Source organism: Gastrolobium bilobum, unplaced genomic scaffold, assembly GCF_033153095.1.
Source record: "Gastrolobium bilobum isolate Gb01-03AN ecotype WA unplaced genomic scaffold, APGP_CSIRO_Gbil_v1 utg19676, whole genome shotgun sequence".
NCBI lineage: Eukaryota > Viridiplantae > Streptophyta > Magnoliopsida > Fabales > Fabaceae > Gastrolobium > Gastrolobium bilobum.
Window position 1 is genome coordinate 146963 of NW_026896529.1, and position 72089 is coordinate 219051.

Below are 72089 nucleotides of genomic sequence, written 5' to 3' on the forward strand. Positions count from 1 at the left end.
CATGCTCATGCATATATATATATATATATATATATATATATATATATATATATTAGGTACAAAGGATGTACCGTATCTCTGGCCAGTAGATAGATTTCCTTATGGCGTTACGGACTTCCACTGGATAGGTCTCCGTGAGGGAGTTCCAGTTGGCTTTGGGCCATAGAGATGTTATACGTTGAGGAGCACTCTAGGAATGTCTCGGGTGTATCGGATGAGGGCGTCTTGAATGATGTTTCGAGAACACATTCTTGGATGAGAGCCCTAGGCTATATGCCGAGGCCAGTAGGCTGGATGTTGCGTGGTTTTGGCTATGACCATTCCAGCTTCATTGTATGTTTTCTCTCTATACATCCCTACTTCTCTAAATCCCTTGCTATATCCTTTTGTTGTTATGATTCATTGTTGTACATTTAGATCTGAGTAAGCCATTGGGTGGAGTGATCCTCCAGAACCTCTGGGTTACTGAGATATATTCGTATATCTCACCCCGCATTATGGGGCATTATTTCAGGTGGTTGTAGTGGGACTGGAGCTACGGGCAAGAAGCCCGCGGGTTGAGCTTATGGAGTTGGAGTATTTTATATTTTGGGCCACTCTGCATAGGCTAGACTTAGAGCATAAACATTGTATATTGCATTAGGGATTTGTATCATGCCTTATTTGTTCATGCTTCATTTTGGCTAAGTCTAGATTGGCATATTTATTGTTGTATTTTGAGGTACCGTATTGTAGTTATATTTGACATTGGAGGATTGTAATGTAATGAATCATGGACCTTGTGTAAAGTATAAGCATGTATGTGATGAAAGGGAAGTATGTCTATTTTAGTGTATGAATTATATGTCAATGTCAATTGTTAAGAATGCATGAAATGGAATAATGTGATTGTAATAAGTTTAAGTTTTGATAAAGTTAAGTAATTGATTGTAAATTAATGAGAATAATGTAAATTGTTATGGGTTGTAAGAGCACCAAAGCATTGTTGGTCTTTGTGTGCCATCCTTGTCTATTAGGTACTATTTGAGATTTTAAAACACTTTTGATAAAGTGAGATAAGTTAAATAAACAAAGGAGATGTCGTCAAAATTTATAATAAATGACAGTTTTTAGGCTAATTTTGGGAGAGAATATCTCACTCCATAGAGGTCCAATAGGGACATTCCATATATCATTTTGAAGCTTGAGATGTCAGCTAAACCTGTAGGTTTGATTGAGTGACGACTGCCCATTCAGGCCTTGCACAAGGGCTGTTCGGGTTACTGTTTTCCACAAATTGTTTCTCCCTCAATTCTTATTGAAATTAGGCTCGTGATATATAAAATTAAAGCTTAAGGTATCTAGTATTTTGTATAAAAATGTGAGAGTAATTGGTTGAGTGGTTTGTTCAGAATCTCAGAAATGGTGGGGATGTTTGTGCCCTGTTTTGGGTTGCCTGGCAGTTTTACTTGTCCAACTTCAAATGGTGATAACCGGAGCTAGAGCAGTGGCAGACCTAGAAAATTTTATTTATGTCTGCACATTTAGAGTTGGGATTCAGAGCCCCCAAATTTTTTTTTAAAATATTTTAAATGTATTAAAAACAAAAGAATATAAATAAGTGGTCCCTTTAAAATTTTTGGATACTCAACAAATATTATGGGACACAATTTAATTCTTTAGAGAAAAAAAATTCGACTCGAGATCCCTTTTAAATTCAAAATAGACCAATTTTAATCATTTTGAGGGACTAACGAGGATTTTCTTTGAATTTTAGAGGTATCATGATTTCAACCAAATTGGTCTATTTTGAAATTCAGAAAATCACAAGTCGAGTTTTTTTTTCTAAGTGATTAAATTAGACCCCATAATTCTTGTTGAAGACCTAAAAGATAATTTATTTATTTATTTTCAAAAATTTGTGCCTGCACTTGCACACACTGGCACAAGTGCAGGTCCGCCTCTGAGCTAGAGTAATCTTTATGCGGCGTGTGATACCTTGTTGGAAAGATAATGGAGTCTAGAATAATATACTAAAAGATGAGAGGTTAGTAGCATGGGAATTTCGCACGATGTCCAGAAGACTGAAACACACCTTAAATGTGAGATTTATGCTAAATGGGTTTATGAGAATCTCTTAGTGGCTTAAAATAAGTAATGTATAATAGTAAGGCATTTATTTTATCTATTCCGCATTTAGAATTCAATTATGATCACAGCTTATGTCATTACATTTTCTTATTGCTTTTAAACGCTTACGTAATGAAAAGAAAAAAAATTTACTCGCATTTTTAAATGAACAGTTTTACTTTCACACGTTTAAGGTAATTTGGTACATTATTATATTTTCATTTACAAGAACTAATCATGATGTCTTTATATATTCTGGAGACAATTTTTCCAGCTCTTTAATGTCTTCTGTACCTCGCTGAAAACTCATTTTATTCCTTTATAAGCCATATTATGATTACACCATTCATCTTTTCAGTGGGGTATATGAAGATTTCTAGGTTCTCGATTAATTAATTTTTAATGCTGTGTGATATTGCAGTTTATCACAATAATTGCATTTACCATAATAAATTTGATGCAAAAGGAATATTGTAGTGTTTTTTTTTTATAACCTTAATTATCTTTTGGGGCTACACTATAATTCGGAAAGATAATCACGAATCGATCTGTGTGACAATTATTTAACTTGGCTTAAAAAAAAGTGATTCACACACTTATTAAATGAAACATGGCCTAATAATAGATAATGCTAAAAGAATGTTCCAAAAAGTATGTGGATAAAATCAGCATAGTGCTGCAGAGTTTGCAGAACCCCACCCTTGAATTCGAGTTCCTATACTATTACATTACATCAATGGACAGAAAAAACAAGAACCCGAGTTAATTTTTCTCATACATTTGTTTTAGATGTATAGTTCACACACAACCTCAATTTCTGGGGCAAAATCCTGCTTGATTTGGTACTCTTCCAAACACAGTGAAAAAACTAAGGAAAGATATACACTCATATGAGCATGTGCCTCGGACATGCCACCACCATTAGTATACAACAAATGCACAAAGATTACACAATATGATATGACATAGTGGATGTAAACTAAATTTTTTCAAGGAAACAGAATCAACAAATAAGCATAAATAAAAGGCAAATCCTGGTTTTCTATACTCGAATATGTGACCTTCCAATCATAAGAAATAATTTTACCACTGATCCAGACCTTGTTCTAGGCAAAGAAGCATAGATATTAAACAAAATACTGGATAAGGACAAGGACAAAGATTATCACCACAATGTCTAGATTATATCTCTAGATACTCTAAATTATATCAAGATATAATCTTAATATTATACGATATCATCTAATTGTGGTTATCCTTATCCCTAATAAAAAAACAGCTAATTAGCCAAAAGGAAGAGATAAGTAGAGACAGGAAGAAAGACAGTGAAATGAGGCTATATATATATATATATATATATATATATATATATATATATATATATATATGGTACTTTGTTTTGGGCTAAATGTTTACCACTAAGGCATCAATCTTAGAGGAAGCACTCCTACCACTGCTGGAAAGGCTCCACTTATCAGAAACTGTGCCTGCTGAAGTAGCAGCAGATGAAATGCTACCTGCAGAAACCCCACATTTGGCTACAATCCGTACACTCTCTATCAACTCCTTGGTGAGAGCCTCTTGTGACAAAATGTCCATCAAATGTTCTGGAGTTATCGCCAGTTTCACTTTCCAGAACCTACTACTATTTTTAGTAATAGTTCTACTAATCCTACAAGAAAAAGGTTCTATGGGGTTCCTCTTCAACAACCCCACTCCTTGGTGGTGTTGGTAGTTCAATGACATTCTATATGGGGCAGGGTAAGTGGTTGTAGGAACACTTTGAGAACGAACATGGCCTTGTTTGATGATGTGGTTGCCACCACCACTGTCGTCACCACCGCCGTCACCACCAGAGGCTGAAGGGTGTTCACCTTGGTTGTTGAGTGGAAGTAAATAGTAAGACTGTCCTGAAACCAACTCATCAAATTGGCACAATGGCTTCATAGAGAGATCATGGCTTGGGAATATGCCATGCCCCGGAAACTCATTGGTGATGAAACTCACAGTAACAGGAGCACAGAATTCCATGATGCCACCATTAGATGTTATCACTTTGATTATTGTTTCAGGATCTGATATGCCCCCCAACAAGCAGTTTCCCATGTTGGACTTGGAATTTGTATGAACTGTGATGTAATAGTCATGTTCCTATTCTTTGTCCTTATATATGGTGACTAGCTTGCTTAGAAGGTATTCAAGAGCGGGAAAACTTATGGGGATGAAAAGAAAAAGAAGTTCTATAAGGTGGATTCTTCTTGCAGAGAAACCCTTATCAAGTTTATTAGAGTAATATATACACCCTATTGCTATTATAAAGTTAATGTAGATGTTTAATATTCTTGTCACAAGCTATGTTTTGAAAGTACATAAAAGTTCTTCTTTCTCTTTAGTTTTGGCAAATTATATTTGGCAAAAGCAGGGTTGGAAGGAAAAAGAATGTACTTTAAGTTGTGCATGGTTTATTCTGCTTGTTCAACATTAGTTACCTTATATATTCCCTAGTCAAAAGTTGAATAAATGAAGCATCATATATTGTTTTCACTAAGATTTTTTAGTGAACAAGAAAGAAGAAAAATGTCGTTCAAAATCCAATTTGGTCCCAGTATGATAGGACCAGCAGAAGAGAAGAAAGCAAAAGGACTAGTAGATATACCTGCCACTTCTTTGTCCTTTATCTTTTTCTTTTGACACTTTATCCTTTGATAAAGGCATCAATGTATCAATAAACTATAAATTCATTCAGTAGTATAGATTATGGAAAATACAATTACAATCACATAAAATGTCACTAAGAATCGTTTGTTTAGCTTCGATTTTGTTTCACTAATTTTGGTCAATTATTGTTGAATTTCAAGCTCATGTGACATCATCTATAGTTTAATTTAATAGTATGGAGTCTCTGGAGCAAATCTTTTGCTTTGCATGTCCTCTCTTTTTTAAGTTCTACTTGGTGAGAGTGAGCATTTCATAGAGCAATGCCCTATTAAATTTGAAGGATTTCATTGGTTAGTGACGAAGTGGATTGTGCATGCCACATGGAATCATTTAGTTAAATAATAATAATAAGAATAAACTTTTCCATGTATCTGGCATTTTCCCTGTAAGCGTCATAAAAGCATGAGAATTGGTGGCACAAGTCATACTTATTACCTAACATCAAATCCTCACACTGAAGCAGTTTCAATGTCAAACTCTAATGAAACTAAAATTTGTAATAAAAAACCCACTATGATTTTCATCATTGGATTCAAGTCAAAATGACAGTAGCAGTGTAAGCAAATCTGATAATAAGTGACTAATGGAGACAAATAATGTTGAAGTCTTTTTATTTTATAACTTGAAATGGTAATGTTAAAAGACATTACATGCCACAGAGCATTAAGCTTAACCTTTCCTAAGTGCACTTGCTTTTACAGTTGTTGACAACACCATCAATATCTTCCTCATCTGCAATTTAAAATTCTCTTTAGAACTTGAAAAGAAGAGTAAGTTGTGCATGTTGTGTGTGTGTATATGAAAACAACATAATAATTTAAGATGAACATTCATACTTGGATTGTGGTGGAGGGTGTTTACAACACAGTTTTGAGTGCAGGGGTAGTTGGCATGATCCAATGACAAAATGGTGCACTTGGCCATGCACACACCATAGCATATCAACCTACCGAAGATTCTCTTTTCTGCACATTGTGTTGAACATTTTTCATCACAATTGGGTGAAAGTGGTGGAGGAACCTGAGAAAGAGGTGGTGTTTGAGCAATAATAGGAGGTGTAGGAGAGTCAGATACACGTGGTAGAACATCTTGTGCCTGCACAGAAATTAGTAGAAGCATGGCTGAAGCTAAGCACTTTATCATCACTGACATGGTTGATTTCATTCTTGCTTTCTCTCTAGCTCTATCTCTTGTGGAAGATTTTGAGATGTGCAAGTTAAGATTGTGAGAGATAATTTATAGGCATGGATTGAATGTGTTTTGAATAATTATTTATTGAAGTCTCATTAACTAATAATGATTATTAATCACCATTTATAATGAACTTCTTCTATCTAGCTAACTTTAAAGACCATTTGATTTCAAGTTTACTTCAGAAGAGGGAGATCTAAAATTTTTCTGCATGTTTTGATGAGGTGTCCACAAGATCAAATATAAAATAAAATTGTATTAGTGTTAAGATGATGCAAATTAGGTACAATTAAGTGTCTTTGAGGAAGACTATGAATCTTGGGACAATCCCTTTATTAAAAGGTATTGCAAATTTCATTTCACTGCCTCTATTTTATTGCAGTGAGCTACTGAATCCCTTGTTTGGTTTTGAATTATTACAAATTTAGAGCAAATGCAGCATCATCCAAATTTGGGGTATGCATGAAGCACATAGTTAAAGGAGATGGTATACATTAATAAAATAATGGGCATAGTGGAGTCATGAACTCTGTTCTAAATCTATCACTCTGAATGCATGGAGCTTGCCTCTGATTATGGGCTAAGTCACACAAAAAAAAAGTATCCCAAAGCAAAAAAAATTTGGGCCAAGAAAATCCATGCAATGTCCAAGCCTAATGCAGTTTGGGCTTCAGATAGTGATTCATTTTCATATCCTGACAATATTTGTATTAAAATATTTCACACGCACAATAATAATAATGATAATAATAATAACCAGGATATTTCTAGGTGTTTGTTTGGGAGGTCATTTTTTCAGCTTTTCTTCTTCTTCTTATAAGTAAAAGCTAGGCCAAATAGGTTTTTACAAAAGCTCTTATAATAAAAAAAGTTTTTTTTATAATGAAAAAAAAAATCAAAAGTCAAAAGCTCCTATGAGGAGCTTTTTTTAAGTTGTTTCAACTTTTTTTGAAATAAACAGCTTTTAAGCTAAAATTTTTATATAATCATCAAATAACTTTTTAAAGCTCTTTTTTTAATTTTAAGTTAAAAGTAGCTTTTAGCTTAAAAAAAAGAAATGTGTCAATAGTGTTTAGGGTGATTGAATATTTGAATATAAATTTTAGATTTTAGGCTCGGGTGTTTGTTGGGCACTCTCTGACCTTTCTATATGTATGGAGTCACGTTATTGTTTCGTCATGTCTCTTTTTTTAGGCTCTTTGCACTCTTTTGTGAGTTTTGAGCATTGTTGATTTATTAATTTCAACGACGAGGTGATCTTCTCTGTCCCAGACCTATCTCGAGACTCCTTCACACGCTCCCTCACGTGCGGGAAACAGAAGCGCTCATTCCAGTTCTGCAGCGGCGCGTGAGACACCATCTTCACGCACGACCAGTGTAGACAAGCTCGTCTCCTTCTTCTGAATCTGGATCTATTATTATCCTGTGGTTTTGACTTCGTCGCGACCTTCCCACAATGTTTTTTCCCTCTCTTTGTTAGTGTTTTGATCTCTTTGTTACTGTTCTGGTGACGTTAGACCTTTACTGTTCTGATTAGACACTTTTTCAGTGAACTTCATGTCTGACGTTGAAGATACTCCGACCAGTCAACCATCTATTACACCCATTATGGCTTCTCTTAGTCCAAATGATCTGCTTGCTCTCCATCAGGATTAAAGTCTTAATGGAAAAATTTATTTGCAATGGTCTCAGCTTTTTCGTTTGATTCTCAAAGGGCTTCGTAAGATTGCTCATCTTGAAGGACCTGTTCCTACCAAAGCAGATCCAAAATTTGTGATTGGGATAATGAAGACTCTTTTATTATAACCTGGCTGTGGAACTCTATAACTCCTGAGGTTAGTCAACATTGCATGTTCTTACCTACTGCTTTTGAGATATGGAATGTTCTTCATTAGACATATTCAATGAAACAACATGCCGCCACCTGCTATGATCTGAAAAATAGGATTTTTTCTACCAAGCAGGGCTCTTTCTCTGTAACAGAGTATTATAGCATTCTGAATGGATTGTGGACTGAGCTTGATAAGTACCATAGTTTGAAGATGGAGTGTAGCAAGGATACAACCATTCCGGCCTCCTCTGTTGAATGAAATCGGATCTTTGACTTTCTTTATGGCCTCAACTCAGAATATGACCCTATTCGGATTCAAATTCTTGGTAAGGAAAAATTACCTTCTCTTTATGAAGTTTTTCATACTATCAAGGGTTAAGAAAGTCGTAGGGATATTATGATGGATACCAAGTTTTCTGAAGGATCTATCATAATCTCATATAAAGTCACTACTCCAGCTCCTTCTGATTCTAAGCCCACTGACGGGTCTGCTATTGTAACGCCCCATCTGCAGCCGGTTAATTAACATTCATATGATAGTAAGCGCAGCATGCTCAAATTAATTAATGCAAAAGCTAACTAAATAATTTTTCTCTTTTTCCTTATGTATTGCAAACTTTTTCACTTCCATGGCTAAAATAAAACGGACAGCATTTCCTCTGTATTTTCGACCTCAGGGGATAATTCCCACTATGATAATTTCAACCTGATTGACAGTTTAATATAACTCGGGCATACCACAACATAGATAAAACATATTACCCAGCCATCCATGGCCTAGGCTATCTCATAATCATATTGTCTCAAAATAATGTCCATGATGTTACTTATATAATTACATCAAATAAACAAAAGAGATGCAATTAAATAAGTAACATAGACCAGAGCATGCATCACTAACAACACATATACAGACTATCAACCTGGCATAGACATCTCCTATTCTCTCAAAAAAAATACATGGCATATACAACTCAAAATAAAGTACGTCAGGTACAAATCTAATATCCACAAGACTCTGACAATCATGTCAAGTAGTATCTCTCATCTGGCCTCTTGCCACGCGATGCCTCAGCACCATCGACTCCTGTACCTGAAATGGTAATCCCCATAACGCGGGGTGAGATAATGTAATTACCTCAGCAAGCTAGGGACCCTTGGAGGGCTCCTCCACCCCTAAGCTCACTTCTGGTATAATCACAATATAAAAATCTATGCATGCATCAGAATATGTATGACAGTGCAGTGTGCAATAATGTAATCCTACTGGCCAGGGAATATAATAAGTATGCATTACGCAAGGAAACATCGTCTTGAAACATACCGTATGAGGAAACACCGTCTCATACTATGCATAAGAAAACATCGTCTTATGCCTCACACAAGGAAACACTGTCTTGTGTGGCACACAAGCATACATACATATACATGCAACATATAATATCATTTTCACATACCATATCAAACTACCATCCTCCCTCAGAGTCTGGTGGAACAAACGGGGGATTAACCCCAATGACCGAAAGCTTACCTGGCAAGCAGTGTCCTCCAATAATTCTTGTGTCCACAGAGTCACGATCTTTCACAAAGTCACAACCTAGTTCCAAGGTGTGAATACAATTAGTATATCACTAATCCATCACCATCATTAATTCATACATACGGTACTGTTCATCTATACAGTACTATTCATGTATACGACACTATTAACAAATATGGTATCTCTAATTTTTCCAAATACATTTTCACTGTTAAAATCCTCATCTAAACACTTTTCTCAACATGAGCTAAGCCTCAATCAAGCTCTAACATGCTCAATCAAGCCAAACTTTAAAAATGAAAACCTAAATCAATCCTTCTCAAAACTCAAAGGAAACTAGGATTTCTTAACATAGACTTACCTAGAATCACCCAATGAGTGGATTCCCAACCTCAAACGAGATCAAAACGCCTTCTTGGACCTTCAATCAACAAAGGGGCACCACTTTCCCTTCCATTTTTCTCTCAATACAAGGCTTTTTGATAGATTATGGATTAGGGGTTGTGTTTGTCTCTCAATTCTAAGCAACTTTGCTTTTTACCTCACTTGATTTCATCAAGAAATGGAGAAGTTGGAATTTAAGCTCTCCAGCACTGGCTACGGACGACGCACAGAGAAGAAGAAGGGTGAGGCACGTGCGTGAGAAGAAATAAGGAAATGAGGTTTCTGTTTGCAAACTTAAAGTATTTAAGTTAGTTTAATTGGGTAAAATCTTATCTATCTACACACCTCCATTCACCACCAAACTTTGCACACTAGTCCATAATATTTTTATGGTAATATTTATAATTTTACTTTTTACTTTCGGGTAACTTTATTTACCCATATTTTTATTCCTTAACTGTCATTTTAACTCATTTTTCACCAAAGGTGACTTTATTTCTTTCTCTTTTACTTTCCTTATAATTATTCTTTAATATCATGATTAAAATCATTAATTCATAATTAAATCCAACACTACATGTGAGGGTTATTATAGCTATGATCTCAGCTAAGCCATCTTAGGGGTCATTTTTCTTTAAGCCTAGCAAAGAGGGGCTTTGGTGCAATTATTGTAAAAGACTAAGTCACACAAAAGAGGTTTGCTACTGTCTTCATGGGAAACAATAGGTTCTGGAGAAGCTTGGTAAGTCAACCTCACGTGGAAAATCTTTTTTAGCCCCCTTAGACATTCCTCATGTGAATGAGACCTCAAAGATGCCTGGTGAGTTTACTACTATTCATCGTGAAGAATCGAAATGACTTGGGTTCACATTTGAATCTCTAAATAATCCCTCTGGTACTGGTACTTTGGCTATGGCTGGTAAGAACTCATGCACTCATTCTTTTTATTGCTTCTTGCACTGATTTCAAAACTTTATGGATTGTGGATTCTGGTGCTACGGATCATGTAACTTGATGCACTGACCCTTTATTTCTTATAATCTCACTGTTGGTATCGGTACTATAGCTGTAGCTGATGGATTATACAAATCAGTTCCAAGTTCTGGTAACATCGAAATTCAACCCTCATTGTGTCTCAAGAATGCTCTCCATGTTCCCTAACTTTCTACCAATCTCCTTTCTACTCATAAGCTTACTATAGATTTGAATTGCACTGTAACCCTTTTCCCTACTCATTGTATTTTTCAGGATCTCCCCACGGGGAAGATGATTGGAGTTGCTAAGGAACAGGGTGGGTTATATCATTTGGTTCCAGAATTTGTTGCATAAGGTACCAAGGATCAAAATTTGATGACTCATCAGTCTACTTCAGATTCTCTTATTTGGTGTCATCACAAGCGCTTGGGTCATCCTCTTTTTAGTTTACTTAAGTCTATGTTTCTTTCGTTGTTTATATCGCAGTCTGTCCGTTCTTTTAATTGCGATGTCATCGTGTATCCTTTCCTTATAATGAAATAAAAAGTGTTGAACCTTTTACTAATATTCATTCTGATGTTTGGGTACCTTCCGAGATTCCTAATGCTTCTAGTGCTAAGTGGTTTGTCTCTCTTATTGATGATTATACTCGGATAACATGGATATTCTTGATGAAAGATAAGCCAGAAGTAACACAATTGTTTATCCAATTTTATTATATGATTGAAATCTAGTTTGGTAAAATTATCAAACGCTTGAGATCAGATAATGGTACAAAATATGTTAATCAACGTCTTTCCCATTTTATTAAAGACAAATGAATGGTTCATGAACTCACATGTGTAGATACCCCTCAAGAGATAGGGTTGCTGAAAGAAAAAATTGACATTTGCTTGAAGTCACCAGAGCATTGTTATTTTATACATCTGTACCCAATTCTTACTGGGGAGAAATTGTATTGACTGCAACCTATTTGATCAACCGCTTACCTTTCAAAATCCTTGGCCATGTAAATATTGTTGATCTTATGACCTCATTTTTTCCTTTTGTTCCAATTATGTAGAGTCTCTAATCTCGTGTCTTTTGATGTGTTGTCTTTATCCATGTCCATAAACAGCATCAGAGTAAATCAGAGCCTAGAGTCCTTAAGTGTGTCTTCTTTGGTTGTGCTCCCAATAAGAAAAGATACAAATGTTACCACCCTCCGAGTCGTAAATTCTTTGTCTCTATGGATGTTAGCTTCCATGAATTTGAGTAATACTTTCTACCTCATCAGCTTCAGGGGGAGAACAATGTAGAAGCTTCATCCATTTTCTTCGAGTCTGAGTTTACCTTTCTGTTACCTACATCATCTCCTACCCTAGTAGTTATACTACATGACAATGAGAAGGAAGACTTACTTGCTGAGCCTAAAAATTAATTTGATTCCTCATGTTTCATGCCTTCAATCGATCGACAGAAATTTCTCGAAGCTGGGACACCTTAATTATTGTACCAAAGGAAGAAATAATCCACACTGCACCACCAGCAACTGCAATTTCTTGAATCGCTAGTAAGTATTGAATACACTACTTCTTTTATTCTTGAGCCTTATATTAATTCTATTGATTTTCCCATTGCTGTAAGTATTGAATACACTACCAGCAACTGCAATTTCTTGAATCGCTGGTAAGTATTGAATACACTACTTCTTTTATTCTTGAGCCTTATATTAATTCTATTGACTTTCCCATTGCTGTAAGAAAAGGGAAAAGGTCTTCTACCCAACACCTTATTTCTCATTTTGTCTCCTCTAAGAATCTGTCTATGCAGCATAGAAGCTTTATTACAACACGTGACTTAATTTCAATCCCGAAATCAGTATATGAAACATTAAAGGATGATAATTAGGTTCAAGCCATACATGACAAGATGAATGCATTAGAGAAGAATAATACATGGGAAGTCGTTGACAAGACAAATGAAAAAAAGGCAGTAGGATGCAAATGGGTGTATACTATGAAGTGTAATTCTGATGAGACTCTTGAAATGTATAAAGCTCGATTGATTTCCAAGGGGTATACACAGACCTATGACATTGATTACGAAGAAATATTTATTCCAGTGTCGAAAATGAACACTGTAAGAGTTCTATTGTCCCTAGTTGCTCATTTTATTGTGACTTGAGACAATTCGATGTGAGATATGTCTTCTTAAATGACGAATTAGAAGAGGAGGTTTACATGGAGATCCCACCAGGATTTAACTCTATAAATGGAGATAACAAAGTTTGCAGGTTAAAGAATGCTTTGTATGGCTTGACGCAATCCGCACGTGCTTAGTTTGAAAGATTTACAAAAGTTATGCTTTCATTAGGATACAAGCAAAGTCAAGGGGAGCATACACTTTTTTTTAAACATTCCCAAGAAGGTAAGATTTATAATAACCCTCACTAGTAATTGTGGATTTAATATTGAAAAATAATTAGAAGTAAAAGAAATAAAGTCACATTTGGTGAAAAAGAAGTTAAAATGACAGTTAAGGGGTAAAAATGCGGGTAAACAAAGTTACCCGAAAAGTAAAAGTAAAGTTAGAAATATAACTAGAAAAATATTCTAGTTCATTGGGTAAAGTTTGGTATTGAATGAAGGTATGTAGATAGATAAGCGGTTACCCAGTTAAAGTAACTTAACATATTTAACTTAAGAAACCGTGACACCCCTCCTCATTTCTTCTTCCTCGTACGCGTTGCCTCTGTCTCCAATTTCCATTGAAATAGCTTAGGTTTTCATTTTTTTCTTTTCTTTGATTTCTCATCACACAATCATCGAAATGAAAAAGTCCATTACATGAAATCAATAGGAAATCATCCAATGAATCCGTTCCACCCCTTATTTCGAGCTAAAATTGTTTGTGGAGAGAGTTCTTCCTCATCCCCAATTCGTGGTACTATTCACCCAAATGAAAAAGTGTGGATTTTGAGTGAGCAAAGCTTGGGTTTTGTTCTTTGGACCTTGGATAAGCTATTGGAGGTAAGAAATCTCTATTTCCATGGTTTGATTTTTATGATTTAAGTCTTGAAAGATTGAAGCATGTTTTGGTGAAAAATAATTGAGTTTGAAATTTGAAATTGATTATGAGTTTGTGTTGTTTAGGAAGTTATAATGCGAATTAAACATTAACAAGTGTTGGAAAATTGAAAAATCCCATTTCACCTCCTTCCCACTAGGTTCAGCCATGGTGTAAAAATTAGGGTTTAATGTTCAAAAAATAATTGGACAATTTGTGAAGGTTTATATGTATATATAAGTTGTGAATTGAGTGAATTAATTGAATGACGCTTAGTGGTGTCTTTTGTTTTGAGGCATAAATGGATGAATTAATGTGTAAAATGGGTTTTATTATCTAATGATGGTTATGGTTGTATGATAAGCTTGAATTTGATGGACTAAAACATTGGAATCATGAAATTGACATGATTTTCTTTATGTGCCTCCTAGCCGTTTACAAATGAAGTATGTTTTTATAGTGCTTGTTTGTGCTAATGAGTACTTATACGGCCTAAGGACTATATAATTAGATGTTTAAACCTTTGGTTGTGTTAGATAAAAAGAAAAATGAGTAAGTTCCTTCTTTAGGCCTTATATGTGATTATAGCCATTTTCAAAGGATGTATGTGCTACTGTTTTGCAAAGCGAGCATATTTTTATGCGTGGAATAATATTCTAAGGTGTATGAACCTTCGCGTTGGTAAAATAAAAAAGAAAATAAGGTAGCTCCTTAGTATGACCTTAAAATGAGTTTTGGCCATTTTCAAAAGAGGTATACGTTTGGAGTTACTGTTTTGCCAAGTGAGAACACTTTTATGCGTAAAATAATTTATTTAGGTGGCTAAACTTGGGTTTAGGCACTAGACAAAGAGAAATCTTATAGCTCCTTTGTAAAGGGCACTTTGCCTTAAATTGGGGAAAATAGGTTTTTAGGTGCTAAGAGGAGTAATGAGTGTTCTAAAGGCCTTTTGAGACTATCCTAAGACTAAGTAAATATGTGAAATTTTGTGGGGATTTGTTGGATAAAGAATCACTCACTCATGGCCTAATATGATTAAGTAAAAAGAAAACTGGTTATGACTTGTGTATTGGCATAGGATTGACAAAAATGTAAAGAAATGAAAGTAAGCAATAGGATGTATGCCTTGTGTAAATTTCATGGCATTGTAGCATTTTATTGATTTTTTTTAATTCTTTCTCTAGGTGTGCCTAGGGACTGAGCGTATTTGGATTCCTTTGGAGCTAAATAGGTAACTTGTGTTACGAGTGAGCAAATTGGTAAGGCTTCAAAAGGTAAGCTCTATGTTTATGGGGTTCGCTCCTACTTTGTGTTCCGCCATAGTGTACTGACTGTGGTCAGATTGTATGATATGTATGAGATATATGATATAGATGCATTCATATATAAATATATGATGATGTGATGTGATATATTTTGATGTGTTTAATTTGATATGTTTTGATGTTTTACTTTGATATGTTTTGATGTGTTTACTTTGATATTTTTTGATGTGATTTCTGTAATGATATTTGGCCATTGATTCTATATGCACTGATGTCTGCTTGAGGTCCTCCCTTGGGACTGTCTGTGTATATATCTGTTATATGTTGAGTTTCGCTTCGGGTCCTCCCTTGGGAACATATGCACTGATTTCCGCTTGGGGTCCTCCCTTGGGATTGACTGTGTACACCTCTGTTATGTGATGATCTCTGGCCATGGATCCTATGTGCACTGATGTCTGCTTGGGGTCATCCCTCGGGACTGATGGTGTACACCTCTGATATGTTCTGGTTCCGCTTGGGGTCCTCCCTTGGAAACACGTAGGTTGATTTCCGCTTGGGGTCATCCCTTGGGAATGACCGCGTACGTCTCTGATAAGATATGTTTTGTTCTGATGTGATTATTGTGATGATTTTGTATATGATATTTGTTATGTGCGTTGATTTTCGCTTGGGGTCCTCCCTTGAAAAATACTGCGTGCATCTTTGATAAGATATGTGTATATGTTTTTTCAACTATGATATTTGCTTATATGATGTTTTGTATATTATGTATCTGACTGTCATGCAGGAAGTGAGCCCAGGGTATGGAGAGTTTTTCATAAACCTGAAACTTACTAGAGATTTTAGGAACACAATTAATTGAAGAGCCCTCACGGGACAAGGACACTACCCGTGGCTAGAGGTACTAGTATGAGGATATGGAGTTCTGGGTGGCCGGACGCTACTATTTATTATAGATGTCATTTTTGGAGAATATGTACTGTTGTATAGTGTTCTATTCATTTTGGGATCATGATGTTTGATCCATTATACAATATATGGTCCGTATATGTTTTGTATATGTATTCATATTTGATGCATGTACATTTGTGTATTCAGATATGTGCATGTGCTGAAATATGTATGCTGTTAGACATAGTGGCACGAAGCCAGTTATGCATGCACCCATGGATGGGTATATAGTCCTATATAGATATCTGGTATTTCTGAAATCATATATGGTATAAATTGTTTATCAGGAACCTTTGAGAGTGGGATTGACGAATCCTCAGTTGTCCAATTTACAGAGGTTACTCTGCTCGATTTTCGTCTTCGTCAAATACAAATTAAATTAGGAGAAGTATGCAATGTGAGATATCATGTGAATTAAGATTAATGAAAAAGGAAAAAAAGTTAGCTCGTATTTTCGTAAGTTAAGTCTTCCGCTGTTTCTGTTTGTATCATATGTATGTTAATTGAACCGGCTCGAGACAGGAATGTTACAAGATCACTATCCTTCTAGTTTATGTTGATGCCATTATTATAACAGGGGATGATATAAGTGAGAAATGTGCTCTACAAAAAAGATTGACTTCTGAATTTGAAGTTAAAGATCTTGAAATATTAAGATATTTTCTTGGGATAGAAGCTACTCATTCAAAGCAAGGGATATTTATTTGTCAACGAAAGTATATTCTTGACCTCCTTAAAGAAGCAGAAAAACTTAGGTGTAAACCTTCCAGTACTTCGATTGAGCAGAATCATAGACTTGAAAGTGAAAATGAGAGCCCTCTAGTTGACAAAGGACAATATCAATGAATAGTAGGAAGATTGATATATCTAGCTCATACTAGACCTGATTTAGCTTATGCAGTTAGTGTTGTTAGTCAATTCATGCATGATCCGAGGGAGAAACACCTGCGAGTTATGGACAGGATTCTCCAATATCTGAAAGGTACACTAGGCAGATGACTATTGTTCCAGAGAGGAGGAAACCTATACTTTGAAGTTTATACAGACACTGATTATGCTGGATCCATGCTTGACCGACAGTCTACATCGGACTATTGTATGTTCCTTTGTGAAAATCTAATAACATGGAGAAGTAAAAAGAAAAATGTGTCTGCTAGATCAAGTGCAAAAATAGAATTTCGAGCCATGGCTCAAGGTATCTATGAGTTATTGTGGCTAAAAATCATTCTTGATGATCTCAAGATGAGATATGAAGGATCTATGAAGTTACTTTGTGATAACAAGTCAGCCATCTGTATAGCCCACACTCCAATTCAACATGATCAAACCAAACATATTGAGATTGATCGCCACTTCATTAAAGAAAAACTAGACAGTGGACTCGTCACTACTTCATGTATTCCTTCTAGTTGTCAATTGGCTGATGTCTTAACTAATGGTCTTCCTAATGAGGGACAACGACCCTTTTGGCAAAAATTTACCCGATTGCCACACTAGGAAAATTTTTTTACCAAAATGCCACGCCACCTAACTCGCTACAACACCTGGTGAGTTAGGTGTAGCCAATGTCAATGTTGAGATATATAAAACCATTAATGTAGCCTCACCCAACAGCTTAAGCTTTTGGGTTGAATTAGTTCTTTACATGGTATCAGAGCCTCGTGTCCCGGGTTCGATCCTCACCGCCCTCCACTTTCTTTCAAGTGGAATTTCTTTGTTCGCACAGGTAGGTGGGCCTGTGCATTGTCCACCCTTCAAGCCTAGTGAGCTCTCGTGTGAGGGGGCGTGTTGAGATATATAAAACCATTAATGTAGCCTCACCCAACAGCTTAAGCTTTTGGGTTGAATTGGTTCTTTACAGTCAACAAGTTTAAGGCCATGTAATCTCGTTGGACTGTGCAGCGAGATTACATGGCAAACACCATGTGGCCTAAGTTGTTGAATTGTGTAGCATTTTACGTGGCGCTAGTAACAATTTGACAAGTGGATTGAGAGGACCAAAGTCGCTGGATAATGTAGAGATCATAGTGCAACGTGGCATGTACAGATGGAGTGTCCATGGGAAAACAATAAAGATGATTTAATGTGCAATAAATGTTGATTTATTTTTTGTTTTCTTTTTGGAAAATATAATAGACGATAAAGACGATGGAGTGTCCAGATGGAGTATCCAATGGAAAACGGTAAAGACGATTTAATATCCAATAAATGAGAAAATGATAAAGACGATTTAATGTCCAATAAATGTTGATTTGTTTTTTGTTTTCTTTTTTGGAAAATATAATAAACAAAAAAGACGATGGAGTGTCCAGATGAAATATCCATTTAAAAACGATAAAGACGATTTAATGTCAAATAAATGCTTATTTTTTATTGTTTATTATATTTTTCAAAAAGAAAATAAAAAATAAATCAGTATTTATTGGACATTAAATCGTCTTTATATTTTTTAAAAACGATAAAGACGATTTAATGTCATAATCCACGTGTCAAATTGTTACTGGAGCCACGTAAAACACTGCACAATACAACGATTTAGGCCAAGTAGTGTCTGCCACCTAATCTCGCTGCACAGTGCAGCGAGATTACGTAGCCTTAAACTCGATGACATGTGACCACACCTAACTCGCTAGGTGTTGTAGCGAGTTAGGTGACGTGACATTTTGGAAAAAAAAAATTTCCAGTGTGACAATCCGGTAAATTTTTGCCAAGAGGTGGCAAAAGGGTCGTTGTCCGTCCTAATGATAGATTTCAAGAACTTACTAACAAGCTGAGAATGATAAATATTCATTCCTTAGCTTGAGGGGGAGTATTGTAAATATTATAATTGTTTATTATTTTGTATCATTATATTTTGTAATTGTTAGAATACTCTAGAAGCTTATTTGGGCTTAGCCCATTAGGTCTCTTTTAGTCTCTTCAAATAGACAATTCTTGTATAGATACACACACAATTTGTTAGAATTGGTATCTTCACACAGATGCAAGAGACAACCACACAAGAGTATCTATAAAAAAATTTCTCTTATAAAACTTGCTTTCTTGCTCTTCGTTGTCTATCTTGTTAGAACTGAATACATCTACTTATAGGCTGTGGTTTTCTAAAACAATTTAAATCCTATTAATAGCCATAAAATAGAAACCGTAGAAACCCACACCCATTTAACAAAAAAACTGCTAAAAATTATAATTTTCGGACCTCGAATAGTGAAGTCCCAGTGAAGCTGTCCCTTGTATATACCTCAAGATTCTTTTTGCCGCCTTCTAGTGTGAATAACTCGGCTCTTCCATGAACCGACTTACAATCCCAACACCCAGAGAGAGATCCGGTCTTGTGCATGTCAAATAACGAAGAAATCCTACCAAACTTCAGTAGTTTCTTGCGTCAACTCGATCTCCACCATCATACTTTGAGAGTTTTGAACCGGGTTCCATAGGATTTGAAATCGGGTTGCAATCTGCCATCTTAAATCTTTTGAGAATCTCCTTTGCATATGCCTTCTGAGAGACAAAAATACCCGAGTTGTCTTGTCTGACTTCCAGACCAAGAAAATATCTCATCAGACCGAGATCTGTCATCTCAAACTCCCTTGTCATTGTTCTTTTGAGTTCTTGTATCATTCCATCATTGTTCCCCATAAAGATGAGGTCATCCACATAAAGAGCCACAAACAAAACATCATCTCCAATTTTCTTTATATAAAGTGCATGTTCATAGGGGCATTGCTCAAAAACAATTTTCCTTGAAATAAGTGTCAATACGAGTATTCCACGCCCGTGGTGCTTGCTTCAACCCGTAAAGTGCCTTCTTCAACCTCAGCATTTTCTTCTCTTCTCCACCTGTCATGTATCCCAGTGGCTGTTTGAGATAGACTTCTTCTTCAAGTACTCCATTCAAGAATGCCGACTTGACATCCATTTGAAATATCTGCCACCTATGTTGAGCTGCTTGTGAAATCAATAGCCGAAATGTCTCCATTCTCGCGACGGGAGCAAATACCTCGTCATAATCAATTCCTGCCTTTTGCTTGTAGCCCTTTGCAACTAGCCGAGCTTTATATCGTTCTATCTCCCCTTGAGCATTCATCTTCTTCTTGAATACCCACTTTACCCCAATGGGCTGACTTCCTCCAGGTAGCTCGGCTAACTCCCACGTGTTATTTCGATCAATGGCTTATATCTCCTCATCCATGGCGTCTTGCCATTTCTTATCTCGGATGGCTTCTTCAAAGCTTATGTTCTCAGAATCTGCAAGAAGACAAACAAAATATACCTCACTTGTTGACTCATATATGTCCTGTATGCTCCACATCTTGGGTTGTCGTACCTCGTCTTCATCATCAGAAGCTTCAGGACTTGCCGGGTTGATAATTTGTGTTGAGATTCCGCCTTCAAAATTCACCTCGGATGAATTGCTCCAGTCCCACTCATTTGCTTCATTGAGCCTTACATCTCGGCTCACTACGACCTTCTTGTTGACGGGGTCAAACAACTTATACCCCTTTATTTTTTCATCATATCCCATAAAAACATATTTTCTGCTTTTGTCCTTGAGCTTAGTTCTGAGCTGGTCCGGTACGTGTGCATAGGCCACATTACCAAATACTCTGAGATGAGCCACTGATGGCTTTTGACCGCTCCAAGCTTCATGTGGTGTTTTGTCATCTAAACTCGAATGTGGACATCAGTTCTGCACATACACAGCACACTGCATAACTTCCGCCCAAAACACTTTCAGCATCTTCTTGTTCTTCAGCATTGACCGAACCATGTCAAGAATAATCTGGTTCTTCCTTTCAGCCACGCCGTTCTGTTGTGGTGAGTATGATGCTGTTAAAAACCTCCTTATCCCATGTTCCTCACAAAATGCCATTAATGCTGTCGAGGTATATTCCCCACCTCGGTCAGAACACACCGACTTGATGAATCTTCCTGTTGCCTTCTCAATCATTACCTTGAACTTTTTGAACACTTCAAACACCTCGGATTTCTCTTTCAGGAAATAAACCCAAGTTTTTCGTGAGAAATCATCAATGAATGAAATAAAATATTTCTTACCACTAAAGGATTCTAGGGTGATTGGACCACACAAGTCAGTATGAATCAACTCCAGAGGCTGCTTGGCCCGAAATCTCGCCATCTTCTGAAACGTGGTCCTAGCATGCTTGCCAAGTACACAACTCTCACAAAACTTTCCTTCATAGTTGATGTCAGGAAGTCCGTCCACCATCTTCTTCTTTGCCAGCTCGATTAGACCACCATAATGTAGGTGACCAAAACGGAGGTTCCAAAGTGACGCCTTGTCTTCCACCTCGGCTTGTAAATAGTCGACCTGTACACTTCTCAGGTTCAGTTTGTACATACGATTTCTGCCCATTTCAACTCGGACTATCAGCCGACCTCTCTCATCTTTCAAATACAATACTCGGTCCTTCATCATAACCGAGTAACCTTTCTCCATCAATTGACCCATGCTTAAAATATTGCTTTTTAGGTCGGGTACATAGTACACATCTCGGATTGAGCCAATCAACCCGTCCTTTTTCAAGAAGCATACCGTACCACGGCCTTTTACCTCAACCTTCGAGGCATCCCCAAACGAAACATGTCCGGTCTCCACCTTTCTCATCTTCTTGAAGAAATGCTTATGTCCGCACATGTGGTTACTCGCACCCGTGTCAAGATACCACTCCATGTCATCGTCCGAGCTTCCTTCATTGTGTGTCATTAACAAGACACCATCCTTCATTTCCTCTTCTGTGGCTAGGTTGGATGTCTCCTCCACCCTTTTCTCTTCTCTGCATTCTCTTGCAAAATGTCCGACTTTGCCACAGTTATGACACTTGTCCGAGTTACAATCTTTCGCATAGTGACCAAACTTTCCACATTTGTAACACTCGATGTTTGAATAATGTGACCGACCTCCTCGTCGACCTCGTCCTATTCCACGCCAGTTCTGTTGACTTGATTGTCCTACCTCATCATTGCAACCTTCTTGACTTCGGCTTCGGCCTCTACCACCACGCCCAGTACCTCGGCCACCGCGACCACGTCCTCTACCTCAGAAGTTTTGAGAATAGAGAGCCTTCTCATCTTTAATTGTTGCTTTGGTCTGAAGCGCTTGTTCAAGAGTCTCCTCTTTCTTCTTCTTCCGTTGCTCATGCGCTTCAAGGGAACCGGCTAGCTCATCAATGGTGAGCGTAGCTAGGTCCTTCGATTCTTCTATAGCACATACCACGTTCTCAAAGCTATCGGTCAAAGATCTCAAGATCTTCTCCACCACTCTGGTGTCAGCTACATCTTCTCCATTTCGTTTCAATTGATTCACAATGGTTTGAACACGAGTAATGAACTCGGATACTCCTTCTGTGTCCTTCATCTTCATTCCCTCCAACTCGGCACGAAGGGTTTGAAGCCGAACTTGCTTAACTCGGTTGGCTCCTCTATAGACATTTTTCAAAATATCCCACGCTTCTTTTGAAGTTGCAACACTCGCAATCTTCTCAAAGCCTGACTCGTCAACAGCTCGGAACAGCATGTACAATGCCGCCTTGTCTTTTGATCGCGTCTCTTTCAATGCCTTGTTTTGAGCTGCCGAATAAACTGCGGTAGATTCTGGTTCTGTGAAACCATCTTGAACTACCTCCCAACTATCTTGGGATCCAAGAAGAGCTTTCATTTGGATGCTCCAATTCTCGTAGTTTACCTTCGTTAGACGGGACAACGACATATTACTGGTCACAACCTCCATAGGCTTTGATACCAATTTGTTAGAATTGGTATCTTCACACAGATGCAAGAGACAACCACACAAGAGTATCTATAAAAAACTTTCTCTTATAAAACTTGCTTTCTTGCTCTTCGTTGTCTATCTTGTTAGAATTGAATACATCTACTTATAGGCTGTAGTTTGCTAAAACAACTTAAATCCTATTAATAGCCATAAAACAGAAACCGTAGAAACCCACACCCATTTAACAAAAAAATTGCTAAAAACGGCTAACTCTTAACCATCATTCATTCCTAAAAACAAAACTTCTAAACTCATTAAATGAAAATGGAAATTTAACGTTTATCTAATAACACAATTCAATAATATAGAAATCCTTATTTTCAATTATTTTCACCACTCACTTTTCATGTTAAAAGTTGTGTGTTCTTTTGGGATTATTTATTTTTGTACATGATTGGCAATATATGTACTTAAAATTTTCTTTTTGAAAATATTTCATCGGTTATCATTTCGCGATTAGTCCAATTCAGAGCAGGCCTAGGATTAAAGCTTTTAAATCCCTCTCAAAGGTGATACTGTGAAGGATTGAACACTTGCTCTCACCCCCACATACTCAACTCACATGCGCTAACTAAACTACCATTATTTGGTATTTAAAATTTGGGTAAAACTATTCTTATGTTACATAAGATACATTTTCTCTCCTAGACACCCTTCGATAATTGTGCCACATTTTTCTTTTCTTTTCTTTTCTTTTTTCAAGTGGTGGAGCCCACAAATTTATCTCTATGACATGAGATAACGATCTCCTTTAATATGAGATTAATAAAACCCTTAAAATTTTCTTGGTTTGCTGTATATTTGCTCCTCATATGTCCTTTCAAGCGAGAAATGTTGTATTTTTGCTGTTGTAGTATGTTGTTGCATCTATCTTGAGCACACTCTTTCTCTCAAACTTTAATAAAAGAAAGAAAAAACAACTGAACAGGGTAATATCCATGTTGATGTGACAATTTGAGGACAAACAAAGCAAATCTTGTAAGGCCGTCCTTTTGTTAGCTGGCAAACAACTATGTATTTCATGCCAAGTTTTTATTAATTATGATCAAATTTCATGTAAACTGTGCAATTGGTTCTTGCAAATTTCGTAACATGATGTTTGAAATTTTATTTTTCTGGTTCATCATTAAGCACAAGGAAATTAAAACTAAATGAAGTTGCTACAATGTTGAGTCAAAGGCTTTGTACCTTTTGCCAATTACTTCAATGCACGTTTAACCATTCAGCAGTCATATGATATCATTGTTGTATCCGGAGAATCTTTGCTAACCCCTTATTCTTGTCTTATTTTCACTTCTCATTCAACCCTTTACTATGCTATCTCCACTATGGTTCAGCTTATTAGCAACTAAACCTTTTTTTCTTCTGTCCTCACTAAAATTAAAAACATTGCAGTTCATATATTTTAATAGATATTTTGCATATTACTTTATTGCATTTGAAAATGGCTACTCCTTTCTTTGAATAAACATATTCATTACATATTCAGCTTTTGAGTATTGGCCGCTTGGGCCGAAAGTTTTTTGTATCTATCTATTATCTTCTTCCTATTGTCATTATGTCTCCATGCAAGAAATAGTCACAACAAGTTCTCTTGAAAAGCTAAGCCATTGAATTCGCTATGAAATTTGATCACTTTTGCATCCATTCTCCACAACAGTAGTGGACTTCATCCAATCACACAATGAGAGACTTTGATTACCCATGTTGTGAGGTCAATTTCTGGGTGTATCTGATTATATGTCTGGTGCTTGTGTTACTGGCAGGAACTGCATCAGGCCTAACTATAGGACTATTATCATTCAGCCATGTTGATCTTGAGGTCCTCATTAAGGCAGGCAATCCTAAAGATAGAAAACATGCAGGTTTACCATCTAAAAGTTACAACATTCTGCAGTCATTAAGGTCTACAGTCTAATTGGGACTAGTAATCTTGCTTTATCTGCAGAAAGGATTCTACCTATTGTAAAGAAAGGACATTTTGTCTTGTGTACCCTTCTTCTAGGAAAATCACTTGCTATGGAGATATGTTGTATATACTATATAGCACATACTACTTTGTTTAATATTGCTAAAAGAATCACACATCCTACACCACCAAACACGTTGATCAGCTGGTAGAGGATTGTTCTAACTTAATCAGTAATATTGAGTTTGAGTTCTGGGTATGCAGCTGTGTTAAAATTTGATAGGGAGAGTTTTGTCATCTTTGTAATTCTGCCAAACTCGAACCGCATTAGTTAGATAATTGATGAATCAGAGGATAAATAAAAAATACACATGCTAGAAGGTCAAGTAATTAGGATATAAGTCCCGGAAATGTTTTTTCCTTTCTATGTCTAAAATGTCCCCAAGGGTAAAATCCCTTTTAACTGGAATTGTTGATAAAGAAAAAGCTCACACTTCCTTTTAACAAGGAGGCTTTAATATTATTTTGACAGTAAAATGTTTTTAACTGTTAATTGAAGTGTCATACATGGTTTTTATTTACATCATTGACAACAAAAATGATTCTAAATGTTTTGGTTCAAGGCACTGCCAATTTTTATGGACTCAATCATACCACCTTGGTTTACTATTATCATGTCCGCACCTTTGGCTACTGTATTTGCAGAGGTAATATTTGTTTTGACAAATGCAGATTAAATGATGAATTTAAGGCAAGTTTTTCTTAAATTGACTTACATCAAATTTATGATCTTAGATTTTACCTCAAGCTGTAGGCTCAAGATATGGACTAACTTTAGGAGCAAAAATGGCTCCCTTGGTTCGACTGCTTCTACTGATCTTCTTCCCTATAACCTATCCAGCTAGTAAGGTAAATTATATCTGTGTCTATTTTACTATCACGAATTGAGTCTGTAATTGATGATCCATTGCACCAAAAGCTAAGTAACAAAACTATTTTATTCTGCAACTCCTCTTGCTTATATACACATAATGCAAAAAAACTATTGAATTAAAGATTGAACTCATTTATTTAAAAATCATACTTAAGGAAAACTTCATGAGTACACATATGTAAGGTAATTTGCCTCTATAGGTATCTTTTGAGAAGATTTAACTAATATCTCTAAGTATCTTCCTATTTTGGCAGGTGCTGGATTGGACTCTAGGGAAAGAGCATTCAGTTCTTCTGAGAAGATCAGAATTGAAGACATTTGTGAACTTACATGCAAATGAGGTTTTCCTCCTAATATATTCTATATGAACTAAATTGATCTAAGTGCAAAACTAGTTGCTAAAATTTTCATATGCAGGCAGGGAAAGGTGGAGAGTTGTTGCGTCATGAAACTTCTATAATCACAGGTGCTATGGATTTGACTCAGAAGACAGCTAAAGATGCAATGACACCCATATCTGAAACTTTTTCTCTTGATATAAGTTCCAAGCTAGACATGTAATCTGTCATAACTTCTAATTTTGAATACACATATATAATATTTTCAATTGGAATAGTGGTAAAGTCTTTCTGTTGTGATAACAAGTTGAAAATGAAAAACAGTCTCTTTGCAAATATGCAAAGGTAAGGCTGTATACAAATATTGCCCTGATCCCTACTATCGCTAGACGGGGTTTAATAGGGAGTAGTTTATATGTAATATTTCCCTCCCAAATCTCTCATTTATAAATGTGGTACACCTTTGTTATCAGGCATACAATGACACAAATAATGAGCAAAGGTCACAGTCGAATACCTATACATTCTGGACACCCAAGAAACATTGTTGGCCTCATCTTGGTAAGCCATTGAAGAAGCATAGGTGGCAAATATAATGAATTCTAGTAATGTATGCTATAAATCTTGAATTTATAACTTGTTAAGGATAGTATTGTTCATTATACTAATACCAATTAATGCATGCAAAAAAGAAAGCTTCCATTTGACATTGGAGACAATGTTGTTACTTGCAGTGCATTAGCATCCATTCTTCACATTGCTTATTAATTGTCTGAATTCACATAGTATTAGTGTATTACAATGAATTCTTTTACACAGGTTAAAAATTTAATCTTCTGCCGCCCAGAAGATGAGACCCCAATCAAGAATTTGATTATCAGGAAAATTCCTAGGTAAGAGAACTATTATGACTGGAATTTTGTAATCTATGCTTCAACATTATTAGTCACTACCATACTAACTACATGATATTGTGCATGTAATAACAACATTGCTTTTGTCTACATCTGTTAACAGGGTTTATGAAAATTGGCCACTATATGAGATATTGAATCAATTCCAGAAGGGACACAGTCATATGGCTATTGTCTTAAAAAGCAACAAGGACACAGAGAGCACTACACCTCATGCTGTGGATACACCTACCTTTTTTAATATAATTACTCATAAAGTATCAAACCCAGCTCAAATTACTGGAGGTAACATTTTAAGGAATTTAACCATGGGATCATATAAAATCAAACAATATTTTATTAAAGATGAATTGGAAAACAAAAGTGGAAAATGTTTCTTGGATGAGAATAAATCACTTATGTTTTTCCAACTGGGATCTGCAGAATCAAATTCTTCCTTTGCCTTGGACATGAGTCAGACAAGTTCTATTCCTGAACCCATTTTATCATCTAGTGATGTGGAAATTCTTAGTCCAACATTGCAACATGTCATGGAACTAGACAATGAACTAGTTCAACAATCCAGACAGTGGGAGCTAGAAAATAGATATATCTCACAAGAACAAATAGAGTCTCTTCAAGATGTTTTGGATGAGGAAGTCATTGGCATCATTACAATGGAGGATGTCATGGAGGAACTGTTACAGGTTGGTATAGTGATTTATGCTATAACTTTTTTTTTTGAAAAATATTTAATATTGATAATATGGGATCAGTTACACTTCTTTTCTTTTGTTGATGATGAGATACACATCATTTTGTTCAAGAGAAAAGAACAAAGGGATGTTGGGTTGAGATTACTTCTATTAAAAATTTATTCTCATGGTTGTCATTAATTGGTCAAGCCTTGTATTTTTTAAAAACAAGTAAGATGAAGTTCATAATTTACCTTATATCAAACTAACAAGCCAAGCCACACTTGAAATATTTTACATAAGCCTAGTTGAATTAAGCTAAAACTTGGTTTGACTTGACTCATTTATACTCTTAATTAATGTAGATATATATTTTAGTCAAAATATTGGCTTGCACTTTAATATCTTAAATGTTTGAACTACCAACAAATCATGATCCATGCTGATTGCTATCATTTTTTTCTCCTTTACAAGGGAGACATACTGGATGAAACTGATGAATATGTTCAGGCTCAAAGGAAGTGAGTAAATTTACATTGAGTATTGAAAGTACCATATTTATTTCTATTTTCCCCTCAAATAAAATGTTAACAAATTCCATGCTTCAATTTTTTCTTATTTTCAGCATAAAAGTTAACCTGCTGCAATCAGAAAGACCACAATCAAGATCATCAAGGATAGCTTCTGGGTCTGGTCATCGTTGAAGAACTTTCTAACAATATATATATACTTTCTTTGTTTCAACATCATGATTGTGATTTTCTGGATATCATTAACAGCAAATAATATCATTTTGTGTACAATTCCTACATCACCAACTTAACTTCCTGGTAATAATGATGAAATTAGATATTTTAAAATTTAAATTAATCACAAAATGATGACTAAAAATTTTGTCAATGAATGAGACATAGTATGATTCATTCCCAAAAGAAAATGCCTCCTTCATTATTGATTATCAAACATAGCTGATAGCCAGCACCATACAAGGCAAGGCTAAAAATGCAATTACTACATCACCCCCTTTGGTTGCAAAAATCTATAACTTGTTCATGTAGGTCTTGAACTGCCAACTGAAGTAAATGAAAGGGTAAACTGGTAAAACAACTAACACTTAAAATGCAAAATGAAAAATCTTCAAAAAGAAAAGGGAAAAAAAAATCTAAGATAACAACAAATATCTCAGGGGATGAAGCCATGAGGTTCATAACCATCCGTTTACTTTTAGGATAAGATATATGTCAATAAAAAATCTCCATTCCAAGCCTAATGAAACAACTAAACACATCCGTAGAAACCATGAAAACTCTGATTTGTGCATCAAACCCAACTCACTATATCTCAAAATGTTCTCCATGGAGACCAAAGTTCCCAGCTTTATACCCCAGAACTGCAGAAAAACTCAACTACCCTTTAAGCACAATAAAGCCACATGCTAACGCTAAAGGCTTTTCCTCTAGACCTTCAAATGTTGAAAGTGATGTCACTGGCAAGAAGCCCCCCAGCAAAGGGAAAAACAATGGGGATGATGAGCTTCCTCAGGTAGTTTTGAACAGGATAATAGGTAGAATCTTGTTTTCTGTGGGGGTTCCAATGGGGTTGGGTTTGGCATTGTTGTATGTTTTTGGTATGCTTAAGGAAAGACAAATATGGGATGTGCCCATATGGATCCCATTTTTTACTACTTTCTTAACTTTTGGGACTTCCACACTTGGAATTGCATTTGGGACACTGTCCACAAGTTTGGATGCAGAGAGGGAAGGTTCATTTCTTGGGCTGAATGAAGTTCAGAAGAATTGGGTTGAGATGTGGCAGGATGAGGATTCAAGCTAGCCAAAAGGGTGATGATTTTGCAGATGGGTTTATAATGTTACATGGGTAGATTTGATTATGTACCTTAATTTACTCAAGTGGTTCTTGTGCACCATAATATGAGAAGCCAGAACCATTATTTTTATTATTATTGATTTGCTTATCCTAAGTGAAAATAAATTGCAGTGCTGGTCTACCTTGTCATTTAGTGATTTAATTTCATATTTGGAACATTTTCATAGGAAATGGAGATCAGAGTTACACTTTTGCTTTCTAGATATAGATTAGTTTATGCTATCTTTATATCTATTTTCCAATTAAGTAGTGTTGTTTTCCTATTTTTTGAGATGAGCCAATCTTGTATTCTATCGTTTGACAAATATGAACCAAACTGCAGCCCTTAAATAATTTTGGAAATGATTATGCCGTAGCTCTGTCTGGCATAAAGAAACTACCTATTTCTTATAGTTTTGAATCTTGATAATCTCACTCTTCTTTTTTGTTTTTTGTTTTTGGTGAGTTGAATCATTAGTCTTTTGTGATGAAGTAAAGCAATTAAGATTTTGGTAATCTAAAAGTCAATTTATCTGGAATAAACAGTCTCATGTATGTGTATCCATACCGAAACATGCTTTCTTTTATGCATCGGGTAATGTTCGCTAGATAAAAGAAAATTTTGGTAGATATGGGGGCCATAAAAGCCCAACAAATAAAAAATTAGTTAGGGCCTTATCTAGTACTTTGATAGACTTTTTTTTTGATAAAATTTAGTTAGAATTTGTCAAAATAAGAGTAACTACTGGGTAAGTCAGAGTGGTAAGAAACACACATCTATACAAAAAAAATTAATAACAATATCAAACTTATTTTAATAATTTTAATTTTTTTTGACTATTTTGTATTTTCCTTAAGCTAATAAGAATTATTTTGAAATGTTTATGGACAAATAAGGGAATGAATCATCTTATGCGTAAATTTTATATGATTTTGTTATGCGTAATTTTTTTTTTTATCTCTCTAGAGATGTTCACAAATGTCAACAGAAGAGTCTATCTTAATGTTTAAAAGAAGAGACATAAATATAAAGTTTACATATTAAAATATCATTCAAAATTTAAATAAGAAAATTCACTCTCTATTATTATTATCATATATCAAAAATTTACTAAAAGTAAAACTTTATTATGATTTTGAAGGAAGTCAAAGTCGTTTAAAGTGTGCCTTTTTAGATCCCATTTCATATCGGCCAAGGGAATTTGAACTTCCTTATAGGATATGAACTAAATATTTAGCCAACTATGTCCACCTCTAGTGACTTTAAATTTAATACTATTCTTAATTTAAATTTACTTAAGAACTTCTCTCAACTGAAATAGGTACACGCTAATCATTTTCTTTTCGTATATTTGATGAAGAAAGGATAATCAACGTTACAAAATCAAAAGTTCAAACGAAGAAGATGGAGACGCTTTTGTCTTGTTCAAGGTAGATAAAAACCAGTTTTTGGCTACAAATAAAAGGAGAATAAAAAATGTAAAAACGTAAAAATAAGAAGAATGTTGATGAAAATATTTTGATGAAAAAAAAACGTAAAAACGCTGTTATAAAGCGATTTTTTAATTACTATGGTCTTGTGAAATAAACAATCCAAAAAGAGATTAAATTAAACCAATACAGCTATTACATATATATTTAGACCAAACATTCATGCATGTGACTCTTTTTTTCATTTTTTATTGTTAAAATAAGTTGCCGGTGTCGACCATATCTATGTCATACAACTAGCATCTAATTTAATTATTGATCTTAGGATGGAGAAATTGGTTGTTAGACATTATTTATTATAGGCATTTCAATTAATAATTAATATATGTTAATCAATACAGTTTTTAGAGATATTATCCTTTCAACTTTATACATATCAACCTAATTTGAAAATATACAACCCTTACTTTAGAATTTTCTCCTGAGACAATGTCGTTTGCGGTTTTGATTGTATGAAAAGGACTTGTAAAGTGTGATAAGATTATGATATGCTTTTCAAATAACAACATCAAAGAAATTTCCAACTCCACTTGGAAATCGTTGTAATCTTTTGAAAGAAAAAAAGTTCAAAATAGTTAGAAGTGAGAATTAGATTATTGAGAGAAACGAGACCAAGAGAGTCAACCTGCAGTCGCGGGTGCTATCATTACCATGGTGGCTTCGTGGATCTTTCCGTTTTCAATACTATGTATTTTGATTTTGGCATAATAATTAGTGTTATTCCATATTTTAAGTGTTCATTTTCATTAATTTAACCACAGTAATTTATTAGTTATATAAATTAATTAATTATGAATCTCAAATAAATTATAATCATTATATAAATGAAAATCAATTGTCGTGATAGGATCTCAAAGACCTAAAGATCACCATATCAAAGCTAGCTCAAAAGATGAAAATATCCACGTCATTATAAACCCCATTTTAGTTGCTAATATAATCAATGTATGACTCATATCATTGTCACCCACTTTAAGGGCCGACGTCCAAGACAACTTTCACTCTATCGACACTAACTCGATGTAGCCCTTTGCACTTTTGGCGGCTTTCACACTATTGACACTGATCTAATAGTAGCCTTTTTTCACTTTTGGCAGATTCGCTCACCTATCAATATTCAGTACAACACCCCTTTGGGAGATACGACACTTTAATCCATCTTATAAGTAGCCTTTTTTGTGAGAACAACTATAAACGAAAACATCAATTGATACGAATCTTGATATTAGCACCCTAAAAAGCTAGTTCAAAGAATGTGAGTGCTCAAGGTCTTATAAATCACACATCACTTACTTATACAACCAATGTGAGACTCATAACATATAAAATAATACTTTTTAATCTTACATATATATATATATATATATATATATATATATATATATATATATATATATATATATATATATATATATATATTACTTTACTTTGTATTTACATATTAATATATATTATTATTATAATGCTTTTCTGGACGAAACAATGTCACTGAATGCTCTGTTTTAAAATTAAGTAAAGGAATAACATCCTTGTGAGTAAGAACACAACAAAAAATCAAATGATGGTGGTTTAGGTTGTTGTTAGGAAATTGAACAGATGAAGATAAGAGTATATATTTGATCTTCTTTAATATTATCTTTGAGAGAAATTTAAAGCTTTAATCTCGATATTCGTCAAGAATCAGACTAGTCGTGAAACAATGAACAGATTGGATATCTCAAAAAAAGAAAGAAAAAAAACACAACATATAAAAAAAAAATCCATTATTTTAAGGGGCAGGTTATATTTACAAACTTTTTTGTTTACAAACTCTTATAAACTACACTATATTCTCCCGGAAGAATACAAACTTTTACGAACTACACTATGTTCTCCCGGGAGAAGATAGTGTAATTTGTAAAAAAATTCAAAAAAGTTTGTAAACAGATCATGTTCCTTATTTTAAAATGGGAAAACATTTTCTCATACTGCATAAGAATTCAATTATCATGTTATGATACTTCGATTTACGTGCAAAACATTTTTTTTTTCTTTTTTTAATAAATATGAAACACACCACTAGTTGAATCACAATATAATAATTTAATTCTCATGCAACGTCAAAAAATCAAACTCCTTTTAGAACTAAACCAAAATCACGAGATTGAAGCTTAATTAGGATTTAGGACAAACCAGTGTACCCGCTATTCGTATTTAATTGTGTTTATTTGAATTAAGGTTTTTAATTTGCCCCTCTATCAATTTGTAATAACCAATTTGCTCCTCCATCAACTTCATGTGTAACTATTTTACAAATAAAGTGCGTGTGAAAACAAACACTATCAACTTTCTTAATTATTAAAGTTACTTGTCTCCACTTCAGACGTTAAAGTACTGCATTCAATTTTGCACTTTCCATTCTACCTAAAAAATAAAAAAAATAATTGTCCTTTTTTATTTTGTTAAAAAATAATTGTCTTTTTAAATGACACAACTTATATTTTTTCACTCTTATAAAGATGTGAGACTTATATTTTTATATTTTTTTGTCCACTCTTTCTTCTCATTTATATATTTTTTTCTCTTACTTAAAACAACATAACTTTATATCTTTAAAATGATACACAATTTTTTAATTGTGCACTTTCAAAGATCCATAATACATCTACCAAAAAAGATCCATGATACCATCACCTCTTTTATATTTACGTCACCACACGCTTTCATAATTAAGAGTTTTAGACGACCACGTTGCTTGTAGATTGACAGTGACACTCCTAAGAATATTGGAGTTTACTTTAATTCATTGAAAAAAAAGTTTTGATACATAATTGAAGATTTAATTAAATTTACTAACCTTTTTTTTCCTTTTGTACAACTCCAATTTTATAATCTCCCGGTCCTTAGTTAACGTCCAATATATATATATATAGTTTGTTTGATGAGCTAAGGTGGTTAATGAACTAACTGATTACATATAAAGGAATATGGAGGCAAAATGACCATATTAATACAATTTTAAAGAATAATGATCTAAATAATTCACTTTACAAATATATATAATCAAACTAATGCAACACTTATAGTTGTCGTACTTGCGTAAAGACTAGTCCCGCATATTAGTCATACAAGACGTAAGGGATGTAAGCATTTAAGTCGTATATGAGCGAGATGCACGACTTATGCAAAAGTGAGTATGCATTTGAAGATTTGATTATGAGATTAAAGATAGAGGAAGATAATAACATTTCTGATAAGAGGAATGACAATAATTCTATGGTCTCCAAGGCTAATGTTGTTGAAGAGGGATCAAAGTCAAAAAAGAGAAAATATTCTGAAGATGAAAATGCTAAGCAAGAAAAAAGTAAAAAGTCCAAAGGCAATTGTTACAATTGTAGGAATTCTGGCCATCGTGCAAGGGACTGTAAGAAGGAACAGAAGAAAGATTAGAGGAAGCCACAAAAGTTCAATAAGAAGAAGAAGACCACCCAAGCCAACATGGTTAATATTGCTGATAAGGTTGAAGAACTGAATCTGGCAGCGGTGGTGATGGAGTGCAATCTGGTGGGAGATACTAAGGAATGGTGGGTGGACACTGGTGCCACCAGACATGTCTGTTCAAACAAGTGGATGTTCTCCTCCTATACTCCTGCTAATAATGATGAAAAGCTTTATATAGGTAATTTATCTACTTCAAAAGTTGAAGGTATGGGGAAAGTGGCTTTGAAGATGACATCTGACAAGATAGTGACACTCAATGATGTGCTCCATGTGCCTGATATTCGCAAGAACTTAGTTTCTAGATCTTTGTTGAGCAAGAATGGTTTTAAACTTGTATTTGTTTCTGATAAGTATGTACTTACTAATAATGATGTGTATGTAGGAAAAGGTTACCTTAGTGAGGGTCTTTTCAAACTGAATGTGATGATTGTAAACAATACCAAAAATATTAATAATACTACTACTTCTGTTTACTTGCTTGAGTCTTCTAATTTATGACATAATAGATTAGGACATGTTAATTTAAAATCAAATAAGAATTTAATTCATTTAGATTTACTTCTTAAATTTGAATGTATAAATAAAAAGTGTCAAGTATGTGTTGAATCAAAATTTTCGAAATTACCTTTTAAATTGATTGAAAGATCAACCGAGTTGTTAGATTTAATACATACTGATATATGTGACATGAAATCTGTATCATCTAGGGGTAATAAGAAATATGTTATTACTTTTATTGATGATTGCAGTAGATATTGTTATGTGTATTTACTTAATGGGTTTTCGTTTGTCCTTTAACATGACATAGTAAAGTTTCCTACACACACAACATTTTGTGGGGCCCACATTTTTTGAAGCAAAAAAAAAAATCTAAGGCACAGAAAACGAATCTCAGTAACATGACACAATCACTTTTCCTACAACATAACTCTTATAAAACCTTTTACTTAATAGTAAAGATGAAGATATTGTTGCTTTTAAGCAATATAAAAGTGAAGTTGAAAATCAACTTAACAAGAAAATTAAAATAGTAAGGAGCGTTCGGGGGGGAGAATACGATAGCCTTTTCGAGGAATTCTGCATAAAGTCTGGTATTATACACTAGACAACAGCTCCATATTCACCGCAATCCAATGGGATTGCAGAAAGGAAAAATCGGACATTGAAAGAAATGATGAACGCTATGTTAATCACGTTTGGTTTACCACAGAATTTGTGGGGGGAAGCCATTTTGATGGCTAACTACATTATTAATAGAATGCCTCACAAAAAAGACAAAGAGCATATCATACGACGTATGGAAAGGAAAGAAACCATCATTTAAATATTTTAGAGTGTGGGGGTGCTTGGCTAAGGTTGCAGTTCCTAAACCTAAAAGGTTGAAATTTGGACCTAAAACCGTGGATTGTGTATTCATCGGTTATACACTTTATAGTAGTGCCTATTGGTTTCTGGTTTATAAATCTGATGTCTCAGATATACACGTTAATACGGTTATTGAGTCAGGGGAAGTTACTTTCTTTGAAAATGTATTTCCGTATAACTAAGTACATGAATCAAGTGATAATAATGATAATAACATCGTGATACCTCAGAATGCTACAATTAATATTGATCCTGTAGAGGATGTAGAAGATTAACCTAGACGTAGTAAGAGGCAAAGGACAACCACATCCCTTAGACCTAATTTTAAGACGTATCTGTTATAAAACGAGCCTCGGGCGTATAAGGAAGCTATAACATCCGGAAGCATCATTCTGGGAAGAGGCTAACAATAGTGAGATAGAGTCTATTTTGTCCAATCACACTTGGGAACTGGTAAACCTCCCTCTAGCAATAAGCCTTTAGGAAGTAAGTGGATATTCAAAAGAAAAATGAAAGAAAATGGCACTATTGATAAATATAAAGCTAAGCTTGTGGTAGAAGGCTGCAGGAAACGTGAAGGTCTCTACTACTTCGATACTTATTTACCTGTTACAAGGATTACATCAATTAGGATGTTGATCGCGGTAGCTGCATTGAATGGATTAGAAATACATCAAATGGATGTTAAGACTGCATTCTTAAACGACGACCTAGAAGAAGAGATATATTTATAACAACCTGAAGGTTTCATTGTCCCAGGACAAGAACAAAAAGTTTGTCGCTTAATAAAATCCCTTTATAGGTTAAAACAAGTTCCAAAACAATGGCATGCAAAATTTGATAAAGTTATGTTATCAAATGGATTTTGAATTAATGAATGCGAAAAATGTGTCTATGTTCAAAATATTGAGAAAAGATTTGCCATTGTCTGTCTTTATGTAGACGACATGTTGATAATGGGTAACAATAATCAAATGATTAAAGCTACTAAACAATTACTTAAAAGTAAATTCGATATGAAAGATATAGGGATAGCAGACGTTATCTTAGGTATTAAAATCCATAGAACATCTGGAGGGTTAGCCTTATCACAAGCTCACTATATAGCTAAAATTCTTGAGAAATTCAAAAGTTTGAATATAACCCCTGTGAAGAACCCTGTAGATTCTAATCTTAATTTATTAAAGAACACTAGTAAAGCTAAAGCTCAAAAAGAGTACGCTCAAGTGCTAGGCTGTCTTATGGATGTTATGAACTGCACCAGACCTGATATTGCCTACGCAGTAAGTATGTTAAGTCGCTTTACTAGTAATCCAAATGAAAATCATTGGAAACCTATGGTAAGAGTTTTAGGATACTTGAAGTACACTCAAAATTTTGCTTTGCATTACGAGAAATACCCCACAGTTTTAGAAGAGTATTGTGATACAAATTGGATCACCGGCTCTAATGACACGAGATCCACAAGAGAATATGTGTTCACCCTTGGTGGGGGTGTTGTATCTTAGAAATCGTCCAAACAGACTATCATTGCAAGGTCAACCATGGAAGCATAATTTATTGCTTTAGATAAAGCTGGAGAGGAAGCCGAATGGCTTTGTAATTTTACAGATGATGTTCCTAATTGGCCAAAGCTGGTACCAACCGTATGCATACATTGTGATAGCCAAGCCGCTATTGGAAGGGCCAAGAATGTCATGTATAACGGTAAGTCTAGACATATACATCGTAGACATGATACCGTAAGACAACTACTCTCGAATGGAATCATTACAATTGACTATGTTAAGTCTAAAGAAAACATAGCGGATCCGTTAACCAAAGGAATTCCTAGAGAATTGGTTGAGAATTTGTTGAAAGGGATGGGTTTGAGGCCTATCAATTGTTGATCATTGCGGTAACTCTACCTTGATAAGTGGAAATCCCACGAACTAGGTTCAAAGAGACAACTAAGTGATGTTTGACTGTTAAAACACTGTGGAGTTTCTAAACTCATACTCATTCCTATGACAAGACAGTGTATTTATGAGGGTAAGCATTTAGGTTTTTAATGATTTCTTAATCTGTTGTGTTCAAATGATGTATAGTGAGTTATATCACAAGGAATCACCTATGTGAGTGTAAAGTGAGGGCCACTTCTATGAAAATTTTTCATAGGCCGATTCTCTAGAACACTCGCAGAACCAGGCAGGTATCCCACGGCCAAAATGGGCATAACAAATGACCAACAATGCTAGAGAAGCAATTGTGTGACTCCTATTATCTAGGTATACACTAACGGTCGACAGTTTAAGTCGTCGAGACCACCGATTGACTGAGTATATTCGATAGGTTTCACTAGAGAAGGTTCAAAGGTAACTCTACATATCTCGATGTAGTTGTTTCTCGTTAAGGAAATTACACTTTGCATTTATATTCTTATGCATTTTAGTCACGATGAATTGACTTCTTATCCATGTGGGGGATTGTTGGAATTTGATAAAAACAATCTATTGGTTATGAATAAGAAGTAGGTTAAGGAAGAAAAGAAAAGAGGGAAGTTCAGGGGGTGTGTAAGTTTTAAGAAGTCCTACATCGGACAACTAGTAAGAGGTGAGAGAGTTTATAAGCTCCCACCTCACACTCCTAAATTGCCCATTGGGGCACTACACTTTTGTGGAGGGAAGAGGAGCTAAGTGGCCTTTGGTCCACCAGACATGCGCTCGCACGACGCCGCCGTCGCCGTCCGGCCGGCTGGCTCGGCTCGGCTCGGATCGATTCGGTTGGAACGTGTGTGTGAAATAAAAATAATTTTTTTGTTAAATAATTTTTTAATTTTTTGTCCAAAATACCCTTGTCCATATCCGTTTCTTCCCTTCAGATTCTTCAACCCACACGTTTTTTCCTGCCAGTTTTTTGAACGTTTTGAACCGAACCAGTTCTTACCTTTCGCGAACCAGTCACCGGTCGTACCCGTTCACCGAACTGGTCACTGATTATACCCGTTCATGGCCGTCAGTCACGGCGGTTCGCCGACGGCGATAGTTCATTGTGACCGGTCAGTATCTAGAAATAGACCCTAACCTCTTCAGAAATTTATCCGATTTTTTGCACTGACACTCTGCCGGATTTTTTCCTTCATCCGGTTTACATGCTTCCTTCTGCTTTCCAGTGTACTTTCCTCTGGCATCTTGTTGTATTCGTTTGGGCTGTTGACTGGTAGTGCCACCATTCCTCGGACGCAATCCGTTATATCCTAGGAGACACTTGTCCATCAACCTTTGGCATCAGTGAGGGGACAAATTGTCTTAAGGAGACACATTCTGTGGGCTCAAATTTATTTCATCATACTGCATAATTGATCATTTTGTCTCATTATCTGACATCCTGTAAGTCTATTCTCATTTCCTTATTGCACTTTGTTTGATAATTCTGATCGTTAATCTCTTCTGCTCTATACATGGGTTCAAACCTCTTAGTAATTTAAAATCACCCACTGTCTTCTAAATAACACCTGCCACGTGACGTGCATTCTAAATTGTTCATCACCCGCGCCACGTGACAGGAACACTTCTGCGCAAGTTGTGAATCTCTTCTAATTGCAATTTAAACGCGTACGCCCACATCCCATATGCATCTCATTGCATTATTCTAACAAAATATTTGGATTTTGAATCAAGAAATTTTTTTTATTTTCACATTGTTACAGTCAAAAGACCTATGCAAAATAAAAAATTCTTCAAAACAAAAAAGAAAAAAACAACAACAAATGTATGAGGCGATGAAGCCAATAGATCCATAACCATCAATTTACTTTTAGGATAATATATGTAACACCCCGTAGTACTCCGATTGTTAACATTCATGATATTTAGCATACACAGCGGAAGACTTTATTTGGAAAAGGAATAAAGCGTCTTATAAAAATATGAATAAACTTTTTCCAAAATATTTTATGAAACATTTCTAAAAACGTTGACGTGAGATACTGCGAAAGCGTAAATCGAATAATACATCTACCAATTAATCCCATGAGTCAGTATTAGTGGCCATTGACCATCAAGATATGACATCAAGTGTCCTTCCTAACGGAGTCTCACGGACAACATAACGGTTGTATTTCGAAAAACTGGGAACATGGTCCCACACATACAGTTAACCTGATTAATACAATAATTTAAACAGATAGCTTGCAAGTTCTACACAGACTGCAATCCCCTCAATGGGTCAATACAAATATTAAGGCTTCATGCCAAAATTAACTGAATACATGCATAAAGTCTATATTAATTCAAAGTATAAAAGCATCAGTAAATCATCCATGGCTCTAAGGATAAAATCATAAGCCTAAATAAATACATACAATAATCTCCATAAAATAATTAAGCATGGTAACAAGTTTACATGTCAACATCAAGTCTAAACGTAATATAAATCATCAGCTGCATCATCAACTACTCCAATGCGGGGAGAAGCATCACCATTACTCTGGGTACCTAAAATGATGTCCCCAAACGGGCTGAGATAACCACATCTCAGTAAGCTCAAGGTTTATAGAGGATCCTCTAACCCCTGAGCCCACTTCCTGCATGACAAGTCAGATATAAAGCATATAATATATACATACAGCATAAACATAGCATCATCATATCATCCTTATGTAACCCCAAGGTCAAAGCCATAGACGGTTACACATGTGTAACTTCTAGGGTCAAGACATAGACAGTCAACACAACCTCAGTATGAAATAACTCCCAGAGTCAAGTCATAAGCAGCCTACATACAATGCTCACTGGTCAGGATCCTCATAACATATATCATCAGTGCATCATCATAACATCAAGATCATATAATATCTATATGAATGTGAATGAATGCACATATACATCATACCATATACTTTCATACAATACAACCATAATGCCCACCATCATGGTGGGGTCACAAGAAAGAGGAGTCAACTAGAACTAGGAGCTTACCTCAGGGAGCTTAGCACAAGCCCACACTTCAATAGTATACGTATGCTCCAACAAAATCCTCAACTGCACGGTTCTCTAGGCACACCTAGAGTAGGAACCATTCACATCATTAATTACATATTAATTAATCAAGTCACATCCACGACTTAATACTTTAATGATTCCACTTTTCATACTCATATGCCAATAATATGCCCATTACCAGTCTAGACCAATTATTACATAATTACGTCTTTTAGTGCATTATTACAAGCTACCTAAATCTTCAATTAATTATATAACTTAGAATCACATGCAAGGCTCACTTAGGTAACTTAGATTATTTTCAACTCATCCAAGCCATACTTATGATTATTATAAGTTACTAAGGGTTCCCCAAAGCCCACTTAGCTTAAATATCACTTTTACGGTTTTTCCACAACTGTATATGCTTCTATTTTCTAGTCACTGAGCGCAACTCACTTGTTATAAAATTCTCATCTTTTAGTATGTTAATCTAAACTCAATTACCTTTCCAACAAGGTATCACATGCCTCATTTGGAGTTTCCTAACTCAGGTTATCACCATTTGAAGTTGGACAAGCAAAACTATTTGCCAACTCCGAACAGGGCCCTAAATATCCTTTACCATTTTTGCGATTCTGGAAAATCTAATAAACCAATTGCTCTCAAATTTTTATGTAGACAACTAAACATCTTTATCTTTAACTCGACATATTTAATATATATTTGAGTAAGCAAAGAGGGAGAAAAAATTCGTGGAAGTTTCAACCATGTACAACCCCTGCACATGGCCTCCCGGTGCAGTCCTCACTCAAACGAACATTAAGAATGAAATACATCTTCAATTGATACGAAATTTTTATGTTAAGTTCAAGTTTTCTTTTCTTTTGTTGTTTGAGGATTATATCCTTCATATTATATGAATGAAATTTTTTCTCAAGTTATATAATATTATAGAAAGTGAGATGATACATTATTCAATAAATTGGTCTTGTCTTTTTCTTAACATGACAAAAAATTTGATTCATGTAACATAAGGGACATAATTTTTTTATATTCTTTTATTTTTTAATACATTTAAAATTTTGTTTAATTTTTTTTTTTCCGGAAGCACCCAAATCCCCTCTCTCTTATATATATATAGACACACTAAAAATAAAGTTATATATCATGATTAGTGAAGAAAGTCAAAGTCGTTAAAGTGTGACTTTCTAGATCTCGTTTCCGTAAAAAAAATATATGATTAAAATTGAAAACTTTTCAAGGGATGCAATAAATTAAAAAACATCAAGTGGGGAGATATTTTTGTGTTGCGTGAGTAGAAATTTCTCTTATTCAATATTATTGATTTAATGTGTTTACCTCAGTTACGCGATCACCACTATTTATTAATTAATTTCCTTTTTTAATGTTAATTCTATAGCTGAAGTAATATATATTTAATATTGTAATGCAAAAAGTTATTAAGAGTGGTATAGTGACAAAATACTTAATTTGCATGAAATTAAAAATTCAAATTTTAGTATCATCAATTCATCATTGTATAAAAAAAATATTATGGCGCAAAAGAAATCTCCCATTCTTAAAAATTACTTAAGAACTTCTCTCAACTCAAATAGGTATACACTAATCATATTCTTTTCGTACATTGATGAAGAAAGTATAAACAACGTTACAAAATCAGAAGTTCAAAGGAAGATGAGGGAGACACTTTTGTCTTGTGAAATGAACAACCCATAAAGAGATTAAAACTATTACATATATATTTAGACCAAACATTCATGCATGTGACTCTCTTTTTTCATTTTGTATTGCTAAAATAAGTTGCCGGTGTCCACCATCTATGTCATACAACTAGCATCTAATTTAATTATTGATCTTTGATGGAGAAATTGGTTGTAGACATTATTTATTATAGGCATTTCAATTAATAATTAATGGAAAAATTATTTGTCCTTTTAAAGAATATAAGTTTATGTCATTTCACCCATTATATTTATGGGTCATAATCTTTTTACACCGATGTAAGACTAGCAAGTCTTACACTGCATCTCAACCGTTGATGAAAAGAAATTATTGGTTGTCATTTGTAGTGTAATTAATAATTAATTAATTTGTATGACTTCCTAAATTATAACCGTTGGATGCACGAAAATCAACAGTGAAGATGCGGTGTAAGACTGGTGTAAAATGATCCTGATCCTATAATTACATACTCCGGGAAGTACATAATTATAATATGAAAGTTTTTTTTCTCCCTCTTCAGAAACTTTTCAAGATTTGTTCGCTGACATATATAGAGAAAAAAAACTTTCATATTATAATTATATACAACCCGAAATACATAGATATAAAGGATGAAAGAACACAAAACTTAATTATTTTTTTTGGTTAATATCAACTTATATCATTTATAAGGACACGCAGTAAACTCATAATTAATGTATGTTAATCAAAATAGTTTTTAGAGATGTTATCCTTTCAACTTTATACATATCAACCTAATTTGAATATATACAACCCATACTTTAGAATTTGTTTGCGGTTTTGATTGTATGAAAAGGACTTGTAAAGGGTGATAAGATTATGATATGCTTTTCAAATAACAAAATCAAAGAAATTTCCGACTCCACTTGGAAATCGTTGTAGTCTTTTGAAAGAAAAAAAAAGTTCAAAATAGTGAGAGGTGAGAATCAGATTATTGAGAGAGGAGACCAAGAGAGTCAACCTGCAGTTGCGGGTGCTCTCATTACCATGGTGGCTTCGTGGATCTTTCCGTTTTCAAAACTCAGGATTTTTATTTTGGTATAATAATAAGTAGTTTCAATCCATATTTTAATTGTTGATTTTTATGTATTTAATGGTGATAATTTATTAAATTATATCAATTAATTAATTATAAATTTCATATAAATTATAGCCGTTTGATAAACAAAAATTAATTTCCCGGATAAGAAGTAAGACTTTTTTATTTTACACTATATTAAAATGAGTCCTTATATATATGTGATAGGATATGGTGTTTATCTTCTTCTTTTGTGTGTACTCAACTTGCCCATCTTCTTCTTTTTTTGAAGACAAGGGAAAAATACAACAAACTAGTTTGAACAAAGTTTGGAGTCCCTATCTAGGAGAGGCCTACAATCTGAAGGGGAACATGCAAAATGGGGAGATCCCAGTCATTACAATTGTGTGAATAGTCGTTGGGGTGTGCAAAAAAACTGGTTCACTTGTCCTGCTCTTGATCCGACCTTGACCCGACGCATAAATACTCATATTTTTTGAACTGGTTTAAATACTGACCCACTTTTATTTGGGTTAGTTTTAGACCTGACTTGTTTAATACCCACGGACCCAAAACTTAACCCATACCTATTATGTGAAAAAAAAATCACAATTACATTAAAAGAAAAGTTTTAACGTAAAACAATTACGTCAAAATTTTTTAGGGAAAATATTTTCATAAAAATTTTCGCAAAAATTTTTGACGAAAAATATTTTCATCAAAATTTGTGACTAAAAACATATCGGTAAAAAAATTTGACGGAATATTTTTTCGTAACATTTTCTTACGGAATCTAAATTTCGTCAAAATATTTCAAAAAAAAAATATTCATAAAAACTTTCGAAGAAACACATTTTCATCGAAATTCTTTGACGGAAAAAAATTTCATAATAATTCTTTACAGATTTCAAATTTCGGCGAAAATTTTCGACGGAAACATTTTCGTTAAACTTTTTGACAAAAAAAAATTTCGTCAAAATTTTTAGCGAAACACATTTTTATCAAAAAATTTCGACTAAATATTTTCGTCAAGTTTTTTGATAAAGAATATTTCCATCAAAATTTTCAACGGAACACATTTTTGTAAAACAAATTCGTAAAATTTTTTGACAAAAATATTTCGATAAGAAATTTTGACAGAAAAAATATTTTGTCTAAATTCATTAGAGAATCTAAATTTCGTAGAAAGTTTCAAATGAAACATTTTCCTCAAAACAATTTCCATTGAAAATTTCAACGAAATACATTTCCATCAAAAAATTTCGACGGCAAAAAATTTCATTAAAATTCTTTACAGATTTCAAATTTCGGCGAAAGTTTTCGACGGAAATATTTTCGTCATCAAAAAATTTTGACGGCGAAAAGTTTCGACGGCAAAAAATTTCATCAAAATTCTTTACAGATTTTAAAATTTTGCGAAAGTTTTCGACGGAAACATTTTAGTCATCAAAAAATTTTGACGGCAAAAAATTTCGACGGCAAAAAATTTCATCAAAATTCTTTACAGATTTCAAATTTCGGCGAAAGTTTTCGACGGAAATATTTTCTTTATCAAAGAATTTTGACGGCAAAAAATATCATCAAAATTCTTTAAAGATTTCAAATTTCGGCGAAAGTTTTTGACGGAAACATTTTCGTCATCAAAAAATTTTGACTGAAAAAAATTCAACAAAAGTAAAGAATTTAAATTTCGGCAAAAGTTTTCAACGAAAAAATTTTCGTTAAATTTTTTGACAAAAAAAAATTTTCGTCGAAATTTTTAGCGAAACACATTTCCATCGAAAATTTTCAACTAAATATTTTCGTCAAATTTTTTGATAAAAAATTTTCATCAAAATTTTCAACAAAACACATTTCTATAAAAAAATTCCGTAAATTTTTTTGACAAAGAAAAATTTTGACGAAAAAAATATTCTGTCAAAATTCTTTAGAGAATCTAAATTTCGTCGAAAATTTCAAATGAAACATTTCCCTCGAAATAATTTCCATCAAAATTTTCGTCAGAACACATTTCCATCGAAATTTTGAACGAAAAATATTCCGTCAATTTTTGTGACAAAATTCTTTTTTCGTTTAAAACATTTGATGGAAGAAATCATTTTCGTCAAAACTGTTGACGGAAACTAAATTTCAATAGAAATTACACTTATAAATTTTCGTTTAAAACATTCAGTTTTTTTTTTTCGTTATAAAAAAGAGAATTTTTTATTATAAATTTTTTTTTCAAAATCTATTTAACCTAATTTATACTTATAAACAGCTTCTAACTTAATAGAAAAGAAGATCCAAACATGCACCGTATACAATAGTCAATAGTATTGTTTAGTAGTCAATAACACTGTAGAGCATTGTTTAGTAATCAATTGGTTGAGGGATAGTGCTGTTAAGGAGCAAGTTGTACTGTAATTGGAAAGTGAGATGTCTATATTAATTGGGCAGTTAGAAGAGTTACCTGACGTGGAGGCTTACCACACCACAAGTTGCATAGAAGAGAAATATACTGTTGATTGTTGTTCTTTTTTCTGATATCGAATAAGAAACCCATTTTCTTTTTTTTTTAAATATTCCAATCGGTTCATCGCTTCGTAACTAATCTGATTCGGGGTAAATCTAGGATTAAGGCTTTAAACCCCTTCCAAAGGTAGTACTGGAAGAATTCGAACACATGCTCTCTCCCCACCTGCTCAGCTCCCATATGCCAACTGAGCTACCACCATTTAGTAGAAACTCATTTTCTAGTTCCTTTCTTTCTTGTTTCTTTCACATAGCCTCTAGGCTCTATCATTAAATTTACTAAAACATTGTTTTTTTTTTTTTTTTGTACAACTCCAATTTTATAATCTCCCAGTCCTTTGTTAACGTCCAAAATATATATGTAGTTTGTTTGATGAGCTAAGATAGTTAATGAACTAACTCATTCATATAAAAAAATATGGAGGCAAAATGACCATACTAATACAATTTTAAAAAATAATTATTAAAATAATTCACTTTTCAAACCTATAATCAAACTAACGCAGTCAATTTTATTTGCTGACCATATGAGACTAATTCTACACATCATTCATGCAGGACTTACACTTGTCGTATATGCATAAAGATTAGTCTCGCACATTAGTCATACGGGGCTTGAAATTGTCGTACACATGGTTGGCGTGTGGGACTAATAATGTATAATTAGCATACAAGACTTGCCCGTTCCAGCAAGTCATGTGATACAATAGTGACCATCCCGCACTACATGTAAGCGAGACTAACCCCGCACATTTATGATACATGAATTTTAGTTAGCATGGCGATGCTCTGTGAAACACGGATACATGATTTTTAGGGAAATTTGAGTGTCGACATGTTTCGATATCCATCTGACATGCAGTCAATTTTTTGAGATACGTTGATTATTGGGACCCGCGAATTTGACCGAATCCGAAACGCGGTCAACGATGTGGACACATTTTGATTTTTTTTTTGTAAAATAAAATAAAATTACAATTGAAAAAATATTTAATAAACTCTGGAAGGTACATAAGGACGAGTTCGAACGCTGGTTTATTGAAGCTGTTCTTCTCTTTGTCGTCTGGTCTTCTCTTCGTCGTCGGGTTTGAGTTCGAATGGTGCGTTTCAACGCACTTCTGCTTCTTAATGTTGAAGATGGAGAGAAAATGAAAGAGGAAAAGAGAGAGAGAGGGGTACCGAGTAAGAAGATGAGGAAGGTACAAAAGGATGAAAGTACAAAACTGCCATCCTTGGTTTTAATTAATTTGTAATCAAAGGTTTCTCTTATAACTAGAAATCAGAAACAAGAACTCAACAAATTTTCTATTGATTCAAAAATCTACAAAGTCGTACATCACGTTTTCTTAAAAGAAAGCAATACAGAGATGCAGAAGGTAAAGTAAGTCTGCCACCTATCAACCTAACTATAGTTACATCACTAACCAAGGTTATTACTAACTGTAGTTAGTTCAAAAACTAATTAAATAATAATATGCTTATTAGTTTCCCTTATCTTATTTTTTTATTTTAATTAATTTGTAATCAAAGGTTTTTCTTAAAGAATATATATATATGTAGGGAAAAATGTTTCTGCAGTTAATGCAGATAAGTTATCTTCATTTATTCTCAAAACGACGTCGTTTTGGTATTGAAATCTTAAAAAATTATAAATATAAAGACTATTATAACCCTGAAATAAATTAAAATTACAAAAACACCATGATTTCTGCTCCAAAACGACGTCGTATTGGCTTACTGCAGATAATTTATCTGCAGTAACTGCAGAAAAAACGGATCCATATATGTAATTGAACTGTGTGTAATCATAAGTAAAATAATTTTTCTATTTTTCTACACTCTACACTCTTGGGATGTTCTATTTTTTTAATAATTATGTTATGAAATTTGAATATTTGATTAGTATATGAGTTATTATGAGTTGCTATATGTATTAAATGTAAATTATATTATATATATTAAAAATATTACTTAATATCAAAACGTGTCTCAACGTGTCAAAATTTAGCATTTTTTAGAATTAACGTGTCGGGGTGTCGTGTCGTGTCCTGTGTCCGTGCATCATTGGCAATACCACGTAAGAAAAAAACATACGGATTAGTCCTCTATATATTTCGTGCAAAACTAACTCTATTAGTTTGGTGATATCTTTTATAAATAGGACATAATCTTTTGATATCGGTGTCCAATTAAAATGTTTAATAATAAATTTTAACTGTTGATTTTCATCAATCTAACAATTATGATTTATTTGAAATTAATAAATATGACTCAATAAATTATAATCGTTAGATTTACGAAATTAACGATAAAAATTTGATAGCAAATTTTTTAGTGTGATATCGATATCAAAGGACCGTGCGTGCCTTTATAAATATATTGTTTTGGAAATCTATTTTTTAAACCAACACATTGATAGGCTCACTTTACCGATATAAGGAGGGAAATATTTAATATGCTTCAGGTTCATGTATGACTCAGTGATCCAAGCCAATGAAAATTAAGTATTTTCTAACTTGCTTGTGTGGAGGAGGGAGAAATTTTTTTTTCCCTATAAATAAGAGCTCCTCAATGAAAAGAGTAAGTGTGTCAGAATTACTACAAATGTTGTCAGCAAGGAGCTAGATAGCATTTAAAAAAGAGTGGTGGATATTCAGCGTTCTCTATTGTCATATGGGCTTTGTTGATGTCATGGAATATAACTCTAAATAAACTCATCTTATCTGTTTATATCTATGAGAAATAGAAAATATATTATTAGCATCCTTCCCTTTGTCACGTATCTAGTAGGCCTACCAAGATCTCTATGGTTTTTAATAAATAAGGTATTGTCATTTGTGACATACATAATGCCCCTATTTTTCCTACCACTAAAAATATCTATTATCTTTACAAAAACAAAAAAAAAACAAAAAAAAAAATCTACTATCATCGTCATCCTTGTCAAGTTTTATTCTTGGAAAAAGTGTTTCTCCTATTAAAATAACACAACTTATGTCATTTCACTTTCATAAAAAGATGAGACTTACATCTTTCTATTTTTTTATCCACTCTCTATTTTTCTTTATTTATCTCTTTATCTCACTTAAAACAACACAATTTTATATCCTTTAAAATCATATACAGTTTTCCTTTTATTATTATCCTCATCACTCGCTTTCTTTGAATTTAACCTTAGGCGGCGTCAAGTGAGTGCTTAGGTTGGCATTGTTAAAGATGATTTGACATGTATCGTCTTGGTTTTCTATTTTAGGAACCATTTACTAATTTTGTTGGGCTGTATTTGATAGTGAATTTTCTTTGTTGGTCCTCTATTCCGAATTTTCAAATTAAAATTATATTCAAAATAAAAAACCAAACAACCAAAGAATATGGTCATTTTATTTACTCACACAATCAATTCAAACGTATCTAAGCATATGCATACCCCAAAAAATTTTAAAATTACATATAAGTTTTAGTTTTATTTCTTATATAATTCTGCCCCTTCAAAAATCTTTTTTTTTTCTTGCAATTTTTTTTTTTTTTTGGTTTGATTCCTCACCTTGTCCATATCTAATTCTCAAACGAAACAATACCAAAACAGATTTAGAATTTCACATCTGAATGAAATTGAAGTATAAAACCAATCTCTAAATTATCATTTCTAAGATAACAAAACCAGAATGTTGAATACATTAGTATATCAAAGACCAGCAAAATCTAAAATATTGCTACACCACAAAATAATGTACAGATTATATTTCTCTGCTCAGACACCACTTTTGTTCCTGAACTAAACAATGAAAAGAAGTAAAAGGAAAATCCAAATGAACCATAACTCTTCAACCATCATCTTCTTTTCTTCTTCTCATTTATTTTCTATCAAACTCCATGCATGGTATTTCAACACTTAGCAGATAACACAGCCATTAGCATCCTCTTCAACAGTTCTGTAATAGTAATATGGATATGGCTGTCTCATCTGATTATAATAATAAGCTTCATAGGCCTTCGCAAGATCAGCCAATTCTTCCTTTGGATCCTTTTTCTTTTCCTCTGGCTTCTTCTTAGGTTCCTCCTTCTTCTCCTCTTTGGCTGGTCCAACTGAAAGTATTTCAGCATGACACAGTTTCCTCAATTTTCCCACCACATGAACTGGATCTATGTCTCCAATTAAAGTCATTTTATGGTCCTTCATGTCCACTGAGACTGACTCAACACCTGAAAAAATCACCCCAAATCATTCAATATTTGATACCATATGCTCTTTCCCTTTTTTTTTTTTTTTTGTTTCCCCCTAAGCATAAAAAGGAAGATAATTTTCAAGAGAAAGATGATTAGATGTTGAAATTCCATACCTAAAAGGCCAGAGACAGCTTTCATGGCTTTTTTCTTCATTCTGTCATCATAGAGTTCCACCTTTAGCACTACTTTCTGTGACAAATAAAATCACATAGTTTTTAGAACCCAATAATTTTAATCATTTCTAAGCAAGAATTTTCCTGAACCAATGTCAACTTGAATATTAAAAATTAAAAAAAGAAGATTTAAAACAAGCCCATGTTGTAATTTGGACACTAAAACTGGATCTCAAACTTTGAGTATCAAAGAGCACTAACAAAACAATAAGATGATAGCTGTGAAGTCAAGCATAGAAACAGAACAAAACTCATGAATTTTCAGAAATGGCTTGACTGAATTATATGATTCTGAATCAGAGAAAATATGAGAGAGGGTACAAATTGTTACCTTCATATTGATTTGAAGTTGGGTAAGGTTGCTAAAGAAAACTAAAAGAAGGAGCAAAGAGGTTATGAGAGAGTTTAAGAGGAGATGGTCCTGAATGAACTGTTGAACTAAAGCTCTCCCTTCAAGGTATTTATACAAATGAAAGAAGTGCTAAAATAGAGACAAAGTCAATTGGAGTCAAGGCCAATTTGGAGTTGTAGTCTTTGCTACTACAGTCACTTGGTTGCAAATTGCAATAGTCTTTGCTACGGTCAGCATGATACAGCCGGCATATTAGACCCAAAAACCCATTTTATTAAAAAAACAATTGTTTAATTCTAATAATTCCAGTCTAGTTGAATTGAATCCTTAGCTAGAAAAAATCTTCATGTATTCATTCTCTTCATTTATGATCAGGGATAGAAATATGTTAGCTCATTCGGCAAAGATCCAAGTCTCCAATTGTTTGGTAAAAATGTCAGGTTAAGATATTTTTATATATTATTCTATTAAAAAGTTAGGTTTTAAGCTTTTTAAAATATCTTTTAAACCATTGGTCCCACATATATATATATATATATAAAAGAAAAATATTTCTCAAGCTACTTGAGATGCGTTTATCTTCGGCCGCTCCAAAACTACGTCGTTTTGATTATTTGATTTTTTATATTTATTGATTCACCTTTGAATGGTTATGATTCTTTTTTTCTCTCTTCTTTTATTACCATTGATCCATTTTTGTACGGTTATGAGTTAGTAGCCGAAGATAAAGTTATCTCCGGCAGCTTGAGAAATGATAAGTCCTATATATATATATATATATATATGAGGAAAAATACTTATTATTTTAAATAATACAATTTTATATTATTTTTGTTACAAAATATATTGATGGATGACTTCAATTTGTATTTTCAAACAGTAATTCAAATTTGAATTCTGAAGACTGTTAGTATTTATTTCTCAATTTAGGATTGTTCAATACTAGTTTAATTATTTTATAAAGTTGTAATCCTATATTAATGAATTTCAGTTTTTTTTTCTCAACACATTTTCTCACCTTCTCTTCTTGGGATTTTTTAATATACTCCAGGAGTACACAAAAAATTTGTGGTCCTTTTTTTTTTTTGGGTAAAAAAAATTACTCTTATACTCCTCTCTTTTTTTATATTTTCCCCATATCTCCTTTTATTTTCTATTTTTGGAACAGACCATCCTCCCCCTGGTCCACAGTAGATGCGCTCTCTTCTTGATTGTTCAAATCTCTTGATTTGATACCTTAATTTTATTCTCTCATTCGAATTCGTTTCTCCTAAGATCCTTTTTCCATTAAATTTTTTTAGCAAAAGGACTCTGTTTTTGTGCATATTTAATTTTTTAAATTCTCTCTCATTTACAAAATTAGATGGAGGGAGAAAGATAGGGTATCACGAAAGGAAGAGAAGGTAAAAAATACCAATACACAGTCATTTTCGTTTCACTTAAAAATAACAAAAAATTGTGTTATTTAAAATGATAAATATTTTATATACATATATATATATATATATATATATATATATATATGGGATTTGCATCTCTTATTTAACACAAGGTTAGAAAAATTTCTGCATATACATAATTCAGATAGGTCCCACCATAAATAAAAATTAAAAAAAATATTACACGTAAAACGATCTCTCGATAACATGAGAAAACAATTCTCTTGTTAAAGGAGAAAGTGAGCTCAAAACGATGTCATTTTGGGGTTATAACATTAAAAAATGATAATAATAAAAACTAATATAACCCTGCAATAAATTAGAATTACAAAAATACCTTGATTTTCGTCCCAAAACAACTTCATGTTTGGTTCACCGGAGATAACTTATCTCCATTGACTGGAGAAATCTTTTAAGTTTAAAATTTGATATCAAATCTTAACAGTTGATTTCCGCTAATCAACGGTTATGATTTTCGCTAGTCAAACTTATTAATTAATTATTAATTCTCAATAAATAATAACTGTTGATTGGCGGAAATCATCAGTTAGAATTTGGTGTCAAATTTTAAAATTTGACACATGTGTCAAAGGATCCTGCCTCATATATTAAGATAGACTTATTTAAAAGATTTGATATTCTATTATTTTAGCGTATTGAATTATTTTATTTTATTTTGTAAATACGTATTGAATTATTTAAAACATAAGCTTATTTATATGAAGTTTTAATATAAAATGAAAATGGATCCTCTCATGTGAAAAATCACATGATCATATCATGTGAAAAGATCAAAACCATATAATGGTAAAACTATCACTAATTCATTAAAAAAAAAAAAAAAACTATCACTAATGACTTCAAGAATGATGTTTCACTAATTTAGTATCCTTATATACTAAATTAAAATATATTATTTTGTAAAAAATAAACTTTAATTTTTTACTTTTCAAAAAATAGTGCACGACATTCTTTGTTTTTTATTAATTTTAAATTTTAATTCTTATAAATTAATTTTAATATTTTTAATTACTATTTTTAAAATTAATCTAAATTAATTATTTATATTTATAATTTTAAAAATTAAAATAATTTTTAATATATATTCTTTAAATTTTACCGATTAGCTTTTACTTCCTATTAGCTTTTTGATGTGAACCTCGATTCACATAATGGTCCCACTACCCCAGCTAAACCAGATTCTGATAAAATTGCCACAAAGTCCAGAGCAGGGGATTACGTTAATAAACTAAGTTACACCAATTAAAATAGGGAAAAATGTTCATGCACAAGATAAGTTATCTGTATTTATTCTTAAAATGATATTATTTTGGTATTGAAATCTTAAAAAGTTATAAATATAAAGACTACTATAATCCTGAAATAAATTAAAATTACAAAAACATCATATTTCCGCTCCAAAACAACATCGTATTGGATTTATTACAGATAACTTATCTGCAGTAACTGCAGAAAAAACGAACCCATTAAAATATCATGTTCATATGTTCTTTCACTCATTTCGTTTAACTAATTACCAATTAATATGTGTAAACACACTTCTAAGACTCTAATCTCTTTTGTTCCCACTGTTTACATACAATACCCCTATTAACTTTTAGAGCCTGTTTGTTTCACCTTTTAAAAAAAGTAACTTTTATCTCTTCCTTATTTTAAAATTATTTTTTACAAAAGTTAAAGTTATTTATATTTTTATAAAAATATTTAGTTTTTAAAAAAAATATTTGGCTTTTGACTTTTGCTTTTCGTCGAAGTTAAAAATTTTAGCTTCTGAAAAAAGTAAGTTTTTGACTTTTATTGTGACTTCTACTTTTTTTTAAAGTAGACATCCAAACGAACTAAAAATGAGAAGTTTTTTTTTTTCAAAAAAATAAACAGCTTTTGAAGAAAAAAAAAGCTCATCCAAACGGATCCTTAGCCATCTTGTGCCATCCGCAGTTATTTCGATCATAAATACCATCACATTTTCAGATCTTATATTAATCATGATATTGTTTTTTTTAATACATAATAAAATAAAAAGACAAACACAAAAACTAAAAAATCCTAAGCGCCAGTGGGTGCTAATAAAATCATTATGTAGACGATCCATGCAACCAGATGGAGGGTTCTTTAGAAGCAAGAAAAATTACTTGCATAAGCAGCCAACCAATCTGCCACGTCATTACCCTCATGATGGATATGGGAAATATGAACATTCCAATCTCTAGCCAACAGATCCTTAATTTGCAAAATCAACCCAGAAGATGGTGGTAAGAGCTACAACCTTTTAGAATAAGCTGTTGTGCAAGCTGAAAATCACCTTCCAACCACACATGTCTATATCCTTTGTTCCAAGTTAAATCTAGACCCACCAAGGAGGCCCATAACTCAGCACTCAAAGCTGTCCCACTACCCAGATTTTTACAAAAACCAATAATCCAGTTGTCGGAGCTATCTCGAAGAACACCGCCACAACCTGAGTGAGATCCATCAGAGGAACTAGCGCCATCAACGTTTACCTTAATCCAATTCAGAGGAGGAAAAGACCATACTATGAAGCGATCTGATTTAATATGCTTCTCTATTCCCACCACCGACAGTGTTTCCTTGGCAAGCAGTAAATTATCCAAATAAGCTTTAGCAGCTCGTGAAATACCAACCGAGGTGCTCCTTGAATCATTAAAAATGAAATTGTTTCTATCACGATATTGTTGCATTCTCTATTGTCAGATCGAAAATTATTAGAATATTTAAGTGTGATGAGTTTCATATTTGATTGGTAATAGACGAAGTGAAATGCAGAGGCGGACGCAAGTCAAAGCGAAGGGGGCTAGTGCCCACCCTTAAAATTTGACATAAAAATACCAAAATACCCTTCACTTAAAATTAAGTTTCCTCCTATTTTATTTTTTGCTTTTTCTCCTCCACCCATGACCAGTGACTTGACCCCCTCCATTAGACCAAATCCAACAAACCTAATAACAGCAGTCATCGGAGACGGAGAAGAGAGAGCTCTATACGATTGGTTTGTTCTCTTTATTTATATACGATTTTTGAAGTTGCATTTTCATTCCTATCTGTGTAATGGGTTGGATCTTATTTGGCTTTTTTTGTGGTCCTTTTAAAGGTGCAGAACATAAAGATTGGATCTTTATTGGACAGCTTTTTCTGCCTCAAATAACAAATGTCGTGTTCCATTATCGAGTAAGGAATAGTTCCATGTACACATTCTGTAAATATCTGTTTTTTATAACTGTTCCATTGTTTAGTGCCATGTATTGAAAAAGATGTATTTGATAGCATTGATAATGAGGTAATTATGATGGAATTCCAAAAAATAAGGCCTAGAAGAATGACATTGTAATTATTTTTATTATAATATACTTTTGTTGTTAAAATATATGTACTTGAACTTCTTAGTGCCCACCCTTCATCAATTTTGTGGATCCGCCACTAGTGAAGTGGATATATGTGGATGAATCCATTAACGTAATGCCTTAAGATTTTGGGTTGTGACATTATGTCAGATCCACTCGCAATATAGTTTGTGTAGCCTGGTCCCCCCTCACGGGCTCCTTGTGGACGTGCCTGATAGTGTTATTAGAATTGGGTTGGGCTCGGGCTAGTCATGTGTTTGGCTAAGAGACAGGTTGAGTACTTGAGCCTAGGTAGTAGGTACTTGGAGAAAGAGTTCCACACTTGAGAGGAAGATTGTTAGGATATTCAAGTGTAATAAGTGTCATATTGGTTGGTAATGAGTTGAGTGAAGTGCATATAAGTGAAACGATCCCTAAACCCAATACTAGGGGTGTAAATAGGTCAGCTAGCCTAACAGGGGCCTACAACTTTGCCTACATTAGGTCACGCTCGACCTATTACATATAGTTAAATAGAACATAATCAGGTCTAAAAACAAGCTTATTTAAAAAGCAGACCACATATTTTTTTATATGCCAAGCCTATAAGCCTACAGGCCAGCCTATGTCATATTATTTATTTTAAATAAAATTATTATTTTAATAATTTTGCATAATAAAATAATATTATTTGAGTTATTTTTTTAATTATTAAATGCCTAATAGACTTAAATAGGGTAATAGACCTAGACCAAAGTTTTTTTTTAATATAGACCAGACCAGAGTTATAATTTGGGCTTACATAAGGCTAAAAGAATAGATCAAATTTAAAATTTTTATACAAATTTGACCTATTTAAGTCAAAGTTTAATCTAATCCAGCCCATTTATATCCCTACCTAATATCTTAAGGTTTTAAATTAAGCAATAAACTCTTTCTGAACCCACATGACAGAAGTCCTTCCTTTTGCGATGTCATGGAATCTAACATAACCAACTCATCTTACCTGTTTACATCAATGAGAAATAGAAAAGATATATTATTAGCATCCCTACTAGCCTACCAACATATCTATGGTTTTTAATAATTAAGGTATTGTCATTTGTCACATACATAATGCCCCTATTTTTCCTACCACTAAAAATATATATTTATCATCGTCATCCTTGTCAAGTTTTATTATTATCCTCATGATTCATCAGCTTTGAATTTAACCTCAGACTGCGTCAAGTGAGTACTTAGTTTGGCACTGTTAGAGATGATTCTGTCATGTTGCATCATATTGGTTTTCTTTTTTCCAAGGAACTATTTACTAATTTTGTTGGACTGTATTTGTCTATTTGATAGTGAATTTTCTTTTTTGTTCCTCTCTTTTGAATTTTCAAACTTTAAAAAATAAAAATAAAAATACATATGCTGATATGCATACCCCAAAAAATTTTAAAACTACATATAAGTTTTAGTTTTATTTATTATATATTTCTGCCTGTTAGAAATATATCTTTTGTATATCTGAAATTAGTATTTTAGAAATATATCTTTTGTATATCTTTTTTTTTCGGAGTTACCCAACCCTAATTACCTCTTTGAGGTGAGTTGGCTCTCTCCGGTATCCCCACAAGCTTCGACTCTTAGAGCCGGCTATGGGACTAATCCGGAGTGCGAGGGTCAGTGATGGCTAAAGGTTCAGCCCCCTCCCCAAGAATGCATTCAGCGGGAATCGAACACATGTCCAACCCCACTAACTCAGCGCCAAGGAGCCAACTGAGCTGCACCCATTGGGTATCTTTTGTATATCTGTAATTAGTATTTTCCTTATTTCATTAGGGTTTGTATTAGGTCTGGGCTTTGTCCATTAGTATGTCTATATATTGTACATCCTTCATCAGTTCAATACATACAGTTTATTTCAATGTTCCTCTCTTTTCTTATTATTTAATATGGTATCAAGAGCCTAAGGAACCTTGAATTTTTTTTCCGAAACTGTCTCACTGTTAGTTTTCGGTACGTTTTCTTTCGCATTCAAGCCTCTGCTCACGTCAACCACCACCGTCTGGTGGAGTTTTCCGGCGAGCCGCATACCGACGTGCTCGTCTTGGAAGCGCTATCACAACGGCACAGGCCGCACCTCCAACCGACGTCTCACGCGCCTTCAGGCGGCGCGTGGAGCATCCTTTCCGGCTGCGGCTGGTTGCGTTCTCCTCGTCTCACTGTGACGGTTCTAGATCTGGTCTTGTTTTTGTGTTTGGACCTCTTTTTGCGTTGACGCATAGATCCCTCTTCTACCGGTTAGTTGTGTGATCTGTCTTTTTGATTATTTTTCTAATCTTGATTATGGACTCTCCTGTCTCCAATGTTTCTGAGTCTCCGGCTAGCCAAAAGTCGGAGTCTACTATTTTTTCAAATTATATCCTTGCTCCGTTGAGTATGGATAAATTGGATGGATCCAACTATGATACTTGGTCATCCGATCTGCGACTTTGGTTGGAAGGGCAGAATTATACATCCCATCTCACCACTAAGGCTGAATCTGTGGCGACCAATAAGCGCACACGATGGAAGATGATTGATGTTCAGTTGTGTAGTCTCATTAAAGCTACTCTTCATCCGTCAATTAAGCAGATTTTTCGACCTACTAATACCTATGAAGCTATTTGGAGTCAGGCAAAAGCATTGTACACCAATGATACACAGAGACTCTATGGTGTGTGTCAGAAATTGATGACTACCTTTGCTCCTCGGAACTTCAATTGTCCTATGACTGAATATTTAGGGAAAGCTCAGAGTTCACTTCATGAACTTAACGAACTTCTGCCTCTCACTGGTGATGTTACTAAGGAACAGGAACAGCGTAATACACTCTTTATGTTGTTCATTTTATATGGTTTGTATGACCATTTGTCTGCCAATCGAGATCAAATTTTGGGATCTGCTACAGTTCCTACACTGGATTCCGTGATGTCTACCTTGCTTAGGATTCCATCTAAACCCTCTACGTCACCAGCACCTCCTATGATGCATATACCTGTAGTGGATTCTGTTGACTCTTCTGCTCTTGCTGCTCAAGGTTATGGTCGTGGACGTAAATTATCTAAAGGAAAGCTATTATGCACTCATTGTCATCAGACCAATCATATTGTTGACCGCTGTTGGAAGCTTCATGGAAAGCCACCTCAACCTCCTCGGAATGCTCATCAACATGAGCATTCTGGTGCACAACATCCAGCTGCTCTTCTTAACGAATTTGTGACTTGGTGGTCTGAGAAGCAAACATCAGGTCCTACTGCATCCATTGCTCCCACTGGTAATTCTTTTGCTGGAATCTCTCAGTTGCACTCTATAGGCCCTTGGACTCTTGCTTCTGGGGTTCTGATCACATTTCTGGTAATAAGTCTTTATTCACTTCCCTTTGTACTACTGGTTCTTTTCCCGCTATTACTATGGCCAATGGGTTTCTAGTCCAATCACGGGGGATTGACACGGTTCTTCTTTTACCTAATTTATCTCTGGATCATGTTCTCTATGTTCCAGATTCTCCTTTTAACTTACTTTCTGTTAGTCGTTTGACAAAATCCATTGATTGTGTTGTTTCTTTTACTAAAACCTCTGTCATCTTCCAGGATCGGAGTTCGGGGAAGGAGATTACCAAAGGATGTGAGTCTCAGGTCCTCTATCAACTATTTCCCTCTTCTTCAGCCTGCTCCACTGTGGATTCTCCTTTTACTATACATGCTCGTCTGGGCCATCCTAGTCTTGCAAAGCTTCAGAAGATGGTTTCACATTTATCTTCTCTTTCCAATTTAAATTATGAGTCATGTCAGTTTGGGAAACATACTCATAGTACGTTCCCAAGTCGTCTTAGTCTTCAAGCTTTTTCTCCTTTTTCTGTGGTCCACTCTGATATTTGGAGACCAAGTCATCATTCTTCTACTTTAGGGTTTAAGTATTTTGTTACTTTTATTGATGATTATTCCAGATGTACTTAGTTATTTTTAATGAAAAATCGGTATGAGTTGTTTTCTGTTTTTCAGTTATTATACAATGAAATAAAAACTCAATTTGGTATTCATGTTCGTACTTTTCGTAGTGATAATGCATGTGAGTACTTATCTCATCAATTTCAACAATTCTTTTCATCTCATGGCATTCTTCATCAAACATCTTGCCCTCATACACCCCAACAAAATGGTGTAGCCGAGCGCAAGAATCGCCATCTGGTTGAAACCACTCGTGCTTTGTTAATTGATGGCAATGTTCCATACACATTCTGCATGCTATCTCATTAATCGCATGCCATCATCTGTTCTCAATCATAAGGTACCTCACTCTATTTTATTTCCCCATCAAGTTTTATATCCTTTGACTCCATATGTGTTTGGTTCTACGTGTTTTGTTCATCACCTTGGTTCAGGTTTGGATAAATTAGCTCCCAAGTCTCATAAATGCGTATTTCTGGGTTATCCTCGGTCTCAAAAGGGTTATCGTTGCTACTCTCCAACTTTACGTCGATACTTTATCTCGGCAGATGTATCCTTTTTTGAATCAGTTCCCTTTTTTGGATCCTCTACTACTCCTGTGGACACTGATTCTGTACAGTCATCCTTTCCAGTTGACTCTTTTGAATACCTTTTGTCTTTACCAGTCCATGTTCTTGACTCTTCTTCTATCACCTCTTCTCCTGATGAGATCGAACATAGTTCGTCAAATGTTTTTGTGGACTCACATTCAACTGCATCTCCTCCCTCAGCTTAAGTCCCATCTTCGGATACTGACCTTCCCATTGCTCTTCGTAAGGGTACTCGTGATACTCGCCCTCCAGCCAGGTATACAGTCAATATTAGTTACCATCGTCTTTCTCCATCATATTTTGCATGTTTTTCCTCTTTGTCCTCTGTATCTGTTCCTAAGACTACATGTGATGCACTTTCATATTCGGGATGGAGACAAGCTAAGATTGATGAAATGAGTGCTCTTCATCATAATGGAACTTGGGATCTGGTTCCTCTTCCATCTGGAAAATCTGTGGTTGGTTGCAGATGGATTTATGCTGTTAAGGTTGGACCTGATGGTCAAGTGGATCGTCTTAAAGCTCGCTTGGTGGCGAAGGGTTTCACTCAAGTGTTTGGATTGGATTTTATTGATACTTTTTCTCTTGTGGCGAAAATGTCTACTGTTCGCCTCTTTATTGCCATGACTGCTATTCGCCAACCTCTCTACCAACTTGATATCAAGAATGCTTTTCTCCATGGTGATCTTGAGGAGGAAATTTATATGGAGCAACCTCTTGGATTTGTTGCTCAGGGGGAGTCAGGTCTTGTTTGTCGTCTTCGTAAGTCTCTATATGGCCTCAAGCAATCTCCAAGAGCTTGTTTGGTAAATTTAGCAGTGTTGTTCAACAATTTGGCATGACTCGGAGTGAAGCTGATCATTCTCTCTTTTATCGTCATTTAGCTTCTGAATCTATTTACCTGGTGGTATATGTGGATGATATTGTCATCACAGGTAGTGATAGGCCTGGGATCACTCAGTTGAAACAACATTTATGTCATCATTTTCAGACTAAGGATCTTGGGAAACTTCGATACTTCTTGAGAATCGAGGTGGCCAAAGTTGGCGTTGTGACATCTCAGAGGAAATATGCTCTGGATATTCTTGAAAAAACTGCTTTGTTAAATTCAAAGTTTGTTGATACTCCTATGGATCCAAGCAGGGGGAGCCCTTTCCAGATCCTGAGCAGTATAGAAGATTAGTTGGAAAATTGAACAACCTTACAGTCACTCGGCCTGATATTTCATTTGCAATTAGTGTTGTCAGTCAATTTCTTAATTCTCCATGTCAAGAACATTGGAATGCAGTCATTCGTATTCTTAAGTATATCAAGGCATCTCCAGAAAAAAGCCTTGAATATGAAGATAAAGGTCATGATAAAGTTGTTGGGTACTGTGATGCTGATTGGGCTGGTTGTCCAGCTGATAGGAGATCTACTTTTGGGTATTGTGTTTTTGTTGGAGGCAACTTGATTTCCTGGAAAAGTAAGAAACAAAATGTAGTTGTCAGATGAAGTGCTGAAGCAGAATACCGCTTCATGGCAACTACTTCTTGCGAGCTCATCTGGCTTAAACAGCTTCTCAGAGAGCTTAATTTTGGAGACACTGGACAGACAACTCTCACTTGTGATAATCAAGCGGGTCTGCACATTTCATCGAATCTAGTGTTGAAAGAACCAAGCATATAGAAATAGATTGTCACTTTGTTCGAGAAAAGATTCTTGCTGGTGAAATTAAAACTAGTTTTGTACCCTCTAATGAGCAATTAGCAGATATATTTACAAAATCTTTGAGGGGTCCTCGAATAGAGTTTATATGTAACAAACTTGGTGCATATGACCTAAACGCTTCAGCTTGAGGGGGAGTATTAGAAATATATCTTTTGTATATTTGTAATTAGTATTTTAGAATATATCTTTTGTATATCTGTAATTAGTATTTTCCTTATTTCATTAGAGTTTGTATTAGGTATGGGCTTAGCCCATTAGTATGTCTATATATTGTACATCCTTTATCAGTTCAATACATACAATTTATTTCAATGTTCCTCTCTTTTCTTATTATTTAATACTGCCCCTTCAAAAATCTCAATTTTGTCTTGCCATTTTTTTAATTTTTATATTTTTGCTTTGGTGCCTCACCTTGTCGATATCTAATTCTCAAACAAAACAATACCAATAACAAAAGATTTAGAATGTCACATCTGAATGAAATAAAAGTATAAAACAAATCTTAAGTTTTTATTTCTAAGATAATGAAACCAGAATTTTGACTATGGTATATCAAGACCAGCAAAATCTAAAGTATTTCTACACCACAAAATAATGTACAGATTATATTTCTCTGCTCAGATAACCACTTTTTTCTGAACTAAACAATGAAAAGAAGAAAAGGGGAAATCCAAATGAACCATAATTCTTCAACCGCAATCTTCTTTTCATGTTCTCATTTATTTTCAATCAAACTCCATGCAAGATATTCCAAGACTTAGCAGATGACACAGCCATTAGGATCCTCTTCAACAGTTCTGTAATAGTAATATGGATATGGCTGTCTCATCTGATTATTATAAGCTTCATAGGCCTTCACAAGATCAGCCAATTCTTCCTTTGGATCTTTTTTCTTTTCCTCTGGCTTCTTCTTAGGTTCCTCCTTCTTCTCCTCTTTGGCTGGTCCAACTGAAAGTATTTCAGCATGACACAGTTTCCTCAATTTTCCCACCACATGAACTGGATCTATGTCTCCAATTAAAGTCATTTTATGGTCCTTCATGTCCACTGAGACTGACTCAACACCTGAAAAAATCACCCCAAATCATTCAATATTTGATAACATATACTCTTTCCCTTTCCCCCCCCTTGATTTCCTAAGCATCAAAAATCATATAATTTATAAAAGAAAGATAAGTAGATGCTGAAATTCCATACCTGAGAGGCCAGAAACTGCCTTCATGGCTTTTTTCTTCATTTTGTCATCATAGAGTTCCACCTTTAGAACTACTTTCTGTCACAAATAAAATCACATAGCTTTTAGAACCCAATAATTTTAATCATTTCTAAGCAAGAAATTTCCTAAACCAATGTCAACTTGAATATTAAAAGTTAAAAAAAGAAAATTAAAAACAAGCCCATGTTGTAATTTGGACACTAAAACTGGATCTCAAACTTTTGATTATCAAAGAGCACTAACAAAACAATAAGATAATCGCTGTGAAGTCAAGCATGGAAACAGAACAAAACTCATAAATTTTCAGAAATGGCTTGAATGAATTTATATATGGTTTAGAGAAAACTTGAAAGAGGGTAGAAATTGTTACCTTCATGTTGATTTGAAGATGGGTAAGGTTGCAAAGGAAAGCTAAAAGAAGGACCAAAAGGGTTATGAGAGAGTTTGAGAAGAGATGGTGCTGAATGAATTGTTGAACTATAACTCTGCCTTGAATATTTATACAAATGAAAGAAATGGTAAAATAGATAAAAGTCAATTGAAGTCAAGGCCAATTTAGAGTTGTAGTCTTTGCTACTTGAGTCACTTGGTGACTGGTCAGCATGATACAGCCGTGTAAAACCCGTTTTCTTAAACTCTTTCTTTTTTATAACTTTTTATATTCAAAAGATATTTTAATTTTAATAATTCCCCAACTTGGTCTATTAATTTATATATATTAATATATATATATATATATATATATATATATATATTAATTAAGAGACTGAATTATTTGACCTGATACCAAATATTAACAGCTGATTCATGTCGGTCTGATAGTTATAATTTATTAGGATTAATAATTAATTGATAATTGTGATCCAATAAATTATGACCTAATAAATTATGACCATTTACGAAAATCAAAGGTTAAGATTTGATGCCAAATTTTTTAATTTGACATTGATGTTAAAAAATCTTGCACATATATTAATATTTATACTGTAGACATTTTTTTTTTTTTTGTAAATATACTGTAGACTTATTTAAAAGATTTGATCTACTAATCTTTTAGAGTATTGAATTATTTAAAAAGTAAGCTTATTTATCTTAAGTTTTAATATAAAAAGGATCGATCATCAAATAGACTTTCACTTCAGATTAAGTCGTTAAGAAGATTGTTACCCAAAAAAAAAAAAAGTTGTTAAGAAGATTAGACAAAATGAAAAGAAAGAAAAGGAAATAAAAAAAACTTATAACGTCGAATAATTAGTCAAATTTAAATTTAAAATTACAAAATTAAACCAATCTATGTTTAAAAAGACTTAATCTAACCTAAACCATTTCCATTCTGGATATTTGAACTGCATACATTATCTTAGTGTTTTGGTATCGCTAAATGTTACAAAAATTATCACTAATGACTTCAAGAATGACGTGTCATAACAAATCGCAACTCCAGCTCTTAAAGTTAATGTATCATTATATACTAAATTAAAATATATTATTTTAAAAATAAAATTTATTTTTATTTTTCAAAAAATAACGCACGATATTGTTAATTTTTTTATTAATTTTAAATCTCAATTCCTATAAATTAATTATATATATTTGTAATTAATATTTTTAAAATTAATCTAAATTAATTAATTATATTTATAATTTAAAAATTAAAATAATTTTTAATATGTATTCTTTAAATTTTACCTAAATTTAAGAATACATATTTAAATTCTAGGATCAAGACTGTTCTTTTAACTTCCGCTTCAAAAAGAATTTGGCACATCAACCAAAACGATGTCGTCTCCGAGCATTTGCTTCCACATTTTAGAATTGATTCATCTATGCTATTAAAATTGGCCCAACCCGATCGGTCGAATTGATTGAATCGAGGACTGGATCATTATTCGATCTAGTTTAGTTAGTTAACAAGAGCTACGTATGTTACTCGGTCAAGAATTGATGGATCGGTCAAATATAGAATTCAATCGATGCTAACTTACGGGTGCATGACAATCTTTTCAGAATTAATTTTTTTTTTAATTTGTTTTCAGGAACAGAAATAGATAGGAAATTCGTTTGGTAAAATCAGTTTATTTTTTTGTTCGCGGGATGAACCGGCTTAATTTTTGTGCTCTGGAACAGAAAAAAGAATAAAACAAATTCTGTTTTTTTTTGTTTCCGGGCACAAAATGAGAAATACTTATTTCTCACACTTACTCTTCACCATTATCATCATCATCCCGACATGACCACCGCCACCATCGTCACCACCGCCGTTGTACCACCAATGTCATCGTCACAACCACCACCACCACCACCACGATGCCTTCATCACCATCACCACCACCACCACCACCAACACGATGTCATCGCCACCACCTCCACCATGCCACCGTCATCACCACCATTACCACCACGACCACCATTACCACCATCATTGTCACAGCCACTGCCATCACCACCACCCCCATGCCCATCACCACTACCATCACCACATCATCGCCTCTGCCACCACGCCACCGTCACCAACCACCACCACCATCGCCAGCCATTGCCGTCACCACCACCACTATTTTACCACCATCATTGCTACAGCCACTGTCGTCAGCACCACCATCACCACCATTACCATCACCACGTCATCGCCACTGCCACACCGTCACCAACCACCACACCACCATCGTCGCAGTCACTGCCATCACCACCATGCCACCACTACCACGCCACCAACCGCCGTTGCCGCCGTCACTACCACCACGACCATCGCCACCATTACCACCACCATCGCCGCAGCCACTTCCGTCAGTACCACCTCTGTCGCCGCCACCATATGAAAAGGAAAGTGATGATCCAAAAAAAATTATGCTTGATAGGAATTATTTTTTATTATATTATTTGTTGTGTTATCAAACGCAATTCACATTTTCAGAATAAAAATATAACATGTTATCAAACACATTTTTTTTCTCAGAAACTCTTCCAAGGCACAGAAATAGAAAAGAATTGTTTCTTTTCAGAAACAATGCCAGGAAACAAAATGGTTGTCATGCACACCCTTAGTACCAATTTTTAGGTGAATCGATTTTTGAAAATTGTGACAAAATATTTCACTAAGAAAAGGGGAGTGAAATGATTAAGAGAAGGGGGGGGGAGTGAAATGCAAATCACTAAATCAAATTACTTTAATTATCATATTAGTTCTATTTATATACTTATTATATATCATTACTTAAGTTTAATTTAAATGGTTGAACCAATGATCTATTAATTAAATCAGCAACTCATTAACACAGTATTTCCATCGAGTCGACGGTATATCCGAATTTAATAAGCCATGTGTATAACATAAGTCCAATTTTTTTTTTACATATTGCATAAGTTCAATTTAAGTGTAGAAATGATTTGGCAGGGTTCCTCGAAGTTTTGTTAGTCACTTTGTTTTCATTTTCCAAAGTGAGTCAAACAAAGTACTGCACAATGAAAACCGCGTTATAGGCTTCGACCATTCCACGACACAAAACCGCGTTATAGGCTTCTTCCATGATGTGTCCTGACTCCTGAGCCCTTGACCTTATCAAAGTGGCCCTCACGTGCTTCTAGATCACTCTCAAACTATCAAGAGATTCAAGACTATAAGCTATCACAAATAATTGTCCAAAGGATGTGTTATTCAGTCAGTTTTTGTGTTTGTATCTTTAATAATAAATCATTGTAAGTACTACACAACGAAACTGATCTAGACCCTTGTCTTAAGTTTTTAAGTGGTACTCTCACTGAACGATAGGTGATCATATCACTCCATACACTATAGTGGTAAGGTTTCATTATTCGTATTTGTGTCGTTGCTCCTGCACAATCCAACAATTTGGTCATTTCTAATTAGTCTTCTGAAAATGGGATCTGATTGGTCGAACGGTCCGACCAATTAATCCAGAAATTCAAACATTTTTTCTTTTTTATTTTAACTTTTAAATGAGTGTTGCAGATCTCATCCCGCGACATTAATGTTTTTTTTTTTAGTGTTGGTGCAGAATTACATATTTAAGGTGCATTGAACACTAAGCCGGCATAGGTACATGTTGGTTATCATGCTTATATTATTATATTTGTTATATATCAAATGTAAATTTTGTTATATATATTAATATACAACAATTTGTAAAAATATATCTTAACAAATTAAAGAAACACAAATTATAATGAATTTTTTTAAAATATGAGTTTTTTTATTATCATTTAATTTATTTGCTTTGAAAACTAATTTATTTTAATCTAAAATATATAAATTTAATTTTATAAAATTATATAAAATATAAACTTAAACTCATCAAAATATAATAAATACAAAGTTAAATAAAATCATCAAAATGCATCAAATTATAAATTTATTGGAAAATATATTTATCATTTTAAATGACACGACTTTGTGTTATTTTTAATTAAACTATGTCATTTTGTTGTGTTTTTAGTATTTTTTACATTTTCTCTTTTCTATAAATTTAGGAAGAAAAAGAAAGTGAAGGAAAGAGAATGTAAAAACATATCAAAATGACGTAATTTCATTAAAAATGATATAAAGTTAAGTCATTTAAAATGACAAACACTTTTTCAAATTTTTGAATTTAAAAAATGTTTATAAAATATGAATTATTTTATATATAATACTTAAAATTTAAATTTTCTCTTCATTGTAATTTTTATTATTTTGATTTTATATTTTCTAGTTAAAAATTGAACCAAATTTATATGAAAGTACATAATAAGTACATCAGAATTGACAAACAATTTCGTTTTTATATAAATCTTGTTTAACTTTTAACTATAAAATATAAAATCAAAATAACATGTTTATGAATTTTATAAATTTAAATAAATTCCTGAATAATAATTATCTTTAAAATATATTTCGATAATTTTTTTTAAACTTTCTTTTATTATATTTTGATTAATTTGAACTTATATTTGATATATTTTTATAAAATTTAATTTATATAGTTTAGAATTTGTTTTGGTTAAAATATATTAATACAAGTTATTGCATATTAAATTTTACATTTAGTATATAATAAGGAAATATTGTTTCTCTTGCAACTGGAGATAAAATATTGTGAATAAAAATATTGTGTATTTTAGTAAAATATATAATACAAAAATAAAATAAATATTTTAAAATACCATGCATTTTTATCCTAAATTCCAAAACGTCGTCATTTTAGGATTACACTAAATAATTTTATCTTCTATTTTGGTAGAAACACTTTTCTCATATAATAAATATAACGAAAAAGTTCACCAACCCCCCTCTAATTTATTCTTTTATCATTTATATTCCAATGTTTTTTTTTAATCAATTACCCAATATGATTTTTTCCATCCAAATCCACCTTTAACACTGTTAGTAATTAAACTAACTTGTCCATTTTATCCTTAATTGTTTTTTGAAGTTTTGTTTATAAAAAATTAAATATGACCCAAAAAATAAAAATGGTGGCAAAGTCTACTTGATTATGACTAGAAAAACACTTTTCTCATATCAGAAATATAAGGGAAAAGTTGATAAATCCCTGTATGGTTTATTTTTTTATCTCTTACATTCTTGTACTTTTTTTTATCAATTATCCCTATATGATTTTTTCCATCCAAATCCACTTTAATTTGTGTTTGGAGTTTGGTTTATCAAAAATTAAATGTGACCCAAAAAATAAAAATAATGGCAAAGTCTACTCGATTACGACCAGAGAAATAACAGGCAATAGATAAGAGAACAATAATTGTTGGAAGGTGGGGCCTGGAAAAATTTAACATGAGGAAAATTTTAGCTAGATGTGACAAAATTTAACAAAGAGCATTGACCCAACATCAATATGCAAATTAAGATCTTTTTTATTCCTTTTTGTGATTTTTTTAGGGATGTTTTGTGTATTTTGTGAAACCTTTGAAAGGGACAAGTTACATGATTTTTTTTTTCATTTCTTTATAATGAACCTAAACTTCGTTTATATACTGCTCATGTCCAGCAAGTAAAATAAGGATAAAATGGATAAGCTCATTCAATTACTAAAAGTGTTAAATATAGACTTGAATAAAAAAATCAGAAGGGGTAACTCCCTAAATATAATAAGGGAGTTATTAATCTTATGTTACTTGAGATAGTTTTCTTATGTGTGTGAGATAAATACGTGGGGTCCACACTTTAAAACAAAAGAAAAAAATGGAAATAGTTGACACAAAATTCGATGAGTGTATAAAATAAGATAGTTATCTTCAACGAAATGAGATAAATATTTCTCATATAATAATAAGAGCTTAACAACTAACATGTAGGTCCGACTTAATAGTTGGTGTAATAAATTTCTATAAAGAAGTGATGGATTTAACATCCGCAAATGCACTCATTTAATAATTAAAAAAATAAAAATAAAATTATGTGGACAAGGATGCGAAACTCAATGCCTCCACGAAGGGTGCTAAACGAACCAGGGGCCTTTGAATCAGTTCGGGAAGGCCTGACCTTACATATCTAAAATTGGTTGTTGGCATCAGGCTTGAGGCTCCAATTCAAAAACTCGGCCTTAGAGCCTCTTAGGGAGGCCTAACATATATTTTTTTATTTTATATTTTTATACTACTTATAATAGTCTTGTCTTTCTCCTCAATCAATTTCATCGATTAAACAAGTTTTGTGAATGAATTTGTTCTATATTATGCTGTTTGGATATACACTGAATTTATGGATATTTAGGAAATTACTAGTGTTGTTGATTGTATATTCTGTTTGGATAAATTTTTGTTGTTTTTTTTTTTTTTAAACAGACTAAACCTGAATTTTATTTTTTGTAAATAAGTCAGGTTACATGCCGATAATTATATTTATAACAGGTAACAGTCTTGGTCAGGCTATCACAATTAAACACAAACTTAATCTTTTAACACCAAAACTCAGCCTGATCCCTTAACACCCTAGCTCTCATGATTTGTTAATACATAGAAAACTTAGGGTAATTGTAGTCTTATGTCACAGCAAATTTTTTTTATCTCATGCACACTTAACTTGAAGTGAGGCCCACCACAAAAGAGAAGAAAAAAAAAAAAAAAGAAATGGCACAAGTATCGATATATGGACATAAGATAAAAATAAAATCCTGTTGCATAAGATTAATATTGCCCGAAAACTTATGTCCGTAGGTATATTTTATCTTTTTACTATATCGAAATTCTTGTACGGGCACGCTCATCTACTATCTATACTTCAATACACGAGGAATAACCTACCAACAATCCTAATCTATCTTCAAAGAAGATAAGAATAGAGATAAAACAACCAAGATGGGTTGGTTTAAGTGATTTTCGCTTAAGTTAGGTATTGGATACTTTATCCAAAAAATAATTGAGATAACACACAAGTTCCACCGTATCAGATTTAACATAAAAATATCGCTTCTTCCTAAAAATTTCTTCCACTAAAAATATAGGGAAATCATTATCTCCTTTTACATGAGATAAGAACTTTTTCCTACACAAATTCGTTTTCCGTGCCAATTAATTTTTCTTTTATTTTTTAATTTAAAATGTGGGACCCGTATTTAACTTATCTCTACTTTTTTTCTCTCCTACTATCCTACAACATAAGAAAATATGCACCCAAAAATATATCAACTATCAGAGTGAAAATTTGAGGTGTAAGATTATATTGACAATTTTTTTTTTTTCGAACTTACAAATTACATTATGTCTGATCGATAATACTCTACTCAAGAGTATTTTATCGATTAGAAATAATGTAATTTATAAGAATTTATAGACAAAATAATTGATGAAAAATAATTGATAATACTGCGCAAATAATTGATGAAAAATTATTTTTTATATCTTTAAAACTGAACATGTCATCAAGTTTGTCCGTTTGTTTATGTCCACTTATATTACCAATCATAGCCGATTTGCAAAAAAGACAAGAAGTCAATTGTTTGTTTTCTTTTCATGCAATTTGTTTACATGAATCTATGTCATCATTTCATTTTCAATCATTATTAATTTTCATATGTCATGTTTTTCATGTTAATATATTTGTATCTCTTTTTTTAAGTATATTTATTTTGTTAATAGAGTATTAATTTGATTATTACGAGTGGATCATCTCATATTAAAATTTACATGATTTGAGAAATTTGTGTGTTTATCTTTTTCTTTATTAATGATAATTGGATCTCACTTACTTAATGCATTTAGAGAGAGATAGACACAAAATTTTATATGACTAGATCTTTATCTTTATTATTGATAATTGGACTTCACGTATTTAATCATTGTGAAGAGAGAGATAAAAATAAATACATGAACTAGCTGACACGACTTTATTCCAACTTAATTAATGATTTTAAGTTCGAGTTTTTGATATACAATTGTGTTAAAAAAAACTTGATAGAGATAATTTTATTGTCCTAATTGATTAAAAGATTAATCGATAATAGGTAGAGAAATTTAAAAAAAAAAATTATAATCTAAACTTAAGTTAGAAAAAAGGAAAAACTACTAGGTGGAGAAGAAGCAAAGTCTAGCAAGATGATACGGTACAGAATCAGAGCTCAAAGGAAAGTACTAGCTAGTTCAATTGAAAAAGTTTCTTTGCAGTTAGTTGCAAGAGCCTAGGATAGCCTTCGCCCATTCCTATCCCTAATTTAAGTGGAAGAAATTTTATATTTTATCTAAATTATAGATAAATAGATAAATATATTAGCGATGGTTCTAAATTTCTAATTATGGAAAGAAAAATGAACAACAGAAGATTCCTCACTCAAATCTTTGCATACATTTTGCTTAATGACAAAAAAGTCTGATCAAACATTTGACGCCCAATTCCTACACAACATATTACTTTCTTGGACACACTTTAGCTCTCGTTCTAGATCATGAAAAATAAAAACCAAACTAACCAAAAAAAGAAAAGAAAAGATAAAGACCACAATGTATTTTATCAAACAACCCGAAACCCCAAAATTATCTCCATACGAGAAACATTAATCCC

General features: G+C 33.5%; 6 protein-coding genes across 6 annotated transcripts in view; 2 read left to right on the forward strand and 4 right to left on the reverse strand.

The window, feature by feature from the left end:
- Positions 1-3513: 3513 nt before the first annotated feature.
- On the reverse strand, positions 3514-4215 carry LOC133300277 (uncharacterized). The gene has a single exon (XM_061499796.1). It carries the CDS (start codon positions 4213-4215, stop codon positions 3514-3516), a length of 702 nt encoding a protein of 233 aa, XP_061355780.1.
- Positions 4216-24486: 20271 nt separating this feature from the next.
- LOC133300278 (DUF21 domain-containing protein At5g52790-like) lies at positions 24487-28278 on the forward strand. The gene is made up of 11 exons (XM_061499797.1): positions 24487-24670; positions 24754-24828; positions 25336-25421; positions 25510-25623; positions 25903-25989; positions 26066-26205; positions 26460-26547; positions 26806-26879; positions 27004-27586; positions 28049-28095; positions 28200-28278. Exons 1-11 carry the CDS (start codon positions 24490-24492, stop codon positions 28276-28278), a joined length of 1554 nt encoding a protein of 517 aa, XP_061355781.1. The 5' UTR covers positions 24487-24489.
- A 541-nt stretch (positions 28279-28819) lies between these two features.
- On the forward strand, positions 28820-29583 carry LOC133300280 (uncharacterized protein PAM68-like). The gene has a single exon (XM_061499799.1). The coding sequence runs from the start codon at positions 28844-28846 to the stop codon at positions 29405-29407; it is 564 nt and encodes a 187-aa protein (XP_061355783.1). The 5' UTR covers positions 28820-28843; the 3' UTR covers positions 29408-29583.
- A 20093-nt stretch (positions 29584-49676) lies between these two features.
- Positions 49677-50877, reverse strand: LOC133300275 (heavy metal-associated isoprenylated plant protein 39-like). Its single transcript, XM_061499793.1, has 3 exons — positions 50768-50877; positions 50377-50452; positions 49677-50239 (listed from the first exon to the last, which is right to left on the reverse strand). The coding sequence occupies exons 1-3, from the start codon at positions 50771-50773 to the stop codon at positions 49929-49931; spliced, it is 393 nt and encodes a 130-aa protein (XP_061355777.1). The 5' UTR covers positions 50774-50877; the 3' UTR covers positions 49677-49928.
- Positions 50878-62367: 11490 nt separating this feature from the next.
- LOC133300272 (heavy metal-associated isoprenylated plant protein 39-like) lies at positions 62368-63586 on the reverse strand. The gene is made up of 3 exons (XM_061499790.1): positions 63450-63586; positions 63061-63136; positions 62368-62928 (listed from the first exon to the last, which is right to left on the reverse strand). The coding sequence occupies exons 1-3, from the start codon at positions 63453-63455 to the stop codon at positions 62621-62623; spliced, it is 390 nt and encodes a 129-aa protein (XP_061355774.1). The 5' UTR covers positions 63456-63586; the 3' UTR covers positions 62368-62620.
- An 8290-nt stretch (positions 63587-71876) lies between these two features.
- Positions 71877-72089, reverse strand: part of LOC133300273 (heavy metal-associated isoprenylated plant protein 39-like) — a 1295-nt gene continuing 1082 nt past the window's right edge. Inside the window, exon 3 of the mRNA XM_061499791.1 lies at positions 71877-72089. This exon is cut by the window's right edge and continues 280 nt beyond it. The gene's annotated coding sequence lies outside the window, so the exon portion shown is untranslated.

What these genes read in the sequence shown, in the direction of transcription:
- LOC133300277 (XM_061499796.1), bottom strand. Translation starts at nt 4,215, where the DNA reads ATGGGAAACTGCTTGTTGGGGGGCATATCAGATCCTGAAACAATAATC.
- LOC133300278 (XM_061499797.1), top strand. Translation starts at nt 24,490, where the DNA reads ATGAGAGACTTTGATTACCCATGTTGTGAGGTCAATTTCTGGGTGTAT. An exon ending in AGGAAAATCACTTGCTATGG is followed by an intron (nt 24,829 to 25,335) that starts AGATATGTTGTA and finishes TGTTTTGGTTCA; the next exon opens with AGGCACTGCCAATTTTTATG. An exon ending in ATAAGTTCCAAGCTAGACAT is followed by an intron (nt 26,206 to 26,459) that starts GTAATCTGTCAT and finishes CTTTGTTATCAG; the next exon opens with GCATACAATGACACAAATAA.
- LOC133300280 (XM_061499799.1), top strand. Translation starts at nt 28,844, where the DNA reads ATGAAACAACTAAACACATCCGTAGAAACCATGAAAACTCTGATTTGT.
- LOC133300275 (XM_061499793.1), bottom strand. An exon ending in AGCTGTCTCTGGCCTTTTAG is followed by an intron (nt 50,240 to 50,376) that starts GTATGGAATTTC and finishes TGATTTTTTCAG; the next exon opens with GTGTTGAGTCAGTCTCAGTG.
- LOC133300272 (XM_061499790.1), bottom strand. An exon ending in GGCAGTTTCTGGCCTCTCAG is followed by an intron (nt 62,929 to 63,060) that starts GTATGGAATTTC and finishes TGATTTTTTCAG; the next exon opens with GTGTTGAGTCAGTCTCAGTG.